This window comes from Eschscholzia californica, unplaced genomic scaffold (assembly GCF_041429995.1).
Source record: "Eschscholzia californica isolate CP2 unplaced genomic scaffold, dmEscCali1.0.p SCAF_1, whole genome shotgun sequence".
In the NCBI taxonomy this organism is placed as follows: Eukaryota; Viridiplantae; Streptophyta; class Magnoliopsida; order Ranunculales; family Papaveraceae; genus Eschscholzia; species Eschscholzia californica.
The window spans coordinates 74386134-74458222 of NW_028238198.1; the positions used below are offsets into that span (position 1 = coordinate 74386134).

Genomic DNA, 72089 nt, shown 5'->3' on the forward strand with positions numbered 1-72089 from the left:
TATCTCAACTCACTCCGCCAGGAACACCCCAGATGAATGGTGTTTCTGAAAGGAGAAATCGCACCTTGTTAGACATGGTTCGATGATGAGTTTAGCAAATCTTCCAAACACGTTCTGGGGGTATGCTCTAGAAACGGCTGCTTTCACACTTAACCGAGCTCCGTCAAAAGCTGTAGAAAAGACGCCATATGAGTTATGGTTTGGAAAGGTTCCAAAGCTGTCTTTTCTCAAAGTCTGGGGATGCGAAGTTTATGTAAAACGTTTACAAGGAGACAAACTCGCACCTAAATCAGACAAATGTCTCTTTGTGGGCTATCCAAAAGAGACAAGGGGTTACTACTTCTACCACGAATCTGAGAACAAAGTGTTTGTTGCTCGAGATGGTGTCTTCCTTGAAAATGAATTCCTTTCCAAACAGACAAGTGGGAGAAATGTAGATATCGATGAAATTCGATATGAGCAACAAATAAACACAGATATAGAAATATCAAGAGGTTTAGCGGCTCCTATCTATACACAAAGTATGGAAGAGGAGAATGAGGTCGAGAGAGTACCTCCCGCTCAAGTCGAATCAAATTCGCAGGAGACATCTCAACTAGTTGAGAACACTCCAAAAGTTGCTCAGGCCCCTCGTAGATCTCAAAGGCTCCAGGAATTATCTCAGAAAACAGATATCCTACTGTTAGAAGATAATGAGCCGAGTACCTACAACCAAGCTATGACGAGCCCCGACTCCGAAAAATGGCTAAAAGCCATGAGATCGGAAATGGATTCCATGTCAGAAAATCAAGTATGGAACTTGATCGATTTGCCCGATGGAGCAAAACCAATCGGATGCAAATGGGTTTTCAAAGTAAAAACTGACAAGGATGGAAACGTTAGCGTTTTCAAAGCTAGACTCGTGGCAAAAAGGATACAAACAGATTCATGGCATAGACTATGATGAAACCTTTTCACCTGTCGCAATGCTTAAATCCATTCGGATCATTCTAGCAATTGCAGCTCATTATGATTATGAGATTTGGCAAATGGATGTCAAAACCGCCTTCCTGAACGGACACTTGGAAGAGGATGTGTACATGACACAACCCGAAGGTTTTGTAGATTCCAAAAATGCTAGAAAAGTTTGCAAGCTTAAGAAATCCATTTATGGACTCAAGCAAGCAAGCCGGAGTTGGAATCTTCGATTCGACGAGAAAATCAAAGAATTTGGATTTCTCAATAATGCAGAAGAATCTTGTGTTTACAAGAAGGTTAGTGGGAGCGACCTAGTTTTCTTAGTCCTTTATGTCGATGACATATTAATCATAGGAAACAATATTCCGATGTTGGAATCAGTTAAAGACTGGCTTCGGTAATGCTTCTCTATGAAGGACTTAGGGGAAGCAGAATACATATTGGGAATCAAGATCTATAGAGATAGATCAAGGAGGATGATCGGACTTAGTCAAGAAACTTATATAGATAAGATTCTTCAACGGTTCGAGATGACAAACTCCAAAAGAGGATTCCTTCCCATGTCACATGGTATGATGCTTAGCAAAGATCAGTGTCCTAAGAGTCCTGATGAGCAAGCACACATGATGAAAGTACCCTATGCTTCGGCAATAGGATCAATCATGTACGCCATGATCTGCACTCGCCCAGACGTCTCATATGCTTTGAGCATGTGTAGCTGTTACCAATCAAATCCAGGCCAAGCGCACTGGCACGCCGCCAAGAATATCCTAAAGTACCTGAAAAGGACTAAGGATCATTTCCTGGTATATGGCGGGGAAGATACACTAAAAGTTGTAGGCCATGTGGATGCAAGCTTTCAAACGGATAGAGACGACTTCAAATCACAATCTGGGTTCGTCTACTGTCTGAATGGAGGAGCGGTATGTTGGAAAAGTTCCAAGCAGAGCACAGTTGCAGACTCTACCACTGAAGCAGAATACCTAGCGGCCTCGGAAGCTACAAAGGAAGCAGTTTGGATCAAGAAGTTCCTGATAGAACTTGGTGTCGTACCTAGCATGGAAGAGGGCGTGACTCTCTATTGTGACAACAACGGAGCTATAGCCCAAGCCAAGGAACCAAGAGCGCACCAAAAATCCAAACATATCCAAAGGAAGTACCACTTGATTAGAGAAATCATAGAAAGAAAAGATGTGGTAATTTGCAAGGTTCATACGGATGATAACGTTGCAGATCCGTTGACCAAACCGTTACCTCAGCCCAAACATGATTCACACATGAGGGACATTGGTATAAAGCGCATTGGGGAATGGCAACAAATGTAATTTGGATTCATAATAGAGTTTATGTGCCTAATTACTTACATTCGATAAATAAAATAAAAGAAATTTTATTTTGTCCTTAAAATTTGGTTTGGTATTTTAAGAGACAGTCCACACGATAAAGAAAACGCTCCGAGTAGGCTTGTCAGATACGTGATCTGATGAATGAAACCCTACTAAGTGAACTTGGAGTGATTCATTATCAATTCCCTAGTCCAGGTCATTGCATGGACAACAATGACTCACGAAGACTAGTACGGGAGTCGATGGGATAGCGCAGTTTCATGGGCTATAGGAATAGTGCATTCGATTCGACTACGTAAGTGCATAATAGGGATTATACGCTGGAATAACCCTCAACGTGAGAAGTTCATCCAAAAAATGATGAAATCGTCAAACTTCTCACAAAGACAAGATTGAAGAGATTCCTCAAAACATGAGTGCTCAGCTCATCTTATGTAAGGAATGTCTGACTTTGGTTCCGTTAAACGCCGTGCCGTAAAAGGAGGTTATAAAAGCGGATACTGGGAAGGACAGGATAGACATGAAGTTGAGTGGGAGCGCAAGAATGGATTATGTCCTCCTAACCATGTTAGGGTACAGTGTCCTCGGGCCACTTGACGAGCAACAACTGAAAATGCATGGTCGTGCTCAAGTGGATTAAAAGTTAATCATTTGTTTTGGCAGTTGTACTCGAGATCAAGAAAGTCTGAATGACGTGATGTATCAGATGGGATACTAAGTGACATGGGAATCGAGCATTGTACTTGTTCTAAGTCCAAGTGGGAGTCTGAAGGAGTTGAAGGAGATGTCCTTCGACCAAGGTGACAATGCGAACAATTTGTCGGATAGGACAATTGATGTGGAAGATCATCAAGTCCGATTGATTTAGGGATCGTAGAGTTGTAGCTAGAGACCAACTACGATCGTCGAATTACGGAGTAATTCGCGGCTAACTTCGATCGGATCCTACAACGGGTTACACATAAGAGTGACAAATTGATCTAGGATATGACTAGTGGGAGTGAGATATAATCATGGGAGTGTCCCATAAACATATCTCATAGGCCTAAAAAGGAATTAGGCAAAGATAGTACAAAAGGACCAAAAACAGGGTTTTTGGGCCTAGACCGGTTCGGGTACTTCTAGGACTCGGATTGGGCTGAATTTTGGAGGGTTAGTTGCTGATATAATAAAAATTATATCTGCCAATTTTCGTGGTGTTTGGGCACCTCCTCCTTAGGGAATTGAGAAAATACCAATAGTTGCTATTTTCGACTATTTCCCTAAATCTTATTCTAAAGGGTGTTTTAGGAAACCTAAAAGGAGGTGGATTCTTATTAGGGTTCTATATAAACACTCTTAGGGCAGAGAATAAGGTGTGGAATTTCTCTCTAAGCTTTCTTACTCTACCACATCAAGTAGAGAGGAGAAAGTGAGCTAATTCCCATTAACTATCTATCTAGTCAAGAAGAAAGGAGTTCTTCTTCCAACCACCATTGGTGTGCTAGCTATACAACAAGGTGGGAGATCAAATTGATTGCTCGTGTCCCAAGTAGAGGAGCTACACTTGAAGCTCTTGGTCTTCTCATAAGCAATTGGAAAGGTTCGAGGGAAAACTAGCGAATAAGGTATTTATCTTTCTAGTTTTAATTAATGGTTATCATAGGTTTATGCATGTGATCCTGGGAATACTAGTGTAGACATTAGATGTCTTAATTCCGCTATAAACACTAGTAGAAGGGTGTAAAACCCAACATGCTGGCCATCTGGTTATGTACTAGACATTTTTGTAGTGAGAATTTTCTTGTCTACCGGGAATTGTTCTGTGTACTCGCCATTCGGCTATGTACTAGACATTTTTGTACTGGGAATTTTCTTGTGCACCGGAAATTGTTCCGTGTACTGGCCATTTGGTTGAATACTGGACACTTTTGAACTGGGAATTTTCTTCTGTACCGGGAATGGTTCTGTGCACTGACCATTTGGTTATGTACTTTGATGTTTTTAGAGATGAAGAAGATAAAATGTGAAACAAATAAGAATGATGAAGAAGAAAAATAAGAACATAAAACTTTTAGAGAGAGAAACACAGGAAACTTTGATGTTTTTAGAGATTGAAAGAGATGAAGAAGATAAAATGTGAAGCAAAATAAGAATGATGAACATCCAAAAATAAGAACATAAAACTTTTAGAGAGAGAAAGAACAGAAATTTTATGTTCTTGGAGATTGAAAGAGATGAAGAAGATAAAATGTGAATGTTTTAAAAAATAATGAGAGAAAGAACAGAAAATATAGTGGGCAGGATCCAAAAAAATTGCCTGAAATTTCGTCAAAAAATGGCGCCATTTTTGAATTTTCAAAAAATCTGAATGTTTCTCTGACATTACGTCATGTACGGAGAATTAATTGCTTCGCTGTCATCCGTCAGATTGTCAGAAAACACAGAAATTTCCCGTAAAGGGGTAAAAGAGGGATAAATAAAATAAAAACCAGAAAAGTGTGAGCTGTCCTGACAATTTGGACTGGGTTCTCATTTTTGTTTTAGGCTGGGGGTAATACTTATTTACCCTCCATTTTTTGGGCCTCTCACTCAAAAATCCAAAAAAAAAACCCTGACAGGAACCCATTATACTCGCTAGTGTATTGGACATGGGATACTTTTTTTTTTGTCTTTTTTCATTTTTAAAAGACACCGAAAAAACCAAAATATCAATTATCTTTTTTTCCACCTCAAGAATGTTAGGAGTACACACGAAAATCCCCAATCAGTTCTGTAATATTTATTCAATGTAATTAAGATTAAATATTTCAGTAGTATTAGCGGCCGTGCCTGAGATTTTGAGGGCCCAGTGCCAAATTTTGTTTTGGCCCTCTTGTATAATTTTTCTGTTGCCAACTCTTGTATAATCAATTGTGTAAAAAAAATTGTATTTGGAAAAATTAAATAACAAACAAACTCAAAATCGCTTTTAACAAAAAAATCAACTCAATGTGTATTTCAGGGCCGTGACTGAGAATTTAGGGGGTCCGTGCGTAATTTGAATTTGACGTTTTGAAGATTTAAAAAAATTACAAACAAAAATTGAACATGGTACAGTTTCTTCATAAAAGTATTGTTTAGAACCTAAAGATGAGTTTTTTAATTTTGTATCATGATCTTCACATATGTAATTACATATTTTCGAATTCTTTTTACAATTTTAAGAATTTTATGTCTGAAAAACATTTCAAAATAGGAAAGAAATTTACCCAAAATAACAAAATGGGCAAGAAAAAGTGTAGCGGAACAGAAATAGAGAGTTATTTAGTAATGGTACTGTCAAAATCACCCAAAACCAGAGAGAAAAATATGTTGGGTGTGTGACTCAAACCTGTGCCACCTAGTTGAAATTCCGAAGTCCTAACCATCTGAGCTGAGGAACTCTTTATGTTTAATTATGTTTCTTTACGAATATATCAGTTACCATCGGACCATCACTAAATTAGGCCCTTAGTAACGGTGGGCCCTGTGCGAGCGCCCTGCTCGCACGGGCCCAAACACGGCCCTGGTATTAGCATGTAAAATAAAAAATTGTATTATTGTACTGTTTTGGTAACGACAATTGACTTAAAGTAAATAATGATTATGTACAAATCCTAAATTTAATCGAAAAAGTCTCATCCCTTATAAGTAATCTTCACCTGCCACTCCATTTTAGACTCCCACTAGCTAGTTGTTTATTCCTAGTTATTAATAATTGACTCATATTATGTTTTTAGAATAATAACTGTGTTAATCTGCCTGTAGGGCTAATGCGTAATATAATGAAGTCACCGGATGAAAACAACAAACACGTCCACGTCAGGGACCAAACCACAAGTTAGGTTCAAACAGAGGGACAAGAAATAGAATTCGCCACATTATGTGCCAGATAGTTCTTGACACGTGGGATATAGTTGATGGAGAACATGTCTACATGGGCCAACTGCTCCCAAATCTTCTCCGCAGTTGATTGATGAATTATCCAAGGGTGAAAGGGACGCGGATGAATATTGTTAGTGGTGGGAAAAAGACCCGGAAAACCGCTACCCGACCCATTTGATCGAGACAAAAAGTGTCCATGGGCACCCGATGGTCATAACGGTTAGTGTCTGACCGACCCGAAAGAATTGGCGGACGACCACAGCAAAAATTTTGTGACGATGGACCCGCTAACCGACCAATCAATATCGCCCGTCTAAATACCCGACCGGTACTAGTGACGGAATATATAACCCGACCGAATAACCCGTCCTCAAATTCAGAAGTTATAGACTGTAAGATGTTATAGACTTTTGATGGTCGGATATATAAGACAAAACCGACCCCAAAGCTTAAATACCCCCTAAGTAACTGCAATTCTCTTTTCCTCTCTTTTCTTCCAAGGTATAAGTAAGTAACCATAAATTCCTAACCTTAAACAGTTCTCGTGTATAAATCTTCAAACTCTTCATTCCTCTCTGAATCTCTGATCATCTTCTTTCTTTTCCCCCTCCATTTATATCATTCTCTCTCCGAATCCCTCAATTCATTCGAAATTTTACATCGGTCATCGTACTACAAAGGTCTTTATAACTTTATTTATGTTTTTCTTTGAATCGTTAGTGTTTACTGTTTCGATTCATACTTATTTACTTATTGGTTTCATTCATACTTCCTTACACGATTCATATTTGTTGTATCAGGGTTGCTTCACGAAGACTTGTTGTCTTGCTAGCATATGTCTTAATTATATCTTGTCCAATGACGATCAAATTTTTTTTAATGATTATTTGTGTTTTTTTGGTTAATCTTTTTCTATTTGTAAATTGTAATTTTGTTTGTGCGGTGTGAAAATAAAGTTATAAGTTTCTAAACGGTCTTGGACTGTCAATGGACAAATGAATCTTGAAAGTGATCGTCCAAGACCCCCTAGACCAATTCCCATCCCCATATATGGTTGACGACTTTATGTCAATAAAGATGAATCTCCTTCTATATAAATGCTTCTAAACCCTAGAAGAGCGGCTGTTTCGCACCCTAATAACAGAACTTGCGCCTCTGAATCAAGCCTGACTTAGGGTTTATGATCTTACGGTCCTTGAGTATTACTTCTCTACTTGCATCTCTGAAAACAATACCAACTAAAACTCTGTTATCTCGGTAAGCCCCATCTAATTTAACCTAATCATGTCAACTGGGATCTGTTCCGACAAAGAATCAGTGACACGCCAAATAAGACTAGTTGTTGTAGTATAATATTTTTATTTAGTTTAAAATAAGAGTTAAAAATGAAAATATAATATTTGGTGAGATAAATAGTAATTTGGTGGAATTTTTAGAGTTTTTTTTTTTTGGAATCACTTACTTTGAAACACCAAAATTTTTGGTGAAGATTCATTTTTGGAGTAACCGTTGGGATTCTCCTAGCAAAAAAACTTTGAAATTTACTATCTTAACAAAAGCCACTGTGAGAATAGTCCTACATTGGAGAATGGGTAACTAGCAACCAAGAATATAAAGTATAGGTCCTCTCCACTCATTGCCAATTGGTTTTGAGTTGGATGGCCACAAACTTAACATGGTATCAGAGCTAGGCCCACACGTGGTAGGCTTAAAAGCCACACGTGTTCCACGTCACCCGTAAAGAAAAAAAACACACGTGTTAGGCTCGAACGTCACACGTGAGGGGGCGTGTGAGAATAGTCCCACATGGGAGAATGGGTAACTAGCAACCAAGAATATAAAGTATAGGTCCTCTCCACTCATTGTCAATTGGTTTTGAGTTGGATGGCCACAAACTTAACAGCCACCATGAAAAGAAAAATTCCAATCACACACAGTATTAATCGAGCAAATGAATTAGATGTTTGGATTAATAATTGATCATGTGGGTTTAAACCTTTAGTTGCAGTTTCAGATCCATGGCCAAAAACAAAGATTTCTTTAGAAATAGGAGATAGTGATCTGCCTGAGAAATAGGGGAATGAGGAAAAGGACGAGATCACTTATTTTGGGGCTTTTTAAGTTTTGTTCTTATAATTTAGACCGTTAAAAAGATCAACAATCCAGATCAGTTATTGTGAATATTCAAGTGTTTTTCAGAATTCAAGTGATTCTCTTTCTGTCGCCACACGTCACTTTTTTACGGAGTCGTTTTTGGGTTGCTAGTCATCTCTCGTGCTAAACAACATTAGTCTTATACTAACTTGCTCCCTTGTACTACATTATGAATTAAACAACAATCCAATGCTTTGCGAGGTCAAACCACACAAACTGTACACATGCACGCACGTAGAGTGGGTATATTCGGTGATTATTGGCGCATTTTGCACGTACATATCGTTGCTAGAAGCGTATGAACCTTTATTTTTTTCATACCGAAGGCAATCAGACGTACAAGACTAAATCTAAATCCGAATGTTGAGATTTGGCAGTCGGAATTAGATGATGTTTTGTCCTTTGTGATCAACAAAAATGATAACAACATCCGCACCAGATTAAACCGTTGGATAGGTACCTCCCTCTTCAAAAAATGTGATTGTTCCTTCCAAACGTGGCTACTTGCTAACAATCACACCTCCCCTATACTAAACAGGTCATAAAGTCAGGTTTAAAATTCACTTCGAATTAACAAAATCTAAAGCATTTTAGAGTTTCTTCAATATTTGAAAGATTTCAAACTGAAGCACCTCCGATCTGAAAAGGTAATTCTTTCCAAGACACATTGCCTATATTGTTGGTATAATAAACTGACGGGTTAATGTCTTAAGGAAACGAGCACTCGTCTCGATTAAATCGAATTCTCTTATGACTTATGGTCTCTACCTTCTAATTATTACTCTTTTATTATTATTATTCGTATCTGAAATTTAATATGGAATACTCACAATCTGTTTTAAATAGAATATTTTGGATTATAGATACAAGGGGAGCTCTGGTTAAAATTAGGAAGACCCGACCCACACATTAGAATTTATGGAACACAAAAGAGGGAGATATTGACTTTGTGAGATTGCACAACAGAAACCCCCACAACTGAAAGTACATAACTTTTGGAGGGATATGATATGTCACAAGACCCGACCCACACATTAGAATTTATATGACTAAATAACTTTAGGAAGGATATGATATGTCACCCGGCCCAACCACACATTAGAATTTATAGAACAAGTTTCTAGTTGATGCCTAACGGTCCGAGAGAGGAGGTGCAACGTCCCCAGACACCTCAAACAACAAGAGATAATCGAAGAATTGAGAATCCCTTAGCTAACTAACTTTTGTACAACTTTCAACAGAAAGAAAAATTGGTATAAGTTTGAAATTCTAAATTATTGGACAATTTTAGTTTTAGCTTAGTTGATAAACACCTTGTTTTTTAAGGTTGAGGTCACGAGTTTAATACTCTTTCTTTTCATTTATCCTTTTTTTTCCAATAGTCCTTATGCAATGTTTATTCAATTTTTCTTTTGTATCCTAAATGTATTTCTATTGAACTAGAATACATTTACTTTTTCGTAGAGGAATGTAATTCGGTTTGTAAATTTATACTGTAAGTACATTGAAGCACCAATACATAGTTAATTAATATGTTTAAGTTTCTCAACAGTTGGTAGCCTAAGTGGTTCCAAGGTATTGACATAAACTCCAGATAGTCATGGAGGTCCCAGGTTCGAATCATAGAGAAGATGGAATCTTTCGTTATTTGAAGAGTTATTTCCCAAATAGCCCCCTACTTTGTTTAAGTTTATCTAAATTTAAGAAAATTTGGTTTAGTCCAAATTAAGCGTGGAAATTTCTGTTTAGTACATTATGTATAAAGAAAAAAGTTACATATTATATTGTCCAAAGACTCAAATAAAATTTTGCCCAGAGACACGGCTTTTTCAGCCATGCCACTGGCTGTCTGGCCACAGCTAAAACAACACACCAGCATCCTACCATATTAAAAGTGACCCTCATTAGATTTAATCTTGAATAGAGAGGCCACACAGTTAAGTCACATGGTCTATACATATATCTTTTTTTTTTTTTTTGTTGAAATACATATATCCTCCATCCCAAAAAAAATTTGTGGCAAATATCTATGGGCAATTGAATGGTGAAAAAAATGAATAAAATATTGTGAATGTTTAATCGGATTAGCTGAAAATGATTCCAGCATTAGTTTTATTTCAAACAAATTGGATGTCTTGTTTTACGCATGTCTTGTTTTAAACAGAAGGAGATATCGTCACCATATAAAACTGATTAGGTTTTTGTGTGTGTGTGTGTGTGTTTTTTTTTATGAAAATAGGCTGTGTGGAACTTTATTAAATCTCCAATCAAACAGGAGTTCTGTAGGCGCCTCATATTAGATGCCACATTTCCATATAAATTTGTCAAAAACTCTGCTTTCATTGGGGGCATATGGAGCTTCCCACTTATTATTTATACTTCTATACTTTCTTTTCTTTATCGAACGCTATTGAGATGTTTTGAGTTCTTGCAATGTAAGAGAATCGCATACCATAGAATTTCGGAAGGAGATCATAGATTAGTTGTATGTGAGTTGCCGATTACCATTGAATTGAGCGCCTTGAATTTTTCAGATGTTGAATGAGCTTAGATTATCGCTTCCCACAATGACGTGCATGTAATTGTGTTCTATCGCCCAACGAATTCCTGTCAATATGACTTTCGCTTCACTTTCCTCGCTCGTACGAGCAAGCATAGTTCTCGCTTTAGCTTCAATGAATTTAGCCAGTGGATCATGGATGATGAACTAATACGAATACAATTATGTACATCTACAAAGGAGACATCAACATTAATTTTAGGAATGGATATGACGGTGGGTGTCATGTTTGTGGTGTTTTGTGAGTAGCATTTTTAATTAATCCTTTCATCCGAGGGAAGGCCAGAATTTCCTGTATAACTTGACTGAGAGAGTTAATTGTACGTTGAAAGCGTTGATCACATCTAACTTTCGAGGTGTGCCATATGATGGTGGAGAAATGGATGTATGTGGTAGTGCGTGAGATATACTCAAGGTCGTGGCTGAGAATTTGGGGTCCGGTGCTAAAATTTCTTTGAGGCCCCTTGTATATCAAACGTACAAAAACGTATTTTAAAAGAAAATTACAAACGATTGAATCTCAAGATGTAGGAATATGTAGGTTAGAGATGCAGGAATTTGTAGATAGGAGAAATCTTTTTTGACGTAAATATAATTATACAAATAAAATTCTAGTGTTGTTTTTTTCTCTTTGTGTAATGGAGATGTAGGAATTTGTAGACCCAAGAAAATGATCATATCTCAAGATTGGAGAAAAGCTAATTTAGAGAGAATAAATTCAACATTTTTTTTTTGTTGAAATATTCAACTTTTTTTCTAGTATAAAAGAATACTTTTCATCAAAACTAAAAAGCACAAAAGAATACTGATTTAGGTAAAAATATTTAGAAACAAAATAAGTTGAAAGGAGGAGAGAGAGAAATAAAAGAAGGGGAATGTTAATACTTGTGGAAAGTAAGAATATTAAATGGAAAGTTGACTCTTAAAAGCAAGAGAGAGAGAATTTAATTTCTAAACGAAGCGCCTGTGGGCCATTAAGAAAAGCAAAATAGTTTTCGCGGCGTAAAAATTTGGTCAAAAATTGGTCAATTTTGTTTGACAATTTTATTTTGTAAGTTGTTATAGAGAAATAAATTTAGGGATTTAAAAAACAATTTCAAATTTAGATAAATAAAAATATAAAACCTCTACCTTACCTCACTCTCTCTCCACCTCAGCTCTCTCTCTACACCTTACCTCTCTCTCTCCCCACCTCACCTCTCTCCCCCAACCACTCTCTCTGTCTTCTCCGACCAAGTTACCGGCCGGCGACCTGAAAAGATAAAAACAAAATAATTCACTATCTCTCTCTAGAAACGCCGAAATTTCTAGACATCTAGAGAGAGAGAGAGAGAGTGAATTTATTTTTATTTTTTTATCTTTCCAGATCGTCGGTCGGAAAATTTTCCGGCTGGCGACCTGGTCGGAGAAGACAGAGAGAGGGGTGGGGAGAGAGAGAGGTAAGGTGGATAGAGAGAGGTGAGGTGGAGGGTTTTTTATTTTTATTTTGAAACATATTCCCCCTAAAATATGTTTCCCCATAAAATTTTCAAAATTTTGCATATTCCCTTTAAAATTTCACACTCCGAAAACTATTTAGTTTTCCCCAAAACGCTGGCCTTTTACTATTACCCCACTCGCTGAAACCACCAGAAAATCCAAAACCGCCCCACAAACCAAAACCTTTTCTAAACCACTCTGAAACTTGAAAGACCTAGTAATCAAACCGTCATAAAGTATATTTTGTAGGCCCCACTAATTCGGGGCTCAGTGCGGGCGCCAAACCTGCACTGGGTCATACACGGCCCTGGGTATACTCCGAGTCCTGCCAAGAGAAGACCCAATCAGAAATGGAGAAGATCGTTTTAAATACAACATTAAAATAATCATATATTTTTGGAAAATGAATGGGGGACTCCCACAAATATACTCCCAAGTATACTCCCCCTCACAAGTCAAGGCCATTCTGGTCTTTTCAGTCCGACAAATCTGCGAAAAGACCAAAGTAACCTTGTGATTGTGACGGGGAGTACACCTGGGAGTATGCCCAGGGAGTCCCCCTATCATTGTATATTTTTTTGCAAACTGACAATAAAGTACTCCATATTTGTTTGAAATAAAACTAGTGCTAAAATATAGCTAAAACTGACTCCTTCATGTTTGCACATTTCTACAGTACATGTCCATTCTTACGAGGGAATTGGGTGTGTCAGGGACTCGGGATAGATTCAATCACTGGATATGTTGGTGGGGGCTATGTGAGGCAGGTAATTTTCAACTTTTCAATGCTCAAAACCCCTTATAGAGATCAGTTAGCTAAGTTCGGGCAACTCAGCATCGGGCAAAACATATAAATTAAAAGACACAACTCGTTGAAGTGGCTCAAATTGTGGCCCATCATACTGGATAATTGTCCTAACTCACTCCCACGGTGGTGACCTTCGTTGAAGAAGACGAAGACAGCCATAGAAGATGACGGAGAAGAGAGAAAACCCTATCAAATTGTAATTGTGCTCGAATTTGGTCTTCAAAATTTAAAGTCCTCATAAAGAATGGAAATCGTAAACCAGCCGTTCCCGTGTTAGGGATTCCTCCTCCAATCTTTTCAGAGGAATAACATTCCTCTTCGAAATGTGATGGTGGGGTAAATCTCTATGCTCAGCTCATCGGTGAATGCGAAGGATTGGATAAAATAGAGAATTTGCAGAGCCACGACAACAATGAGATCTACGAGAAGGCTGTGAAGATCTTGGAAAAATATTGGGTTGAAGATGAAGAACAAAATATTCAAGCTGGTGATGGAATTGCTCAACCAGGGTTCAATTTCGGAAGTAACCAACCTAACGTTATGTCAGGGCCGTGCCTGAGATTTTGAGGGCCCAGTGCCAAATTTTGTTTTGGCCCCCTTGTATAATTTTTCTGTTGCCAACTCTTGTATAATCAATTGTGTAAAAAAAATTGTATTTGGAAAAATTAAATAACAAACAAACTCAAAATCGCTTTTAACAAAAAAAATCAACTCAATGTGTATTTCAGGGCCGTGACTGAGAATTTAGGGGGTCCGTGCGTAATTTGAATTTGACGGTTTGAAGATTTAAAAAAATTACAAACAAAAATTGAACATGGTACAGTTTCTTCATAAAAGTATTGTTTAGAACCTAAAGATGAGTTTTTTAATTTTGTATCATGATCTTCACATATGTAATTACATATTTTCGAATTCTTTTTACAATTTTAAGAATTTTATGTCTGAAAAACATTTCAAAATAAGAAAGAAATTTACCCAAAATGGGCAAGAAAAAGTGTAGCGGAACAAAAATAGAGAGTTATTTAGTAATGGTACTGTCAAAATCACCCAAAACCAGAGAGAAAAATATGTTGGGTGTGTGACTCAAACCTGTGCCACCTAGTTGAAATTCCGAAGTCCTAACCATCTGAGCTGAGGAACTCTTTATGTTTAATTATGTTTCTTTACGAATATATCAGTTACCATCAGACCATCACTAAATTAGGCCCTTAGTAACGGTGGGCCCTGTGCGAGCGCCCTGCCCGCACGGGCCCAAACACGGCCCTGCGTTCTGTGAGGCGGTTTCAAGTTAGGCTGAGCTGGGTGACTGAACCCTGGTATTATGTTATCATAATCTTCCTTTTTTAGCATTTGCGGCTTTGTAGTGTTTATGTTGAATTTATTATTTGTTCAATCAGAATTGGAGTTGTTTTGGTTTACTTGCATTTCACAGTGCAAGGGTCAGGGTTTTGATATCTGGCTCTTAGGTCCGTTCATCTAGGGAACCCTTTATAAGAGTTGTAAACCTTTCTTCTTGTGGTTTTCATTTTTATTGTTTCATTTCCATGAAATATTTTAAACCTAACAAATTCGATATATAGGCAGCCACTTTGGCCGTCCCTTAAATCTTAACAACTGTTACCATTATTTCGTGTGTGTGTGTGTGTAATTTGAGCCGTTACACCTGGAACATTCATATAGTGAAAAATGATTCCCAAACTAACGTATGCGGATTACCGTTTAATCTCAAACTTAATAAATCTTGGTTAACTTTAACCGAGAATACTTTATCCATCTCAAATAAAGTTCGAGTGATTCTTGACTCTAAACTCTAAGAGCCCCCGAATAAAATTTGAGTCTTTAAGAGTCGATGAGATGAACGCAATAGTTCGACTATCTCTTAAGTTTGACAGGGACGGGGCTAGAAAGGGGCACGTGCCCCCACAAGCACCTAAGACCTCCCATTAACAGAATTCCTAAATACACGCTACCTTTAGTTTTTTTTTTTTTTGAAGAAACCCACCTTTTAGTTATTAAAGAGAAATCTACTTCTCATATGTATCCACCACAAATATTAAGCAATTATAGTTCGAGTCATGGAGAAATAGTGTAAAACACATCTCACTTTAATCTCATTCTTCATACGTGAAATAATATATAACAACTTTTTGTAATTTAATTTCTTGGTAAACCTAATCTGTTGAGTAACACGATTTTTTTCTATTAATCTCCTGTCTGAAATAAAATTATTTTCTTGTATAACATTTACGTTTTTTAATGTGTTAAATTAGTTACCTAGCTTGATCATTTACTTAAATAAAATGTAACAACCTAATATTTTTTTTTTTTGAAAACTTGTAACAACTAAATTACAATCAAAATAAACGCAAAGTATTTTAATAAAAAACGTTATCACAGATAGTCAGTTGACTTAGAAAAACAAGATACAAACGTGAATATATATATTTACCTTTAAAATTTTGATCACGTATAAATTTTGTCCAATAAAAAGTAAGTGTTGTTTTTTGCTTCCCTTTGTATATATATATATATATTTCTACTATTTTAATATATAGGATATGAAATTGTGTAAGTCATTTTCTTCAAAATTTGAATTAAATATGATAAAATATAGTGTAGGACGATTCTCTTTTTTTTTAGTCGATCTAGAAGGAATTTAATACAGTAAATTAAAACATAATGTGTTAATATATATTGTTTGAATTAAATAATATATTGTTTGATTTATTAATTTATGTGGGAACTTGTTAGGGTCTTTTCGTTATCGATCTTAAGGATATCTTTTTTCGACCTTTATGGTCTTTTTTTGAGTCTGTGTCTTGTCAATTCCTTTCCCTTCATGACGCACTTTACATTCGAAAGTTCTGTGAACTTTACTTATGTAACTCTCATGTAGTTCTCAGAAGAATAAAAATTATCTACCATGTAATCTTGTGATTGTTATCACTTATGAATGAAATTATGGTTTAATAAAAAAAAATCCCCAATATTCTTACCAACATTGTGGCAACAGTTAACCGAAACATCAACTGGTCACATGAAATACGTATAAATACTTTTACCTTTGTCTTTCTTCTTCTTATCTTATTCTTCTCTTTGTCTTTGAACACAGTGGTTTCACGGAGGACCATAATCGTATCCTCTCTGAAAATGATCAACGACAAATTTTTGTGGGTCACCACCAATCAAAGCATCAAATCCATAAATCCAAGACGCCCAATTTGGGGCGAGATATCCGGGGTGTTGCTTAAAATCAAATCACATCCATAAATCAAAATTAGGTCAACTATCAAAAGGGTGTTGCTTAAGAACAAATAATATGTCTGAATCTGTTGGTTCCTAATATTGATTCTCTTATTTATGCTACTGTTCCTAAATTCGAATTGATTCAATGAAATTTTCAAAACTTGAAGAGGGTTTAACAGAGAACCAAATGATTGCTCATATGAAGAACTTAGCTTCTAAAAATCAAGTTTTGAAGTCATTTATTGGGATGAGTTATTATAATACTTCTGTTCCTGCTGTGATTTTGAAAAATATAAGGGAGATTTGCTGTTTGGACCCCCTTTCGTATAACTGACTTGCTGTTTGGACTCCCTTTTTCTTTTCAATTTGGACTCCCTTTAAAAAAAACAGTTAAGCATTCATTGAATGATAAATCACTACAAGTGACGGAGATACGCGATTTAAATAACGGAAGATCCAATATTTCAAAATTGTATCTAGAATGACTGGAAAAGTGGAAACAAGACCCGATATAATTTGGTCGTTATGATCAAACCCAAAATCTTTGGAGATAGAACCAATCATTAGTTCCCAACCATGGGGCGATATAACTGTTCAAATGATAAAAAGATGATTTCACCCTAAGTAGATGGGAAAAATACTATTGTACCCTCCACTTAACTTAACCTAATGTAAGTAGTTAACCCACAAGTTAACTCAACCCGCGAACTGACCCTTGAAAAATTGATTTTAACCTAACCCAAACTACCCAATATCCATAGAGCTGGCACTGGAAATCAAACTAAACAAAACAATTTTGCGATCGAGCTTCATCTTCTTCGTGGAGGGAGACAGCTTGCAAACTAGAAATCGATCGGGAGGAACCATAAGATTGGGTGAGTTACTCTTCTTCTTCTCCTTCTTCTTGACCAAGTCTCTCTCTTTCATTTCTCTCTGAAACTAAACTTTTACAATTTTAAAGTATCCTTTTTGTTATTTTGTTCATCTTCATCTTCTTTTTCTTCATCATCACCAACTGGTGATTCAGTATTTTTATGGATATTGGTAGCTGCCAATGAATTTGCTTCAACTATATTCATGGGTTGGTCAATGTTTTTTAATGGTGGTGGTGGTGGTGGAGGAGGAAGAGGAAGATGAAGAGGGTTATCAAATTCATGGAGGTCATCAAGGATGAATTTAAAATTAGGTTCGGGTAAACTGAAAAAAGCATCACTTCTTCCATGACAAAGCCGGTGCTGATTAACCCATACTTTGTTTTACCAATTTAGCTTCTCTCTCTCATTTCTCTCTCTAGAGTGGCATTGGCGTACTGAATGAATTTATATGGAAAAGGGGAAGCTTGAGAGGCCAAATATATAGAGAATTAATCAAGAACTGTCACCCATGCTGTTGGTTGTGGGGTGAAAATGGAGAAGGTGAGCTCAGGACGGAAGCTCACGGGGGAAGAAGTAGGCTGTGTGGTAAAAGTAGGACTTCAAATTGAACCAGGGTAAAATTCGGGCCAGACGGGTCTCTCAAGTCATATGGGCTGAATATTTGGACCTAGGGGGTCTTAAATGCAATATTAATTATGTAACGATAATTTGGGAATAGTTCAAAGTGTAACTCTAGAGACGGAATATTCTCTTTTGATTCCGTCAAAAGAGAGTCCAAATTGCAACTCTGGAAAAAGGGAGTCCAAACAGCAAGTCAATTATACGAAACGGGGTCTAAACAACAAATCTCCCAAAATATAATGAAAGAGGGAAAGGTTAAATGAAGTTACTCGAAGAAAAGAGAGAGAGAGAGAGAGAGAGAGAGAGAGAGAGTTGTTTGATTGATTTTAGAGAGAATCAATTTGGAGAAGATGAAGAAGCGAGAAATAATTTGGGGAAGATGAAAAAGAGAGAGAAACAATTTGATTGATGTGAACTAATTAAAATGAGGGTATTTCTAGGAAATCCAAGAATAAGTTAACGGTCAAATGGACAGTAACGGTCAAAAGAAGTCATCTGGATATTTTTGATAAAGTAGAGGGCTACGCGAGAAGTTGGTCATAAAGTAGGGGGCCATTTGAGAAATTACCCATATTTTTTTGGGTCCGTGGGTATATAGACCAAAATAATAATCAAAAAAAGTTTATGATCCAATCTTCCCAAAACATGGATATTTAGTCCTTTTACATTATGGACATAATAACCCATTCTTTATGGGAGAACTACCGTCCATGTCCCTCCTACAAAAATCACGGGATTTTTAATTTTCCAGGGTGAATTTGGAATGTTTCTAATGTGGGCGTGATTTAGGGGATTTAAAGCAACTAACGTATAAATCTGAAATTGATTTTTCTCTATCTTCTAACCGTTTTGGAAAGCAAATCTATTTCCAAATCAATTCAAAACAAAAATCGTAACCAAATCAATTTTCTCTCTCTTTACAGATTTGGAAACCAAATCAATTTTCTCTCTCTTACTATGTAATTTTTTTCGATTCAAATCAATTTTCTCTCACTTAACTTTCAGATTTGGAAATAGTAAATGTTCTAGGATCAATTCAGCGTGATTTGGGGGTTAATATACAAAACATATATTACTTTCTCTCACTTAACTTTCAGTTTTGGAAATAGTATATTTTTTTGGGAACATTAAAGCAACATATGTTTTCGTTTTTACTCATAAATAAATACACATAGAATACAAATTATGAAACAAATACGTAAATTATGTATTATTTATGACGAGGAAACCATCATCTGTCAAGTATACAACATAATTTATCAAATGTATGTGGGTCTTGTTCAATAAATTACACATAATTTCTTTAACATTACACATCCTTTACATTCTATTACGAAAAAAAGTACAAAATCTTCTTTGGTTCAAAAATGGTGTCCATCCATGTATTCTCCATTAGTTTCGTTGACTCACTTTGATTTGATGATTCTCTTTGAAATTTCATCTGGTATATCAAATCTACACACATAAATACACATACATTAAAGAAAAAAATAATCATATATTGTATTATAAACTACATGTACAGTTTCGTAAATTATATATAATGTTTGTCAAATTTTGAAAACATTTGAAGGTTTTGAGTAGTTTGGTAAACTTATCAAGGCTACTGTTTTGGGTGAAAAGTACACGAAATGGTAAATAAATAATACACAATTTATGTGCACTTATACGTAAATTATATACATAATGGTAAGAAATTGAAGATATACGTAAATTATATATACTTTATTGCAAAGTACACGAGATTTGATAGTAAAGCGAAGTGTTTGTACTAATGAAATGAGTACTGTTTTGGTGTTAAAGCACGGGTAATGTTCTATAAATTACCCATAATTTACTATAAATTGTGGTAATTTACTATAAAATACATGTACTGTAATATCTGTTATGAGTAACCGTACGAAAGAACAAATGTTTCATAAATTCGTACGGATTGAAAACCAGATCTAAAGAAAAAAATGAGAATATCATTAAGCTTAAACTACAAATCTAAAGATATCTGCTATGATGATTGATTGCAATAATGTCAAACTCGAGTTGAAGGATTAAACATCAAGATCAAAAACATAAATGAAATTTTAAGAGAGAGAAAGAAAATAAACATCAAACATTCGATTGATGATTGATAATCTGATCTCACGAAATATCACAAACAACAGAAGATTAAACGTAGATCTAAATAAATATGATATGATCACTGGATGCAAACATAACATACTAACTTTGAAAGAATCATTGAATAAGGAATAAACATAAAGATCTTAAACAGTTATGAAAATTTTAGAGTTTTAGTTATGAATCATTGAATAAGGAATAAACATAAAGATCTTAAACAGTTATGAAAATTTTAGAGAGAGAAAATAACATCATACATTCGAAGTTAATGAATTAGTAAACAGATCTTATAGATATGTATCATAAATCTGATACGTTTTATAATAGAGCGAAATAATTAGGGTTTTAGTTATAAGAAGAATTATTAGATATTAACAATGGTGTTTATAAAGATTTCGAAAGTAATAAACCTGATAAATGGTGAATTTGGACAGCAATATAATGTAGAAGAAGAAGATTTTCTGAGTTTAATGGAGGTTTGTCAACTAAATCGGTTTTAGAGAGATCAAATAAAAAGTTTCTGTTACTGAAAATAATGAAGATATCCTTACTTTGAATAGAAACATGATTGGAGAGAAATATGGGAGATAATAATGAAGATATCCTTACCTGGAATAGAAACATGATTGGAGAGAAATATGGGAGATAAATATGGAAAAAGATATGCATAGATTTCGAAGATAAATCAGTTATAAAATATGAAAAGGTTAGATTAGGGATTATGAAATAATATTTATTCTAGAGATTTGTGTTTTCTCTCTAGATGAAACCAAATGGACTAGATATCCATTTATATTATTTTTTTGGTTTTAAAACCCTTTATAAGATTAGAGAGGATTATATCTACTATTATGTTGAATTTTTTGAGAAATCAGTATACAATCACAAAGAATTTCAAATAATGAAAAAGCTAGAAAATTTAATAATTCTTGTAGAAAGTATATATCACAAAAAGAAGTCATTATTGCTTTTCTTCGAAAATTAATAGAGATTAAACACATATTATTAGAGCCAAATAAACACATTCGTTCACAAAGAAGATTAGGACAACTTCCTGATTTCTTGCATATTAGATCAATAGTACTAAAAACAACAAAAAGAAACTAAACTGAAGTAATATATCTACTTACTAAGAACACTGTTATTAGTGTGTGTCAATTGTTTGGGGGGTATATGAGAGGAAACATTTAAGTGTGGCATTCATAACTTGTTCTCAAATTAAGCAAATTTTGGATTTTCACTTCCATGAGACCGAACCTAAGATCTCCAGTCTGCGGAAAGGGTGCCCTGTAGGGATTTACACCCTTCTACTAGTGTTTATAGCGGAAATATGACATCTAATGTCTACACTAGTATTCCCAGGATCACATGCAAAACTAGTAATTAATCTAATGGAGATAGTAGATTACCTTAATCGCTTTTCCCTCGAACTAGTTGAATTGATTGAAGAAGACCAAGAGCTTCAAGTGTAGCTCCTCTACTTGGGACACGAGCAATCAATTTGATCTCCCACCTTGTTGTATAGCTAGCACACCAATGGTGGTTGGATAGAAGAACACCTTCTTCTTTGACTAGATTGATAGTTAATAGGAATTAGCTCACTTTCTCCTCTCTACTTGATGTGGTAGAGTAAGAAAGCTTAGAGAGAAATTCCACACCTTATTCTCTTCCCTAAGAGTGTTTATATAGAACCCTAATAAGAATCCACCTCCTTTTAGGTTTCCTAAAACACCCTTTAGAATAAGATTTAGGGAAATAGTCGAAAATAGCAACTATTGGTATTTTCTCAATTCCTTAAGGAGGAGGTGTCCAAACACCACGAAAATTGGCAGATATAATGTTTATTATATCAGCAACTAACCCTCCAAAATTCAGCCCAATCCGAGTCCTAGAAGTACCCGAACCGGTCTAGGCCCAAAAACCCTGTTTTTGGCCCTTTTGTACTATCTTTGCCTAATTCCTTTTTAGGCCTATGAGATATGTTTATGGGACACTCCCATGATTATATCTCACTCCCACTAGTCATATCCTAGATCAATTTGTCACTCTTATGTGTAACCCGTTGTAGGATCCGATTGAAGTTAGCCGCGAATTACTTCGTAATTCGACGATCGTAGTTGGTCTCTAGCTACAACTCTACGATCCCTAAATCAATCGGACTTGATGATCTTCCACATCAATTATCCTATCCGAAAAATTTTTCGCATTGTCACCTTGGTCGAAGGACATCTCCTTCAACTCCTTCAGACTCCCACTTGGACTTAGAACAAGTGCAATGCCTCGATTCCCGTGTCAATTTAGTATCCCATCTGATACGTCACGTCATTCAGACTTTCTTGATATCCGAGTACAACTGTAAAAGACAAACGATTAACTTTAATCCGTTTGAGCGCGGCCACGCATTTTCAGTTGCTACTCATCAAGTGGCCTTGAGACACTTTGTACCTAATGTGATTAGGGTGACACAATCCATTCTTGCGCTCCCACTTAACTTCATGTCTATCCTGTCCTTCCCAGTATCCGTCTTTATAACCTCCTTTTACGGCGCGGCGTTTAACGGAACCAAAGTCGGGCATTCCTTATATAAGATGAGTGGAGCACTCATGTTTTGAGGAATCTCTCCAATTGTCTTTATGAGAAGTATTGACGTTCATCACGAGTGATGTACTTCTCATTTGAGGGTTATCCAGTGTATAAACCTTTTACACACCCACGTAGTCGAATAGAATATACTATTCTATAGCCCATGAAACTGCGCTATCCCATCGACTCCCGTGCTAGTCTTCGTGAGTCATTGTTGTCCATGCAATTACCTGGACCAGGGATTTTTGATAATAAATATTCCAAGTTCACTTAATAGGGTTTCATTCATCAGATCACGTATCTGACAAACCTATTCGGAACGTTTTATTATCGATGGACTGTCGTTTAAATACTAAACCAAATTTAGACGACTGGTGAAATAATTCTTATTATTTCTGATAACGAGAGTTGTAAATCTGAGCCTCTTCCGTAAAACTCCTTTTACCCACTCAGTTTCACTTGTCGAGGTTTAAAATTATACCTAATGCCTTAGACTGTGTATGAATCTCATACTATGTCTTAGGTGACAGTTTAGTTTGACTACCGTGGTAGTCGGTTTTAAACTTTGCTTATTATCAATTAATTTGAAGATTACTATCTTCAACCTTGATAATATCTAGTAATCTTTACTAGAGTTAAGGCCTTTAATTCTTTGTGTAGTATTTGCAACAGTTCCCGGCTTAAAACACTTTTAGCCTACTTTCCTTCCATGTCTGGAAGTTTGCTATGATGACATGTTCAACTTTGTACTACTTCATCCTTTAGCCTTCTAGGATGTACTAAGTAGTGTTTCGGTTTTCAAATCCGAATTCGGATGTTACACTACAAAAAACAGGCCCAATAGGGACATACGTTTTTACGTGTGTCCCTAATATTTTATTAATAGGGACAGTTCTTTACCATTTGTCCCTAATGAAAATACAATAGGGACAATTGATGTAACTTTAGGGACCGATTTTTGGAATAGTGGGATGAAAAAATGGCGGCACGTTTTGGCGGAAATATTCCCACTATTGTGATCTAATTTGACCCAAATTTATCCCTAATATATTATTGGATTCTAAAAGCAGTTTTCCCTTTCCTTTTCTCTCCTCGTGTTCTCCCTCTCCCAAGTTTCATCACCCGAGTTCTTCTCTAGGGTGCGGGATCGTGAATCTTCACCCAACCCATAAGTTTTTTATATTTCTTCTCCTTCCTATCATCATCTTCTTCTTCTACTACCACAAACTCTTCTACAGATTCTTGATTGACTGATTCCAGTGAAATCAGGTAGAAGAAATTGGTTAGGACAAATCGACTTGAACAAATCAGAGAAATCGGCTGGTTCTAAAGGTATTACTGTGATTAAATTTCTCCTTCATCTTCTTTTTTTTGTTCCCAACCAGAGTTATTATGAGAAAAAAATTTATCAAAACTTCTAGGGTTTTCAAATCACCGACTTAATTTATAATGTAAGACGGTGAAATTTATTTAGGGTTTTTATAGTGATTATTAATTTTACTGAGGATGCAATTTTTTCAAATTTAAGTATAGATCTTCTTTAGTTTATTAGATTTAGGGTATTGAGATGTGATCAATCAAATAGGAGAGAGATAAAAAATGGTATTATCTAGGAGTTTAGGAATTGGGTTAAGTTTGGTTTTTTAGTTGTTAATTATTGACTATAATTGCAGACTTACATTACTAATTATGGTGGAAGAAAAGAGGAAGATTAAACAGTGAAGACATTCAAGATGTTTAGTTCATCGATCATTGGAGTTGATTTTTTTCTTCTGTTGAAAAAAAAACCATCTTCACTGAACTCAACAGTTCAAATTCTTAAGGTTTGATCTTTAATAGCAATGAAAGAGATACCCATCTTCAATTGAATTCATCTATGTTACTTGATTTCTACAGTCAAAGACTTGTTAAATCAATCGAATAGGTCAATTGAGAAGATGCGGAAAGTTAATGTGATCTAAATGACTCGTCATTTATTTTAGCATCCTTCGCTTAGTTCTAATATTGAAAGATTTGATTTTAGGTAATACTTTAATTAAATTTCTTTCTTCATCTTATTTTTCTATGATAGTAACAAGTTTTCTTTTACCAAAGTTATCTTTCCCAAACTTTAAATTGATTCTAAGAAGAAATTGATTGATTTTCCGGTAGTGGTTGAATTGTGGTCTTCATCCTCTTTCTCTTTGGGAATACCAACAACTTTCAACACTATAAAACTCACCTCACTCTATTTCATCTTCTTTCTCTTACTTTTTACCTCTCTGTTATTTGGGCAGGTTGGGTTTTTTTTTATCTCATACAGCTTTGGCAGAAAATTGGTATTCAGTTGCTCCTCATCTATTTCATATACTCAGTTCCAATGTTGTGTGTTTCATGGTTTTTCTTTGTTATCAAAGATTCCATTATGGCTATATTCTATATTCTCTATCACCTTTTACTCTTGTAGAAACCCTTCATTTCATACTATTATGATTCATAATGTTTAGTCCAAATGTTGGATTGTGGTTCGTGAACCGTAAAAGTTGCACTAAATTCATAAAGATTCCTATTGTCGATCACCCTTATGAACTGTTTATCTTAATGTTAATTTGCGATTTACATCTGCTGCAGCGTCACTGTAGCCCTTGGGTCGCTTCTGTGGCAGCGTCGCAGCAGCCCAAAGGCAGCTGCTGTGTCGAAGAGTTATCATGTTTTAATTTTCTTTAGTTTCAAAAAAAGAAGTAAAAATTGAGTCACAAAAAGTAAACAGAAAATCATTGACTCCTTACCCTATTAGGCTACTACTAAATTAATCAGGCGTAGTTGGAGACAAGCTAGCTTACCCATCGCTCTCCTTTGGGTGGTTGCTTTGTATGTTCAATAACATATTCTGGGAGTATAGTACTTAGTAGAGGTCAATTCATTAGTTAAAGTAATTCTGTTTTTTGTTGAAAAATCAGTTAAAGTAGTTGATATAGTAATACGGACTAGCATGCCCTCTCTATGTTTGGCATTATGTTGTATTTTTAGTGCATTAAGAACTCAAGGTTATTTCTTTTCCTGTGTGCAGAAAATTTAGTGCGAAGTTTGGGTTCAGTATTTATATGATGTAAGAGTTGTAAATTTACATGCTTTGCTACTTGCGTTATATTTTTTTAGATTTTTTTATTATCACACATATTAATGTTAGAGGTTTTGCAGATTATCTACGATGTTAGCGATGGAGAGTTTAAACCATGTGGAGCAGTGGTCAGTGAGATTGATAGATATGTAACTGATAGTGTGTGGAGGCTTCTTGTTGTAACAAATTTGATTCGGTATGACCGGCCGGTTAGGTAGAGCATTGATCTTGAATGTTTTTTGCTTATGTTTTTTAAATACTCTAGTTTGTAAAGCCTTTGGTTGACAATAGCTAGCTACAAACAAAATACAGTATCTTTGTGTATGGACAAAATATTTTGATTATTGATGTTTGAAATCAAGTTAATTGTCAAATTTATTTGATTAGGAATAAGTTTTATGTTTGTCTTAAAAGGAAATTTGTGCAGTATTTTCAGGCAATGAATTGTTCCAAATGCAAGCTAGAACCATTCTCGCTAGATTCATGAGGTCATATATTAATGGTCCGAAATATAAGTTACAGCAAATTCCCAAAATTCCTGCCATCTTTTAGGGACGGATGTTGATTGTCCCAATTGTGATGAGGATGAAATTCTGCCAAGCTTCTAGGGACAGTAACTGACTGTCCCTAATACCGTTTATGTAGGGACGGTTAGAAATCGTCCCAACACAGCATTGGGGACAGACGCAATCCGTCACTATACCTGTCCCTAATAACATTTGGGACGCCAGTTTCAGGGACGGATTAAAACCATCCCCAATATTTTATTTGGGATGGTTTTTACATTATTGGGACAGTTTTTGTCTGTCCCTAATAGCTATATTTTTTGTTGTGTTAAATGCTAATCATGTCCAACATGATTGACTTTATGTTTTCGAACATAAATGTCTCTCTCATGCGTGCTAGCTCATCGGTGTCTTTTAGACTCCGAGTTTTGCAACGCCCTCTGTCATGAGTTTTTGGGTCGAAATTCTTTTAGACTTTCTGAGTCTTAGATTTTCTGTTTCGGATCTCAAGCATCTCAGCGTACTGAGTCTCTCTAATCCTATCATCCTTTTGATCTATGTTTATAGATCTTTAGATGCCCAAAATGGCATTTTATCCTTTTGTGTGTGGTCCTTTATTGAGTCAGTTCGTTACTGTTATACAACACCTTATGTCGTACTCAATCTTTTGTATGTACTCTGCATACGGACCCGGAAGGTTTGTTTACTCCCACTTACCTTCTTGAAACTCGTGATTCAAGATATTCTTCATTCTCCAGGAATCAAATTTCTCTGATTGCCTTTTGAATCGAAGATTCTAACTCTTGCGTGCTTTTAATCCGTCGATAGATTTCTGAAGCATGCTTGTGGACATAACTTGATTGAAAGAATCTTATTCTTCTTGTCTAGTTTCGGAAAACATGAATGTTTCCATCCTTCTCAGTTTTCTACTTTGGAAAACCAATTTAGGTCTTCTGTTGACTTAAATTATCAAGCTTCATGTCTTGACGAGATATGGATTCCACGATGATTTTGGCTTCTAGCCAAAATCTAGAGTCAGTTTCCGTTTCTGCGCAGGTCTTTTATCTCTTCAGAAATAACCTTTATTTTCTGTGTCTTTGAGATTTGACCTTTTAGGGCTTTTGAACAACAATTTGGAATTTTCTCAACTACTTTGAGATATTCCTTTAGAGACACTTTCACTTGTTTTGAGAGTTCTCCGGCGAATGACATTCGCTTTTGTGCGGTGGGTTTATAAGATTATATCTTTAACCTTTCCTTTTCCGAGGAGCCGCAGTTTGTTGCTCTTGGTCGAATTTAATCGCCTTGTACAAGTTTTCATGATGACTCTTCATGACCCTCCATGATTTTTCTCATGATCGAATTAAATCGACTTGTACTTTTCTCCCACTTATTCTTGTAATAATTAGTGTTTTTCTCCCAGACTACCAGGTGTGCTAATTATTAGAAGAATACTATCATGAGCAACAAACACTTTGTTCTCTTGATTGGTTGTGGAAGAAGCCCAAATTTCTTTCAAAAGAAATTGCGTCAGATATTAGCTAGTTTTTGTAATGCTTTTACAAGCTTAGCTGTTAGACGGAATTTTGGTAGTTTTGTGAGAAGCTATGTCTAGACTAAATGGATTTTGGAGGATAGAGTTTGATTCGTGTTCTTCATCTTAATCCTTTTGGACACTCCAAATATGGATAGGTTAGAAGTACGTTTGAAGATCAATCTCTGTTTTTGACTCAAGGCTTTCTTTCTTGTCAGTTTGATTCATGTTTTGGTTATAGTGGACTTGTTGTCCTCATCCCTTTCCGATTGGGATGAACCTATCTTATAGGTTTTTGACCAACTTTAGAATCTTTTGGTATAGTTTGTTAAATTTAGCACTTATTAACATCTCAATTTAGAAATAAAGTTCTTTATTGATTCTCCATAATACTTAGTACAGAGATGATGTTAAAAAACTAGAAAAACGATTAATCTAGAATAGTGCCTAAAGTAGACTTCGATCCCTTTCAGCATCCTTAGCAGTCGAGGCTTCTGCTCCCTCTTGGATCTTGTCTTCCTTAGCCAAATACTCAGTTCCCAGTTGCACCTGTCCATTCACAATGATAGGGCAATTTTAGGTATTACATACCAAAGTTTGGGAATTTTATAGTATTTGATAAGTTAACTGTTTATACCTGAATTGGAAGCCACTGTTCCATTCTTTTTGTCCTCCAAGAACTTAGGGCAGTTTCTTTTCCAGTGGCCCTTGCCATCACAGTAGAAACATTTGGTGTCAGGAGGAGGACCTTTGTCTTTAGGTTTGGCAACTCGTTTGCTTTTACCTTTTGACGTGGTTTTCTTCTTCTGTTTTCCACCTTTCTTGAACCCTTTGTCCTTTTGTACCATAAAAACGTCCTTCTTAGTTTCCACTATAGCGACGTCCTTTTCGGCTGTTAGAAGCATAGAATGAAGTTCCTCCAACGTTTTATCCCATCCATTCATGTTGTAGTTCATCTTAAACTGATTAAAATCACTATGGAGGGAGTGAAGGATAGTGTCGGTAGCCGTCTGTTGGCTATAAGGGAAACCTAGTTTAGCCAGCTTGCCTATGAGCCTGATCATTTGACGAACATGAGGCCCAACTGGTTTTCCCTTTTCAAGGCGCATGTCCATAATTGCTTTAGAGGTTTCAAACCTCTCCAATCTCGACTGTTTCTGGAACATTTCCCGAAGTTGTCGCATCATGGAGTAAGCATCCATGTCTATGAACTGCTCTTGCAGAGTCGGTTCCATGGTTGCTAGCATTAAGCAAGTTACGGGCTCTGCCTTTTTCCGCACACTCCTTTCTTCATCTATCTCTTCTTTAGTCGAATTATCATCCAATACAGGAATTGGAGTTTCTAGTACATGTTGCTTTCCTTCCATCCTGAGAACTATTCCTAGGTTCCTTTCCCAGTCAAGGAAGTTGTGCTCATTCAGCTTCTCCTTGTCGAGAAGTGAGCGGAAGTTGAAAATATCTTTTGTCATCTTTGAACTACATAAAAGAAATGGCAAAGTTTTAAAACTCGTTATCGTTTTTGAAAAACATTAGTTTTCCCACATTATTCAATATAAAATTGTCCCCGATTGAATAAGTGATTCCAAGACCCCAGTTCTTCGGAGTAAAGCGGACGAAGGCCCTACCCTTTGACTCCGTCGTTCCGGGTGAGCGAACTACTTCACTGATCATACCTTATGACTCTTGGTTGATAGATTTCATTAATGAATGACTAATCTATCCTTTTGCCTCGAGTATCCAAGACTCTCTTGCTGATCTCGTTGAGTAGAACCATTTAGACGTGTAGGCCTCTTCTATAGACCTACCCGCATTGTCCCAAGGTAGAGGAGGTACTCTGCGAAGGCCGACCCACCTTCCTCGAACAAGGGCGCAACGAGTGTCTTAATCTGGATAGGCGATTACTCAAGATTACTTTTGGGGACTTTTACGCTAGTCTGGCGTTTGTTATAGTGAACTATTTAGCCTAACTAACATCCACGACATAAAGCGTAAATAAGTAAGTAAATGCGCGCGAGAAAGTAAATCAAGCAGACATGGATCCTAGTATGGCCCCTAACCTAGAAGATCTAATCTCCCTTGGTTTTCTTCTTGTTTCGCCTTTTGGTTCGTCTTAGATCGCCATCTTTGAACCTCCATTGATTTCTCCCACTCGCCTTTGGATTTCATCCTCGAGTTTCTTCAATGGACTCATAGACCCTAAACTCTAATTACAAGACTCTAACGATTCGCAGATCGTATAAACTTGAAATTAAAATTAATTACAAAGCATGCACCCATCCGTGCTTAAAACAAGAATAAAGAAATAAATCTATGGCCATACTAGTTTCCCGCATTCACATCACATGCAATCATATAATATATCAAGGCTAAGAATTATATATGCATGATTATCTTGGGAGATACTTTTGTTGACATCACATGTCACATTGCGGACCTAAAGTCTAAATTCGAAGAATTCAACTAATGGTGCTTTCCGGTTTTATCTTTTATGATTAAAATCATCTTTTAAGAAAAACTCCGTTTTGGGCTCGAGAAAGCCCGGGTCAATTTCGGAAAAAATATATTGGTTCGATTCTTAATGATTTCATAAATCAATTTAAAGAGAAATCCGTTTTGGGCTCTTGGATGGCCCGGATTGATTTTGGAATTATTTGGTTGGAATCGGAAAAAAATTTTGGCAAAAACTCCCACTCGAATGATGGTCCCTTTTCGTGGTCCGAAAAGCCTCGAAAAAGCCCGGGACAAGTCCTAGACAAGTCCCGGCCCAAGCCCAAAAAGGGCTCGGACAAGGTCCGGACATAGCACGGCCCATAGGGCCGGCATGTCCTGGCCGAGGCCTATCAAGGCCTGGTCTCGTCCTGGCCGGAGCCAGGACGCTAGTCCATGTACCAGACGCGTCCTAGACGTGTCTGGTACTGGACCGGACCAGCACTAGGTGTCTCGGACTAGTCCGAGACACTCAGAACCTCCCAGACGCGTCTCCAAGACGCGTCTGGTCGAGTGCTCTGGACGCGTCCTAGACGCGTCCAGGAAGCTCCTTCGCAGCTGCCGGTCGCGTCTTCAAGACGCGTCCTTAGTAGTTGCTCTGGACGCGTCCTCAAGACGCGTCCAGAAGCTTCTGTCGCAGCTGCTGGTCGCGTCTTCAAGACGCGTCTCAGCAGCTGCTCTGGACGCGTCCAGAGGACGCATCCAGGAGCTTCTGGTCCGGCCAGGAAGCTTCCTGGCCGGACACTAGGGTTTTTCAAAACCCTAGTTTTCAAAAAAGAATTTTTTTTTTCTTATGCAACTTTAAGTTGCTATTTTCCAATTTTAAAACTTTTCTTAAATTTTGAAATTCCTTTTAGAACACTTCTAAAATTTTTCAAAACTTTTAGAAACTTTTAAATTTTTCCAAATTTGTTTTGAGAGTTTCCCAAACTCAAAACTACTCTTTTTAGAACACTTCTAAAATTCTAAATCTTTGTTTTTCAAAAGTTTCCAAAATTTAAAAAACAACTCTTAATCAAACCAATTTTGGATCAAAATCTAGGTTTTTGAAAATTTTTCAAAGAACAATTTTGAAATTAATTTGAAAAATCTTTGAATCCAATTCATAATTAATCAAATTTTATGTTTAAAACCTTTTTAAATATAACTATCAACATAATTAAGCATGGATTAGTTTGAAATTCAATGAAATTGAGTCTTTTAAAACACTTTTAATCATCAATTTGATTCTCAATTTGAAAATTTATTGAATCCCATCAAATTATGAGTTTAAAATACTTTTAAAACACCTTTTAAAATACTTTTATAAACTCAATTTTCAAACTATTAAGCATATGAATTAGTTCGATTCTTAGCAAAAACTAGTTAATAGCAAGAGGCTCTGACGCCACTGTAGGGATTTACACCCTTCTACTAGTGTTTATAGCGGAAATATGACATCTAATGTCTACACTAGTATTCCCAGGATCACATGCAAAACTAGTAATTAATCTAATGGAGATAGTAGATTACCTTAATCGCTTTTCCCTCGAACTAGTTGAATTGATTGAAGAAGACCAAGAGCTTCAAGTGTAGCTCCTCTACTTGGGACACGAGCAATCAATTTGATCTCCCACCTTGTTGTATAGCTAGCACACCAATGGTGGTTGGATAGAAGAACACCTTCTTCTTTGACTAGATTGATAGTTAATGGGAATTAGCTCACTTTCTCCTCTCTACTTGATGTGGTAGAGTAAGAAAGCTTAGAGAGAAATTCCACACCTTATTCTCTGCCCTAAGAGTGTTTATATAGAACCCTAATAAGAATCCACCTCCTTTTAGGTTTCCTAAAACACCCTTTAGAATAAGATTTAGGGAAATAGTCGAAAATAGCAACTATTGGTATTTTCTCAATTCCCTAAGGAGGAGGTGTCCAAACACCACGAAAATTGGCAGATATAATGTTTATTATATCAGAAACTAACCCTCCAAAATTCAGCCCAATCCGAGTCCTAGAAGTACCCGAACCGGTCTAGGCCCAAAAACCCTGTTTTTGGCCCTTTTGTACTATCTTTGCCTAATTCCTTTTGGAGAAACAGGCGGAAAAATTTCAAAATTTCGGAAGTTTCAAATTTAGTCCTTAATACTCGCGCGTTTACAGACCAGTCCCTCCACAACTAAGATCTGGACTGTTGATTCTTTCAACGGTCCAGATCAAAATATCGATGAAACAAAACCTCTCCCCTCTCTCTCTAAAAAAACAAGTCTCGGTTCTTCAACATTTATGTTGGATTTCTCAATATAGAGTGCTTAGCAATTTGGGGTTCTCCATACATTCTTCAATGTTCTTGTTAAGAATTGAAGAAGGGAATGTGATAAATGAGAACATTACTAAGGCAAGAGTAAATCAATTTGGGTTTGTATATTAGGTTTGTTGTGGTATAAATCAATCTTAGCTTAACCGAAATCTTGAATTCCTTCTTTTTACTATATCTGAAACTTCACATTCAAACAATTAAGATATGATCATAAGTTTGAGTTCTAAATGAACAAAAACCCTTAATTATGAATACCCAAACTTGGATTTTTAAGATATGTCCTGCAATTTTAAAATCTGCAACTTTCTTTCTATTAAATTACTTAGAATCATTTGAAGGGAGTATCATGAAATTGGAGAAATTTCTATGCTTGAAGTATTTAGGAAGAAGATTAGAAGCAAGTTTCTGAGAATCCCAAAGGATGAAGCTACTACAAGCTATACTCCATGAAACAACCTCCAACCTCCAACCTCAGCCACCATATCATGTAATCCCCTCAATTGGTTGTCTTGACATACATAGCTGATGAAGAAGACGAAGAACCTCCAACCTCGCCCACCGGGCCACCATGAATTTCTTTCGGTTGGAACTTGAAACCCTCACTCGTTTTTTAGAGAGAGAAAAGTGAGGGTTTGTCGAATTTTGGGAAAGAACCAGAGGCTTTAGATCTGGACCGTTGAAACGTTTCAACGGTCGTGATTAGAGCAGGGACTAAAGGCGAAACTCTGGTCCTTAGCGGACTGAAGATAAAACACAAGAAGATGTTTTGTAATTTAACAAACTTGCCACGTGTCTTGCTACTATTCGGTCGCTATTTGGTAGGTCTAAGGGCTTCGCCCTATGTATCATTTCTGTTCCTTTTTAGGACTATGAGATATGTTTATGGGACACTCCCATGATTATATCTCACTCCCACTAGTCATATCCTAGATCAATTTGTCACTCTTATGTGTAACCCGTTGTAGGATCCGATCGAAGTTAGCCGCGAATTACTTCGTAATTCGACGATCGTAGTTGGTCTCTAGCTACAACTCTACGATCCCTAAATCAATCGGACTTGATGATCTTCCACATCAATTATCCTATCCGACAAATTGTTCGCATTGTCACCTTGGTCGAAGGACATCTCCTTCAACTCCTTCATGCCCAACCACTAGACCAATAAAACGTAGACTATAAAAGATTTGCTAATCTAACTTGTTTAACACCGAAATAAATGTAATACATAAAAAAGTAATTGATAATATGTAACCACGCTTTAATGTGTCATTCTCTACCGAATGATCGTTATTTGCATGCAAGTAAAACTTTTATGTCCTGTGGAATCATGAACCCAATGATTCATGAATCTATAGCATTTGGTGACCAAGCAAAAGCTTACTATCTAATTATTAAATTACGTGACTATGGTGGTTATCACATCTTCAACGTAACAATGTCATTATAATGAATATCACAGATCGTAGTCAATTTTCTAAAAATAATGATTTAAAAATATGGAAGAAACGTTTTCAAATAGAATGATTTATGGAAAAACACTGTCATTTGAAAATAAAACGAATTTCAGAAAAAAGCTCATAGGTTTATGGAAAAATGGTCTTATGAAAAAACAAAATTTTGACGAAAAAACTAATTTTGAAAAGGACAAAAAAAAAAAATCAAAACAATCATTTTATGAAAAAAAAGGATTATTAAAAGAATGAGTGTTTACGGTGATTTTATGATTGAAATTTGGGTGTAATGATTTGAAATGTTTTGTCCCTTGTGAGCAACTATGATGATCACAATCTCCCGCACCAGATTAAATCCTTAGATTGGTACTTCCTCTCTTCAAAAATTGTGATTGTTCCTTCTAAACGTGGTTACTTTCTAACAATCACCCCTCACCTATAAAAAAGCCATGAAACCAGGCATAAAATTTATTTTGAATTAACAGAGTTTAAAACATTCTAAAGTTCTTTAATACTTGTTAACGTTGGAAAGATTTTCAAATTCAAGTACCTCTGATCCAAAAAGGGATTTCTTTTCAAGACGTTTTGTCTATATTGTTGGTAAAATAAACAAGGCGAGTTAATGTCTTGCAGAAAGAGATCACTCGTCTCGGTTCAATCAAATTATCTTATGTTCTCCAACTTATAATTATATTTTTTTTAATGTTATTCGTATTAATTGGAAATTTAAACCAGAATACTCACAATCTGTTTTAAACATAATAATTTGGATTATAGATACAAAGCGGGTTATGATTAATTTCAAGAAGCAGCTACCAATAACGAAATTTCATCTGTGAGAATAACAATTTCAACAAAAAGGAAAATCTGTGAGAATAACAAAAGAAGCATATATTGACTTTGTGAAACTACATAAGAGCCCCACAGAACTTAGGGATTTAGAAGGACATTCGTGAACAAAATGTCTCGTAGACATTTCAAGATGTTTTAAGACATTTAGAGACATTTGTCTGTAGACAAAATGTCTTTGTGGACATTTTAAGACATTTGATTCATAGACAAAATGTCTTTATGGACATTTCAAGACATTTGGTTCATGGACAAAATGTTTTGGAGACATTTCAACATATTGAATCCATGGACAAAATGTGTAGAGGATATTATTATTGTTACTTTATTACTATTATTATTATTATTATTATTATTATTATTATTATTATTATTATTATTATTATTATTATTATTATTATTATTATTATTATCATCATCTCATCATGAGTGACAATTAGTACACATTTATTATTTTAATATTATCATTATCGTCTAATCATATGAAATAATATATTTGTATCACTATTTCGAACATATATTTTTTTTGACTTTTGTAGACATTTGTGGATATCTGTGGACATTTGATGGACAATTTGTGGACATTTATTATTTTAATATTATCATTATCGTCTAATTATATGAAATAATATATTTGTACCACTATTTCGAAAATATATTTTTTTGACTTTTGTAGACATTTGTAGATATCTGTGGACATTGGTGGACAATTTATGGACATTTATTATTTTAATATTATCATTATCGTCTAATTATATGAAATAATATATTTGTACCATTATTTCGAAAATATATTTTTTGACTTTTGTAAACATTTGTGGATATCTGTAGACATTGATGGACAATTTGGGGACATTTATTATTTTAATATTATCATTATCGTCTAATTATATGAAATAATATATTTCTACCACTATTTCGAAAATATATTTTTCGACTTTCGTGGACATCCGTAGATATATTTGTTGACATTGATGGACAATTGGTAAATATTTATTATTTTATATATATGAAATAATTTTATTATATTACTATATTATTGTATTATTATTAATATAGTAATATAGTAATAAGATAATATTATAATAATATAATAATAGTATAATAGTATAATATAATAATATGATAATAATATCATTATTACTATAATAAAGTATTATAATAATAGTAATTATTTTATAATATTCCTTACTGAAATGTCCACAAGTGTCTTCCATATTTTGAGAGACATTTTCTCTCCAAAAGCTCTCCAAATTTACATTAAAATGTCTCCAATTGTCCACAAAACCAATTTGTCTTGAAATGTCCATAACTTCGTACCAAAAAGGAATAACACAGACATTTCAGGACATTTGAAATGTCTCAAACGAATAACACGGACATTCAGAAACATTTTAAATGTCCCTAACCAATAACACAGACATTCGGGGACATTTTAAATGTCCCCAACCAATAACACAAACATTGGGGGACACAGTCATGTCCCCCAATGTCCACAACCACTACCCCCCTTAAAGTCTGAAAGTACATAATTTTTGGAAGGATATGACATGTCACCTACCCGCACATTAGAATTTATATGACTAAATAACTTTAAGAAGGATATGAGATGTCGCCTGGCCGACCCACACATTAGAATTTATAGAACAAATTTCTAATTGATGCGTACAACCACGGTAGTGGGAGAAGAAGTGCAACGGCCCCAACCCCTCTCAAAAAACAAGAGATAATCGAAGAATTGAGAATCCCTTAAAGGTCTTAACTAGCTAGCTTTGGTATACATTTGAAATTCTAAATTATTACAAAAATTGGGAATCCCTCTCGGTTGTTTTCTATTTTAATATTATTCGGGAATCTAGTTGAGAAAAAGATCTCCGAACTATATTTGCGGGAAAATTAAAGAGATAGCTTGTTATAAGTCAAAATTACCATGGGATATCCTAACTAAAATTTTGTGGAAAATTTGCTTTTTAATTCTTACCTTGCTTGTATATTATAGAATTCTTTCATTCATTATAACTAAAAAGGATAATGGTACTCAGACTCCAAAAGTACAGACAAAGTCAAGAATGTAAGCATTTTGAGAGTGTGGGTTTTATTCACCTTTACCAAAATAAAAGTGATTTACAGATCTTTAACCAAATAGTGCCTACTTTCTTGACTTTGTCTGTACTTTGGGAGTCTGAGTACCATTATCCAACTAAAAAGTGCCCCTACACCCAAAAATTTCTAGCCTTGACACTGCTTTTCATTTGTTTTTTTATTTTCCAAATAGTCCTTATGCTAATGTTTATGGAATTGAAGTTCAATATTGTTTTCAACTTTTGTTTTTTTATCCTAAATGTGTTTACATAGAACTGGAATTCATTTATTTTTTTGTTGTAAAAAATCTAATTCTGTTAGTAATTAAGTTTGTATTGTCAGGGTCGGCCCAAGTAGTTGGGGGGCCTAAAGCAAGATAAAATTTGATGCCCTTTATACACTAAATAGGTTACTTTCCACTAAAAAATCCCTTAATGGTTGATCAATTATTTTCCAACTAGTCGTATTATTAAATTCTTCGTTGACATTATTGTTCTCGATATCTTCATCAATGTTCTCCTTCTCTAGTTCTTCGCTAACATTTTCGTATCTATGTTCTTCAATTATAGCTACGTTTTTTGTGTTCTTCATTTATATTGTGACGCCCAACGTTATCACAGACAAATCTATTCGACCATATTTCCACTACTAGATTCTTCAATCGCAGTTGTGAGTTCTTCAGTGGAATTATTCTCGAGTTTTGTAGTTGTCGTAAAAATACTTAATAAGGAAATAATTTTGAGATTTTTCTAATATTTACATTCTTTTACTTTTTCTCTCTTAGGATGTCCTGATTTGTAAGTACGCTTCATTGGTACACTAAATATCAATAAAATAATTTAGATACAATGACAAAATTTAGACCTAAAATAGAAAAAAGTTAATAAAAACACAAATAACTATTGTCTTATTAGATAGTCGAATTATATAGATTTAATTAATATCATATAAATAAAAAAAATCTATTACCGTAACAAGTTTTACATATTTGTTGCATAAAATATAACATTAAAAGATCTAACAGAGAACACACCTTGTAAGTTGTAACTATAGGACAAAAATCATATAATATAGCTAGTAGATGGTACTGTGGCGAAATCTATTTTAACGATGAAATCAAATTTTAAAATAATTCTCACAAAAAGCGATTAAAAAAGCTAATAAATAGAAAAATAACATAAAAAAGAGTGGAACAAATCTCTGAGAAGGTGAGAAAAAGAATGAGGGAATGGACGTTGGGCCCAAAATAAGTGGCCGGTCAATCAATGTCTGAAATTATAAACCCAGTCCAAAGCGTCAGACCCCTACTGGAAAGTACCGTAACCCCCTTGATTTTTCATCAAATTTACGGAAGCTGCCACTCAAATTTGCCGGGCGAAAATTTTAGAATTTTACTTTCTCTCTCTAATTCTCTTTCCAGATTCGTTTATTTATTTAACCAATTCCTATTTTCTCTCCAATTTTGAAATTTTCTCTCCAACTTTAAACCAATTTCAATTTTTTCTCTCTCCAATTCCTATTTTCTTTCCATATTTTAACCTATTCTGTTTCCAACTTTTAACCAATTTCGATTTTTTTTCTCCTAACTTTCCAGATTATTTATAAAACCAATTCCTAATTTCTCTCTCTAATTTAGGGATCCAGATTTATTTCTTTTGTTTTTTAATTTTCTCTCACACATATTTCTCTCTCCAATCTCAACAAATTTCTCTCTTTAAAAATCTCTCCCCAATCTCAACAATTCCAGATTTATTTCTTATCTCTTTACATTTAAATTTTCCTCATTTTTTGGTAGTTTTTCATTTAAATTTAAATTTGGGTCGGTGGGTATATAGACCAAAATAATTTTCAAAAAAGGTTTATGATCAAATCTTCTCAAAATATGGATATTTAGTCCTTTTACATTATGGACATAAAAACCCTCATTTTCTAAACACATTACCATCAATGTCCCACGCTCAAATTTGACTTGGAGATTTATTAGCAAAAATTGTGGAGATTTATTAGCAAAAAATATGGAGATTTATTAGAAAAAAATGGATAGAAACAAATCATAATTTCTCTCTCCTCTAAACAGATTTGGAAAGCAAATTTTCTCTTTCCTATTATCCGAATCAATCAGAAACAAAAATCCTAACCAAAATGAAACGTCATCACCACGGATATTTTCAAATCAATTTTCTCTCTCTTCTTTACAGATTTAGAAACCAAATCAATTTTCTCTTTCCTATTATCCGAATCAATCAGAAACAAAAATCCTAACCAAAACTACTGTAAAGTATGTATAATTTATTCACAAGTTTTTTTTGCATGGTTATTTTTCATCATAAGGAAGTTTGTTTCGACGTTATGGTGAGATTTTGGGTTGATTTTTATGGTTTTTTCTGTTGTGACATAGTTTCTGATGTTCAAAGCTTCGTCATAAATCAATTTTTAGAGATCTGTTTGATAAATTATGTCAATTTCTGTCTGGTATAACTTAAACTACTGTAAAGTATGTATAATTTATTCACAAGTATCCGTGATTTACCACAGGATTCGGTAATTTTTGATAAATAACCAATGATAACAACAAAAATTTAAAAGTTTTTAATTGATCAAACCTTGTAATTTCTGATAGTGGTCATTTATATGAAGGAATTTATATTGTATACTGATATACAATAAGTATGTTTTACAATGGGATTTAATGATGAACAACAAATTCTGATATACTAATGATAAAGTATAATTTTAAACGTTATATACCTAAACTGTAAATACGATATTATGTATAATTTACAATAAATTATGCAAACTTTATGAAAAATAATGAGACATTTATCACAAATAATGAAATCATGTTTCCTTTCCATGTCTTTCAATATGAACATAGAATCGCATTTCAATGGTGACCATCCATGCACTATCCATTTGCAATCTTCAACAGGACACACAGCAGTAGCACGCTTAGAATCATTCTTTATGAATTTAAAATCATGCCCGGTGTTGATGCTATATTGCCTAAGAGCATATCGAAAAGCTTTTGCACCCCCAGGAAATAACTGTCCTAGTTCTGTAAATATCTTACCCCAACCATCTGATTTCAGTTTGATTTCCTTATTTTGATTTGATGATTCTGCTTGGAACTCCATCTGTGATAACAAAGTGAGATAGATTAATTCAAATAAATTATATATACAAGTATATTATTTGCAGTAAATTATATGAACATTTGAATAAATTACATGTACTTTACAGAAAAGTACACAGGATTTACATATGTAAATCAAAGATGTTCTAATAATGAAACGAGAACTGTTTTGATATTAAATCATACATAATGTTCCATAAATTACGTATGATTTACACAAAATAATATAATGTTAATGTTATTCGTGAAAAATTTACAGAACCAGAACATATATCATGTTCTCAATTTGATAAACATCGTAGGGAAAAGTTTATATAATTTACGTTACATTATGGTAATTTATTCTAAAGTATATATAATGTTAATTCTGTTATGAGTAACCGTGCGAGAATCACGTTTCATCAATCTGTACGGAAAAAAATCAGATCTGGAGAAAATTTGAACATCATACTTTGCATAAACTCCAAATCTATTGATAACTGATATGACGATTGATTGCAAACAATAAGTAAACTCGATTTGTAAGATTTAGAAATGAAGTATTAATCTCATGAAGATCGTGATCATTAATACAAACTTTAGAGAGAGAAAGACAATAATAACTTTCTTGATCTGAAACAGAATCATCAAATAAGAAAATTGTTTACCTGATTAACAATTAAGATGATGATTTTTAATAGCTCTAATGATAATGAAACAAGTTAATGGAAGATTTTCAATCGAAACATAATCAGAAAACATAAAAATTTGATTTGAGTTTTACCTGAACTTAGAAACTCAGTTTTCTGTTTTAATGGAGGATAGTTTCAAAAGATGAAGATGTAGAGAGAGAGAGAAAGATAGGACGAGAAGGTTTCGGTTACAAAGTTTTTTGTTTCAATGGAGGATAGTTTCAAAAGATGAAGATGTAGAGAAAGAGAAAGATAGGACGAGAAGGTTTCAGTTACAAATTTAAGGAAGATAATGATTTCTTTCTTCCTTTAGAGTCGGTAATTGGAGAGAGAAACAGGGAGATAAATAAGGGAAACGAATATTGGTTGATTTGAGCTTAAATTAGATCTTATATATATGGAAGGTTAGTTTAGGTATTATAAATTATTTGGTATTCTAGGGATTTGTGTTTTCTCTCTAGATGACACCAAATGGACTAGATATCCATTTGTATTATTTTTTTGGTTTTGAAACCCTTTATAGGATTAGAAAGGACTAAAAGTCCTATTAGGGTCCGTTTTTTGGATTATAAGCCCAAAAATTCTTTAAATTTTCCTCATTTCGAATTTTTCTCTCCAACTTTCCACATTTATTAATTTAACTAATTCCTAATTTCTCTCAAATTTTAACCAATTTTGATTTTTCTTGGTTATGTACTAAACACTTTTGTACTGGGAATTTTCTTGCGTACCGGAATTATTCTGTGTACTGGCTATTTGGTTATGTACTACACATTTTTCTACTGGAAATTTTATTGTTTCTTGGAAATTGTTCTGTTTACTAGCCATTTGGTTAGGTACTAGACATTTTTGTATTGAAAATTTTCTTGTTTCCAGGAAATTGTTCTGTTTCCTAAAGATTGTTCTGTTTACTAGCCATTTTTGTATTGGAAATTTTCTTCTTTCAAGGAAATTGTTTTGTTTCCTGAAAATTGTTCTGTTTACTAGCCATTTTTGTACTAAAAATTTTCTTGTTTCCAGAAATTGTTCTGTGCACTGGCCATTTGGTTATGTACTACACATTTTTGTACTGGTAATTTTTTTATGTACTGCCCATTTCGTTATGTAATAAACACATTACGAATTTCTCTCTAGATTTTTCCTATTTTCCCTCTCTCTAAATTTTATTTCTTTTTCGTATTTCCTATTTTTATTCTTTTTATTTCTGTTTAAACATATTTTCTCTCTCCAATCTTACTACTTTATTTTTCTCAAACATTCTTGCCTTATATGTTGGTAGATTTTTCAAAAGATTTCCACATTTCCTATTTTTATTCTTTTTATTTCAGAAGTCGATAATCTTTCAAAAAAATTTCCAGTACAAGAATATAATCGATTTCGGAATAATTTACAGAAAATTTTTTAGAGAGAGATATTAGAAGTTGATAAACTTTTAGAAAGAGAGAGAGAAGATGAAGATAATCAACTTCGGAATATTAGTTTAGAGAGATAGAGGAAGAAATTTCAAAAAAAAATTTAGAGGGAGAGAGGAAGATTAGTGTATAGAGAGAGAGGAAGAAGATAATTAACATCCATGATTTTCTGAGGTTTTAGAGAGAGAAAGAAAACGAGAAGAGACTTAGCCGGGATCCCAAAATTTGGTTTCAAAATTTCGAAATTTTCAAACCAAGGGCAAGAGGGGGAGAAAAAAAAAGAAAACCAGGAAAAAATGAGTTGTCCTGACATTTGGACTGGAAACTCATTTCTGACCGAAAATGGTCTGCACGTTCATCCCCCCCCCCCCCCCCCCAGTATAGTTTAATATAAGAAAATTGGGTCAACAGTTGGTAGCCCAAGTGGTCCAAGGTGTTGACATAAACTCCAGAAACCCCTGGAGGTCCCAGGTTCAAATCCTAGAGAAGGTGGAGTCTTTGGTTATTTGAAATGGGATTATTAGGGTATTAATAATAATGTAGATGGGCTTCAGGCCATAGTTTAGATGGGCTTCAGGCCATAGTTTCGATGGGCTATAGGCCCGGTTTGATTGAGTTTGTATGGGTAGTAATCGAGTTTATCACATCTATGATGTATCAATACCAATTGTAATGGAATTACCAAAAAAAAAAAAAAAATATAAGAAAATTGGGTTTTGCCTTAGGTTTTAGGTTGAACAAATAATTTGAGCTTGCCTTTTAGGTGAGTATTACTTTTCAATTGCGTTACTGGGCATTGGCACTGTGTTTCGTTCTCAATTTCTTAGGCAGTAGCGGCAGTACTTGTTTGAATTCCCAGCCCAATATATTAAGCAGCAGTTACTTCAATAATTGTTTGAGTTAATTTCTATATGGCCCCCTACTTTGTGACCAGCTTCCTTTATGGCCTCCTATTTTCTGTAAACCTAAATTTGGTCTCCTATTTTCATGTAAATGTCATAACTACCCCTCCCATTAATATAATATTAAAATAAATTTAGTTAGGAAATATTTCTCTCCACCTCACTTCCACCTCTACCACACATGTCTCTCCACCTCACCTCTTTCTTCTCCGACGAAGAAATTTTTTAAACTTTCCTCTTTCTCTCTCTGTCCAAAAAAAAAAAAAAAATTTTTTTTTTTTTTAAACTCTCCTCTCTCTCTCTCTCTCTCTCTCTAAAAAAAAAGAAAAAACTCACTTCAACATAAAAAAAAAAAAAAAAAATTTAAACTCTCCTCTTTCTCTCACTCTCTCTCTCTAAAAAAAAAAAGAAAAAACTCCCTTCTCTTTCTCTCTAAATATTCCGGCGAAGAGGGGTTCCCTTTCGCCGAAATATTTAGAGAGAGACAGAAGGGAGTTTTTTTTTGTATAGAGAGAGAAAGAGGAGAGTTTAAAATAAATGTTGAAGGTCGCCGGCTGGAAAATTTTCCGGCCGGCGACCTTCGTCGGAGAAGAAAGAGGTGATGTGGAGAGAGATGAGGTGGAGAGACATGTGTAGTGGAGAGGGATGTGAGGTGGAAGTGAGGTGGAGAGAGATATTTCTTAACTAAATTTATTTTAAATTATATTAATGGGAGGGGTAGTTATGACATTTACATGAAAATAGGGGGCCAAATTTGAATTTACAAAAAATAGGGGGCCATAAAGGAAGCTGGTCACAAAATAGGGGGCCATATAGGAATTAACTCTAATTGTTTTTTAATAGTGCCTGTAAACGAATGTTATTTGGGGGCCTTGTCCAAATGGAGCCCAAAGCAGCCAACACATTATTAATTAATATGTTTATTTTTATCAAAATATGGTGTAATCCTCTTTAGGATCCTTTCATCTTTTTCTATCTTTTTCGTGAGAGTCTAGTCTAAGTTCTCTCACCTCATGAGGTACTTTACATTCGAAGTTCTTAGAATTTATTTATCTAACTCTCATGTCGCTGGACAGAGAGGAATTACTTTTGCCATGTAAACCAATGATTTAATCACTTATGAATGAAAAGGGTTTCAAAAAGAAAAAATATGGTGTAACCCAAAGGAATGAAAAAATTTTGTACCCCTTTTTCAGCCATGCCACTGGCCATAGCTAAAACAACTAGCATCCTACCATATCAAGAGTGACCAGTTGCATGGGTGGAAAAAGCCCTATAAATTTTTTACAAGGAAAATGAATAAAATATTCTGAATGTTAAATCAAATTAGCTGAAATGAATCAAGCGCTCGTTTTATTTTAAACAAACTGAGTTTCACTCGCATGGACATATTTTCACTCAGATGGTCTAAATATAAACCATCTCAACTTCGTCAGCTTATAAGACAGATTAGGTTTTTGTATATTTTTTTCTTGATGAAAATAGGCTTTGCAGAACTTCATTAAATCTCAAATTGAATGGGAGTTCTATAGGCACCCCATATTAGGTGCCACATTTCTACATAAATTTGTCAAAAGTTTTGCTTTCAGTGTGGGCATATATAGCTTCCAGACTTTATTTATACTTCTCTACAAACTATTCTGTGTAGAATTTTTGGAAAAATCAGTGTACAATCACAAATAATTTCAAATCAAGAGAAAGCTAGAAAATTTAATAATTCTTGTAAATAGTATATATCACAAGAAAAAGTCATGATTGCTTTTCTCCGAAAATTAATAGAGATTAAACACATATAATTAGAACCAAATAAACATATTCATTCATGAAGATGATTAGGTCGCTTACATATTAGAACAACTATACTGACTTAACACAACAAAAAAAAACCAAAGAAACTAAACCAAAGTAATATCTACTTAGTGAGGAAACTATTATCAATCCATGTGTCCGCGACTATGTGCGGGGAGGGTCTGTCCTAGACTATATGAGAGGAAACATGTAAGTGTGGCATTCATAACTTGTTCATTTGATAGAACAGTTGAATGCCAGTTAGAATCACACCCAAGAGCAAAAGGAAGCCGGGGAAAATCACCAATCCAATGAGCAGCCATGTACTCTAATGAAGAACCTTGAAAACTTAAACTTTCATTTTGCCCAAATGCCTCACCTAGTTCTATTGATTGTTGTACCGCTATAGGAGGACTTGAGAATCCAAGATGGTTCTTCTTCGGCACATTCACACCCACAAATAAATGACGTTTCGAATGAAAGAAGTTAACAAGTGGAGGTGGAATCTCACTGTGAACATGTACACTAAAAATCAAACAATGATTTGAAATACATAGTCCAACCCAAGAAATGTTATTCCTGCCTCTAATTGGTGAAGGGAAGACACCAAGTCCAATCTTGCAAGCCTCCTCTGAACCTCTGATAAAACGCTTACTAACGCCACTTAACCAATATTCTAAGACTCGGATGTCATTTGTTACCGTTGTTGATATGTAAAAATTTTTAAAACACACTTCATACATCATTTGCGAAGGATTTGAGTTCGAGGTTAGCATACAAGTAGGTAAATTACCAATGCTAAGCTCATGGACTCGTCTTTCCATTTCATTCACGTTTCTGTATGATTGAAACATACGAACCGCAAAATATAACATTAAACTGAGGAGGAGACCAACTCCATTTCCCTTCATAATGATCCCCACAGATATTCTATCTATCACATAAACCAAAACTAGAATGGGAAAAACTACTTTGTCAAAAAAGTTTAACATTTTTCTCTTCCTTTTTTCTAAATGTCAAGAAGTATTTCAAAGCAAAGAAAAGAAGAAAGTAATCCTCTCTGCTTTCTTGCAATGGTGTTAAGTATTTATATAGAGAAGGGGCACTTTAGTCTTTAAATTGAATGTTATCGTTTCAAGTGTATTTAATATTTTTATCTACCACATTTAACTATTAGGGTCAGAGAAATGGTAGTCCAAATAAAATCTGGAAAAGACTTATGGCATTTCAGAAATGGTACTAAACTCAGGAAAAGACTTGATGGCATTTATGATCCTCTATTGCAAAAGTACCCTCTTGTTTCTCTCACTAACCTTTCTTTCCCTATCCCCCAATTCCCCCCCCCCCCCCCCAACGTTTCCCTCTCTCCAAATTTTTCTCTCTTTTTCTTGTGATTTAATTATTGTGCCTGTGAAAACCTAGAATTCAGACTCACCAATAAAATCAGAGTTGAAAATTCAGGTATGTGGTTATATAATGGTGTTCATTAATACAAGAAATAGGACAAGTAAAAAGCCATCATTCTAGCCTATGAATAAAGCCAGTTGAAGAGACTATGATCAGAAACACAGAACTCTGTGTATTGGGTTTTCTAACAATGACCATAGTAGTTCACAAAACAAGATACCAACATTCTTGATGTGTTATGGGCAATAATGCATTTAAATCATGTGTTCAATGTAATTGAGGTAGTAGTACTAGAAAAATTCTTAACTAGTAGTATGATCGGTTTTATTTATTCGTATAATTCAGATTAAAAGATTTCGTAAGTCTGTGAGAAGGGATCGAGAATCGTCATAAGGAAATGGGTATATGATCATATTACCAGTGGGTTCCTTCAACACAATATCCCAGAAGTCGAACTAAATTTTTATGACGAACATGTCCAATAGCCTCAACTTCTACTCTAAATTCTTTTTCTGCTTGACCTCCATAAGAAAAGCAACGAATAATCAGAAAATGACCCGACAAGCAAACTTTATCGAAGTAAAAGAAAAGAAACATTTTCGGAACTCACAGATTGTTGAGGAGCTTCTTGACTGCTAACGGGGTTCCTTTAACAAGATTTCCACGATAAACAACTCCATAAACACCTTCCCCAAGAACATTCTCTTTAGAGAACCGATTAGTTGCAAGCTCCAAGTCCCTCAATGTGAACCAATGGCCCCAACCAAGGTGACAAAATTCAGGTAAACCACTTAAAGGCGAAGGTGCAGTTATCGGGTAAGACGACGATGGCTTGTAAGTAGCAAAAGCCCGGACCATCATCAAAAGGGCCCGTTTGAGGGCTCTGGTCGATGGTTTTGTCTCAATGTACGCCTACTCCCGACCATCATTTTCAGCCAATCGATCATATTTACCTGCAGTTACCAGCAAGAAATTTTAACATTAGGCTAGTGAAAAGGCATATCTGAAGCACAAGAGGAAGAAAATACATAAATGAATGTTATTCTTAGGAGACTAGACTGTGAATAGTTGTAGGCAATAAGAGAAACACAGAATCCTTTCGAAAAAAATTGAGTTCATTTAAAATCAATATAGTTCTAGTGGAATGTCTTCATACATAGGCAAAGCATAATTAGGGGTCTCCACCGAAATACGTACACCAATATGAATTGGACACTTGGATGGTCTTTGTGTTTTCTATTCAAATCTAAAATCTGAGTCGAGATCTAACGCCTCAAGTAGGATTTCAAAATGTGGGGTTTTCAGCTGTCTTGTGCGTCTGACTTGTCTAAATGGCTGACTTAAGCTGATTTGGGTATAGTTGAGCCTTTCGAAAATAAGTAGGAATTAGAGGTCGATTATCTGAAATACTTTAAAATGACTATTGTATCTCTAACGGAAACTAGTCGAACTCAGACAACCAAGAAAAATCACACTCAAGCGAGTCAGGCCCAAACGTTAAGAAGAAAACACTACCATATTACAATAATCAACAACAGATTAGATGGCTATACAACAGCCATTTGTCAGAAGCACGAACCAAATACCATCTCTTACAAGCTTCTTTTCATTGACCCAATATATAATTGATATTGTATATATATATTAGATGGCTAGTTTATGCTTACCTCATTGTCAGGACGTCCATAGTCTACAGGGTCCCTTCCAGACTTCCAGTGATTGCTTCCAAGACAACAACGCCAAAGCTATATACATCACTTTTTCATTCAAAAGACCAGTATTTGCATACTCTGGTGCAACATATCTGCAAAAAGTATAACAAACAAATAAATAGGATCAAAATGTGCTACGCATCTGATAACCGTTCACAACTGGGAGCTTTAGAACCCAAAGGCCAAAAAAAGAGGATTTTGTAATTCATGGATCATTACCCAAGGTTCCCATAACTCGAGTTGCGATATGGCCTGTCCCATCACCGAGTAACTTCGCAAGACCAAAATCAGATACCTTAGATTTAAAGTTATCGTCAATTAATATATTGCTAGATTTAATGTCTTGGTGCACAACTTCCGGTTCAATAGCTTCGTGCAGATAGGCAAGCCTGAAATGAAATAAACCATGTTTATATAACATGTGCAGATAAAATAAAAGAAGAACCTAAAACTCCGGCTTTAGATTAATAAGCTCAGGCCTTAGCTGTGCCGAAAAGAAGCCTCATTCGAGCCTCCCAAGTAAGATATCCGTGTTGTCGCAAGCTCCACGAAGCCGTTGCTCTAATTTCCCATTGTTGACATACTCGTAAACCAGCATCCTGAGCAGTTCAAAAATGAAATTTAGAAACCTAGAATTCAGACTACCACTAAGAGCAGACTTGGAAATTCAGGTATGTGTTTATAATGGGGACCATTAATTCAAGAAATAGGACAGGTAAAAACCATCACTCTAGCCTATAAATAACGGCAGCTGAAGAGACTGATCAGAAACACAGAACTCGTGTATTGGGTTTTCTATCATTGACCATAGTAGTTCACAAAAACATGATACCAACATTCTTGATGTGTTATGGGCTATAATGCATTTAAATCATGTGTTCAATGTAATTGAGGTAGTAGTGCTAGAAAAATTCTTAACTAATATGATCGTTTTTATTTATTCGTACAATTCAGATTAAAAGATTCCATAAGTCTGTGAGAAGGGGTCGAGAATCATCATAAAGAAATAGGTATATGATTGTATTACCTGTGGGTTCCTTCAACACAATATCCCAGAAGTCGAGCTAAATTATTCTGACGAACATGTACAATAGCCTCAACTTCTACTCTAAATTCTTTTTCTGCTTGACCTCTATAAGAAAAGCAACGAATAATCAGAAAATGACCGGACAAACAAACTTTATCGAAGTTAAAGAAAAGAAACATTTTCTGAACTTACAGATTGTTGAGGAGCTTCTTGACTGCTAATGGGGTTCCTTTAACAAAATTACCACGATAAACAACTCCATAACCACCTTCCCCAAGAACATTCTCTTTAGAGAACCGATTAGTTGCAAGCTCCAAGTCCTCAATGTGAACCAATGGCCCCAACCAAGGTGTGAAAATTCAGGTAAACAACTTAAAGACGAAGGTGCAGTTATCGGGTAAGACGACGATGGCTTGTAAGTAGCAAAGCCCCAGAACCTCCTTCTTCCCCAGATTGAGATCCTGCACCATCTCTCTCCAAATTATGAAATGAACCAGACTGACTACCATTATCAACAGTATTTGCCTTTCCAACTCCAGAATTGACCAAAACTTTATCCGATTCCTCATACTTGTCATGAATGTTGATAATCCCATTCTGGGGAACAAATTCATCTGTTGATGCTTGGTCTACTCTTACTTCTTTGATCTCCTTTGAAACAATTGGGATTTGGTTAACCGGAAGATCAGTTGCTCTTCTTGTTTTCTTTCGGGAAATAAGACATACCCATAGCACCGAGAGAATGATAACAATAGATAAAGCAACACATATCCCAATTAAAACCCAAACCTTGAGACCAAAGAGACCTGTTTTCTTCGGTAACTCGGCATTAAGATTTGTTCCCATTCTTCTGTTCTATAGTTTGACAAGCCTGTAAACAAATATAAATGACTCAAAACAATGTGACTCTAGGAACTCACATAGAACATATATGTATGACATTCAAATTTAACACCGCTCAAAAACTATGAAAAATTTCTCTCACTCTTGCTCTCTCTCTAGCTCTCTAAAGAAGAGTTGTTGTTGCTTGTGTTGGTGTGGTTACAAAAGCACTCAACCCACCTATTTATATTTAATATAAGCCGGTGGGATTGGGTTGTGCCGACTCCAAATTGAGTATAAAATTGGAAACCAATTTGGCTCCACCAACCGACTTCAATTTGGTTTCCAAAACTGCATCCAATTGATTTCATCAAACCGCCTCTCTTCCAAGCCATGAAACCGCCTCAATCCAAGTCATGAAACCGCCACTTACATATATGTATGACATTCAAATTCTTTACCAATTCCTGACCTCAAATAGACACATCAAAAGCCAAAAAAAAAGCAGAAAACAGCTATTATCATACTTTATCAAGCCAAAAAGGACAGCAAAATCCTGCTTATTGACAATGAAATCAGCAGTTTCTTTATGATTCTCAACATAATCAACAAAACATATTATTTCTCATCTAATGTTGGTTCAATTACAGAAAATCTAGTAAGACAACAAAAATAAAGAAAAAAAATCCCAAGTTTAGAAGAATTTTCTTCTTCCTCATACCTGTAATTGAATTCAGAAGAGTGACAACCTCACCTAGATCTCTGAACCACTAGTTAACACCTTCTTCTTCTTTATCATATAAGCATAAGACTAACTGTAGATCTATAATCAAAGATCTCAGACAACAACCCAAGGCGAAAAAACCTAAATCTAATCCACCTAAACAAAACCCATTTCTCACAAATGCCAAATAAACAAAGAAATTGAAGAGATTTCCTTTCTGGGTTTCTTTTTCTTTCGCTGAAAATTGGTTTCTGTAAGAAATCTCTCTTAGCTCTATTTTATTTCAATGAAATGTTTGTAAGTACATTGATATGCTTTTATACTAGATTAAAGAAGAAAAACAGAAAAAGGCAAATAACAGAAAAGTTTGTTATGAATTAGTTATGTAACAAACTTTCTCTTGTTGTAGGAAGAAGATCTTGAGGCTGCCTTTATACTATCAACTATCTTCAAGAGTTTGTGGCTGCTTTTAGAGAACGACGGAGTCAACTTGTGTTGACTGTTATGGGTGCTCTTAGACCAAGACTAGGTCATATCTGGTATCCATGACCTAAGTATAAAAGGAATCGAAATCCCTAATTCCCTTCTTTCAGCTTCTTCGAAAATCCCTAATTCCTCTTTTCCGTTCCATCGAAACCCTAGTTTTGCAGCCCCCCTCAAACCGATGATGAAGATTTGTGAATCATCAGTTTGTTCCGAAAGAAATCAAAGAGATCAAGTGAAATCCCTTATAGTGAATATATCTGCAATCTGTTCCTTTGTTGGAAGATGATGAACAATAATGGTACCATTCGAAACCAAATCCCTAACATAGTGAAAATCAACCTCAATATGTTTCGTTCTTGCATGGAAGATGGGATTAGAAGCAAGAAACTTCGCACTGATGTTATCACAGTATAATACGAATGGTTTCTTCCACTACAAAAAAAACATTCAATTGGGACAGACATTTTTACGTATGTCCCTAATGAAGCAGTAATAGGGACAATTTTACACTATTTGTCCCTGATAGAATAACAATTGGGACCAATTTATCATAGGGACGGATTTTCCGAGAGCAATTTAAAAAAAAAAAAAAGTAGAAATTTTCGACCCAAAAAAAAAGGCGCAAAACTTTACCCTTCTTCCCTCCCTATTTTTTTTCGTTCTGTTTCCCTCTTTTCTTTCTCTCGCCTCTTCACCACTCTTCCATCACGACTTCATCACCACGATTTTTTTCTCCCCATGATTTTCTTCTCTCCTCTTCAACACTATTGATCTTCTTCTAGTTATAGGGTTAGCCTTTCTAGGGTTTCTGTTGCATCTTCTTCTTTTGTGCGGCAGACTTAGGGTTTCTTTGGGCTTCTTCTCGGTTTTGTGAAGCAGGTTGGTCGAGATTTCTAGGGTTTCTGGTGCGAGTCTTCACATCCAGGTTCATTGTTCTTCTCCCTGTTCTTCTTATTTGTTAAATTAATCGCTTACCCAACTCAATTAACAAGTTATAGTCCATCAATGAAACAACAAAGTTATCCTGTTGAAAATCTTAGTACTGAATCTTCTTATATTTGTTGTTTTGGGTTCATTGGGTAATAAGCAGGGTGGTTGTACTACTAGTACTATTAATCAAACAATGCTCCTCAAGCTCATCCAACAAATGGTGATAATGTTCAGTCTAATGGAACTTTGGATATTGTTTCTAGTTGAGATCATAAGTATTGATTTGTGAATTTTCAGTGGTTGATTATATCGGAATATAGATCGGAATATATATATATATATATATATATATGTATGTATATGTGTGTACGCGCGTGTGTATAGCTAGCTTACTATGATCATGTTTACTCTGAAACCTAGTGATCTTATTAGTAATGTTGAAATATAGTTTGTCTGTTTGTTCTTGTAAAAGTGTTCTTTTTTAAGTTATTATCATAATTTGCTTTATATACAACATAGTGCAACTTAGGTGTAAGAAAAAATACTAAAGCTCAGTTGTGTATGTATACATTTTCTAAATTCATATATGAAAACTGACTTCGTATCTAAATTGACTTAAGTTCGATCTCAACATGTCGTGTTTTATCTGACTTAGTTGAATGGTTGATAACCGTTGATTTGAGGTCTATTTGAGACTATAAATAATATAAGTTTGAATTAAGATCTCATTATTTGAATTAAGTCTTCAGCAAGTTGTAAAAAATCCCGTATTTGTGTTAGACGTTCAGGTGTTTAAAGAATGACAGAAGTTTGTAAGAACTGTTTGGGAATGAGATTCTATTTCTTGTTTCTTGAACTTATGTCATTCTTGAAATTCTATTAAACACCTGATATACCACTGATCATCCATTCATGAAATTCTATTTCTTGTTTCTTGAACTTATATCGTGATTCATTGAACGAGAGTTGTATTCAATACTGGATGTGAGGATGAAGTCTGGGTTGGGTTTCATTTTCTTTCTAGTACCTCAGCAAGACTTGAAAAACTTGGGGAGAGAGAGAAATGAGAAACGAAAGTTCTATCTGTAAGGCACTTAGTTCCACATTGCTTAAAAAGACCTTCGAGACTTGGGTTATATAAGTCTTACATATGGGCTAGGCCTTTTAGGTGGGTTTGGCCCCTTGATTATCTAGCAGGTGGGAAACCTTCTGTGGTCTAGGACAGACCCATGCTAAGGAAAAACCTTGCACAATGCGGAACTTGCTAGTGTCCTTGGGTCATTGGTGTTCTTGAGCACTCTACAACACCCAAAATCAATTTGAGACTTTGATCAACCACTGAGACGAATCACAACGCATGATTTAGATAAGGCAAACACTTCGCAATAAGTTTTCTTAGTTACAACAAACTAGTTACTTTCGCAGTCTAGGGTTGATAATATTGAAGGCTGGCTGGACATTTGATCCTACCTATGATGAAGCTCATCATTCGTTATTTCAATAATGAACTGCGCACAATTCTTAACACTAATTTGTATATATTTCTTGTGATCTTTCTCTTTTAGATTTGTTATTCTTGTAATGATAATAGTCAGAAGATTATATTACATAGTTTCAGTTTTAAAGTTGTCATGATTCACTAGTTTGATATTAAGTTTTCATAGACACGTTTTATAGATTTGTTATTGTATCGAATAATAGTTATGTGTTGTTCCTACCATGTTACTACTATCCAGTAATAACATAAGAATGAAATAACAGTCCTATTATTCAATTCTTGGGTATTTGAATTGAACATAGAATCAATTCAAGTATTTTGTGCTAAACAATGTATTTTCATCCAGGTTCTTCGAGAAAGCTTATAGGGTTTCTGTTGCGGGTCTTCTAGGTTCTGTTGCGAGTCTAAACTTCTAGGTTTCTTTTGGGTTTCATCCAGGTTCGTCGTTCTTCTTCATCTTCTTCTTATTCGTTAAATTAAGAAAACCAAAGTTTATCAATGGTTTGTTGTTCTTGTCTTCTGTTTTTCTTTTTCTTGTTCTTGCCTTTTGTTTCTCCTTCTTAACTCTTATGAATTGGTGTGTACTTATTATGTGTTTATGAAATATGAATTGTGTATGACACTACGAATTGTTTATGAATTGGTTAGGATGCCTAATTTTAACTAATACTAGTACAAGTACATGACTTGGTCAAAACACGGTATGCCTTTAGATTATCAACTCTTTATTATATTGGCTTTGATTATGTAACATAGTAGTTACCAACTTCTGTCTCACATTGATCAATTCAACATATGAGTTAGTTGGATTGTTAATCTTAGAACTTGACCGGTGCGGGTTATATTTACTTCTTATTTCATTTGGTTGGGAAGCGTATACCAAGTGGTAATAAAGAATTAGTTATGATGTTTTTTTTCGAACTTACTTTGCTAAATGATTTTGATTGAGTTTCATTTGGTCAAGTTTCTTTTTTCTCTTTATAGATATGGTATATGGCCAAATATGAAATTTCAAACTTATCTACTCCAAACCCCAATTTTTAGGTCTAAGGAGTTCCTGTTCTTGTAAACCATGATATCTTTCGTTCCGTCTTTAGTTTAATGACATTTCTACTTGTGAAGTTTAGAGTTTTGGGATTGTCATATATGATATATCTGCAAAGATTTAAAACTGATGATCCACGCCATGAAAACTCTGATCATGGTGTATATAAAAATAGATATGGTTGACATTATTAGTGTTACGGCTCAGTGATCAGCATGAGACCTTCTCTCTGAAACTTCTTTTCTTCTGCGAGCAAGTAGTCCAACGAAATTTTTGTTTTCTTTTGGTTGCAGCTTGAAACATGTACCTGGTTTCATTGAACATGCCGAAGAGCAAAAATCAAAAGGCATTGATGACATCTGGCTTATTAGTGGTACTAATTCCTCGACTTCATTTTTCCCTCTAGTCTTTGTGGTGGTGTTTTGTTTTATTTTGGATTCTCAAGGCTTATTATAGGGTGTGAACCTTTTGCATTAAGCACTCAGGTGTGTAATGTAATAATCCAACATATCGTCTAGAACTTTGCCTCTCTTGTATGATTTCAAACTTATCCCTTGGATTGCAGCAGCTGATGCTGCGCTGCAGCAGCACAGGGTTTGCAGCTGCTGCTGCTCCATAGGTCTTAAAATTGTTTTCCCTTGTATTGTGGTAATTGATACAAAGATGGAGAGGATAATCAGAGACTTTATTTGACAAGGTCTTAAAATTGTTTTCCCCTGTATTGTTTTCCCTTGGGTTGCAGCAGCTACTGTCTTTAACAAAGAATGTCTATTTATTAACTTGAACCCGGCCAGGGGATGTAGCTGCTGCTCCGGCGCAGCAGGCCAAGGATCTCTTCGTACGTCTTTATGTCTTTTTGTCTTTGCCGGATTTTTTCTTGTGTTAAAAATTCAATGCATGCAAGTTGGGTTCAATTTTTATACGATGTTAGAGATATAAGTTCACATGCCTAGTTAATTTTATTATATCTTTTTCAATTGTTTATTATCAGACACGTAATGATGCTTGAGGTTTTACAGATTATGTACAATCTTACCGAGTGTGAAGAGTTTCAATCACGTTGAGCAGAGGTTCAGGGAGATCCATAAATGGACAAATGATAGTGTGTGCAGGTTTCCTTTTTTTTTTTTGGCGTGCAGATTTCTTGTTGGTAATACATACTATTTGGTATGTTAGACCATTTTTTTTAAGAATGTTGGACCGGTTAAGTAACATACTTCTTGGATGATCTCTTGTTAATATTTATTAAATATTCTAGTTAGTTAAGTTTGACAATAACTTGTAACGGATTACATTATCTTTTCGTATGAAAAAATATTATTGATTATCGATGTTTCAATTCCTTTTAAGTGAAAGTGTCAAGTTTATTTGCTTATGGACAGTATTTACAAGGATAGCCCTTAGCTTTCCAAACGCAGGCTACAAAAAGTTCCTGCCGAGTTTGTAGGGGCGACAATTAATTATCCGCAATGCATTCCCGCCGAATTTATGGGTACGGTAATTAATTGTCCCGAAAAATAGTCCCGCCAAAATTTTAGGGACAGATGACAATTGTCCCGAATGTGAAATGGGTAAAACTCCTGCCAAACTTTTAGGGACAGTTAGTGACTGTCCCTAAACATCTTTGCTGCAGGGACGGATATAGATCGTCCCAAAAACAGTATTGGGGACAGATTCTATCCGTCCCAATATCTGTCCCAAATAATATTTGGGACGCCACTTTCGCCGACAGACAATATCCGTCCCCAATAATCTATTTGGGACGGTTTATACGATTTTGGGACGGTTTTTGGCCGCCCCTAATGGGCATATTTTTTGTAGTGTTCAAGGAGAAACCGAGTTCATCCATGAGGTAAGACACCCAAACCATTTCTGTTGCAGTATTTGATAGAGACTTATACTCTGCTTCTGTAGAGGATTTAGCAACCGTAGCCTATTTCTTCGAGCCAGTAACCTCCTGTTGACTTTCTCGAGTTAGGGAAGCCTGCCCAGTCTGAGTCTGAATAGGCTATAAGAGATGATAAATCTCCCTTTTCCAACTTAATACCAGAACCCATTGTTCCTTTAATATACCTAAGTATTTTTTTAACAAGTACTAAATGAGACGTTGTTGGCTTGTGCATGAATTGTGTTGAGTAATTTACTCCAAATGATATGTCTGGACGAGTTAAAGTAAGATACTGTAAGGCACCTACCAGACTTCTATACTCTGTTGGATTGGATAGCTCATCACCCTCTGTAAGTGAAATCCTTTCTCCAGTAGATACAGGCAGTTTGGATGGCTTGGAATCCAATAATTTTGCTCTTTGTAATAGTTGTAATGCATACTTGTTCTGTGTTAGGAGCATATATTTCTGTATAGGATCATGAGATACCTCAATTCCTAGGAAATAGGACAAGGAACCCAAATGTTTCATTTTGAAAGCCACAGTTAACTCTTTGATCAAGGAATCAATATGAGAAGTTGAGCTGCCTGTAAGGATGATATCATCCACATATAGAAAAAGAACTAATGTCCCTGATGAGGAATGATAGACAAACATTGAGTGATCTGTTCTACTTTTATGAAAGCCATATTGATAGAGAAATGAGGCAAACTTGTTGAACCAAGCCCTAGGAGCTTGTTTTAACCCATATAGAGCCTTGTGAAGATGGCAAACATGTGTCTCTTGCCTGACTGTACAAACCCTGGAGGCTGAATCATGTAGACATTTTCATCAAGAATGCCATGTAAGAAGGCATTTGACACATTAAGTTGCTTGATATGCCATGATTTTGTCACTGCAATTGTGAGTACTATTCTGATGGTGTTAGCTTTCACCACTGGGCTGAATGTTTCATCATAATCAATCCCCTCTTGTTGATGAAAACCCTTAGCCACAAGTCTGGCTTTATACCTTTCAATGGTACCATCACTCTTTTGTTTGAGTTTGAAAACCCATTTGCAGCCAAGTACATTCATATTTTTATCATATGGGACCAAAGACCATGTCTCAGTGTCTAACGAAGCTTGATATTCATCATTCATAGTCTTTGTCCATTCACTATGTTTAGCAGCTTCCTTGTAAGATTTTGGTTCAGTAGGTAACTCTAGAATGGACAAATAGGCAACATTTAAAGTGTGAGATGAGGAATAATGAGCCACAAAGTCTGATGGCAGTTGCTTACTCTTGATAATTCCATTTCTGCCCCTAGTTATAATCTGACTAGGCTGCTGAATAGACACTGGAACAGGAGATGTTGCTGGTGTACTAATATTATTATTAGAAATGCCCAAGTCTCTTGAACCAGACCCTCTAGAAGCTGGATTAGCTGGTGTACTATTATTAGGTGTCGCTAATTCAGTAGAGATGGAATGTCTATTTGGTAGAGATGGCAGAGGTAAGCTAATATGTGAGTGCTTATTCTGATCACCACTAGATATGTGCTGCTGGATGTTGGAATAAGGAAAGTTTCCTTTAGGGGTGTACACGAGCCGAGCTTTTAACGAGTTGCTCGAGTGATGAGACATGAAAATGTCCCATCTGAATCTCTTAACTCGGGTTAGTTAGTCTAGTTCGAGCGGTTACTCTGATGATTTGTTTGATTTTCTTTCTCAGGTCTCATTTACGGAGTTCGATGCGAAAACATCGTAATAAAGACTTACTTGAGGGGCATTTTGGTCATTTTAATGACAAGGGTATTCTGGCCAATATTGATGATCGGGTTAAAGTAGAGTCCAAGACGAGCCCGTGGGTGAAAACGGAAATCGAATTGGAGTCCGGATGAACAAGTTAGAGCAAGTCATAGTTGGTTAAGATCAAGTCAACTTTAGAGCTTTGAAGGACACGTGGCACAAACTTAATGGGAGAACGCGGTGCATCTTGACGTATTCGGGATACCTTCGGTCACTAGCGGGTGATGTTCGGGATTCTCATAGAGGGCTGATTCGTAGCAGCGCGACGCTTGGTGACAGGGTACCCCTTACACGCGAAGTAGGATCCAACGGCCTAGATAATTGCCGAGCAAGATGGCTTAATCTGGACCGCGAGACTCAACTGTTTAAAGTACTTTGTGAAGCACTACATCAAACCTTTGCATGCCACACGACATCTATTCACTGGTGGGGCCTAGCGAACTGATTGGGGGTAATATTCCAGCGGTTCTTTCTCTCTCTCGTCTCTATCTATGAAACAGATTAGTTTCCTTCCTCTTCTATTAGTAGAGAGATGAAAGGAAACAAAAAGTAAATAGAGAAAGAGAGGGTGAACCGAGAAAGTTTTGAAACAGAAATAAAGAGAGAGAGAGAGGGAATGTGATATTATAGAGAAGGAAAGAGTTAAAGAGAAAGGAAGAAGGGCTCGGTTTTGGAAAGCTCTCACGATTTACAACATCTCTCGCCTGGGGAATAAAAAAAGGAGGACTCCACGGTTATAAGGAGGAGAGCGAAACAGAAAAAGGGTATAAGAGTTTAGACAGAGAGATCGAGGAGAATCACTTGGCCATTAAAGCTCATAACCGAGCTAGAGAGAGAAAGTGAGAAAGAGAGTTCTGTTCTTCTTTTCTTCTTCTTCTTCTTCTTCTTCTTCTGATTCTTTTCTTTATAGAGAAACTTAGATTAAGATAGTTGAGAGAGAGAGAGATATTGTAGAGAGAGAGAGAGAGAGATTGAATCAAAGTTAATAAACTCCATTATCATCTTCTTCTTCTTCTTTCTTTATCATCACTCGGTTATAAACATTAGAGAGTGTTCATAGTTTGTTTAGAGAGAGAAAGAAACAGTATAGAAAGAGAAATAAAGAGAAAACAGAGAAGGAGAAGAAAAACCAGGGAAGAAAAATTATTTTCTCACCTGGAAATCGTTTCCGGGAAGACGAGAAAATAATTTTCCCTAAGGTTCTGTTTGGCTGCGCAGAAGGAAAAAAAGGCGAAAAAAGGTGTTTTCTCTCCGATTCTTTACTTTATTTTCCAATTCTTTTTACATAATGCCTATGAGTAACTAATCTTATCTATCTAGGGTTTTAGATGAAGTTCTTCGTACTTAATTTTATATATGATTTGTTAATCATTTTTATTGTTTTTCATGATAATATATTCCGGATTTTTTTGACCATTCATGGACCTAAAATCTGAGTTATATAAAGAATATGCTAACTACATCATAATGAATCATTGTTAGAATTATTATAAGAACGGATTCGAAAACCCTAGGTTCCCTTTATCTGAATATCAACTTTAGTATTATTTAATTTTGAATTGCTATTTATCTTTTTATTATTTGAAAAAAAATATTATCAATCAAACCACTTTTTGAAGACCTAATAGTTTTAAGATTAGAATTGAAATTTGACTTAGTCTCTGAGGAACGAACCGGTCTTACCAGAATTTTACAACTTGACACCCGTGCACTTGCGGGTGTAGACCTATTTAGGAAAAATTTTAGGCCCATCATCGAGCTCGGCTCGACTATTGCTCGTGCTCGACTCGAATATTAACGAGCCCGAGCTTAACACGAGCTCAAAATCAAGCTCGTTCACATAAACGAGCCGAGCTTGAACATTCTTTAGTGTATCACGAGCTACTCGTGAACAGCTCGTTTAACATACTCTTATAATAGTATAGTACATAATTACATATTAGTATTGAAACTTGTACATGAAATATCAACCATTAAAAAATTATCGGAATATGAATCATTAATCATTATTATTGTATGTGACAAATGATCATTGAAGTATTTTGATGATTTAGAAAATTTTAATTTGAAGTATTTTGATAAACGAGCTTAAAACAATGCGAGCCCGAGTTCGAGCTCGAGCTCTTTCAAACTTATACGAACCGAGCTTGAACAAGTGAACAATTACTCGAACGAGCCCGAGCTCGAGCTCGAGCTCGACAGTCAAATACACGAACCGAGCTTGAACATCTTACTACTCGGCTCGGCTCGACTCGAGTACACCCCTAGTTTCCTTCATCAAAAGTGACATGTCTAGAAATATAGATCCTCTTGGATATAGGTTCATAACATTTATAACCCTTGTGTTCATTACTATATCCCAAAAATACACATTGAAGGCTCTTTGGGCTTAACTTGTCTTTTCTAAGTATTCCCATATGTGGATAACAAGCACAACCAAAGATTTTGAACTGGGAGTAATCAGGAATAACATGAAATAGTATTTCATATGGTGATAACCCTGGAAGTGTTTTAGTGGGTATTCTGTTAATGATATATACTGCAGTGTTGAAAGCATTAAACCATAAGAATTTAGGTAATGAACAGTGAAAGGATAGAGTATTACCTAGTTCTGTGACATGTCTATGCTTTCTCGCTGCCTTCCCATTCTGTTGTGGTGTGTAGGGACATGAACTTCTGAAAATAATACCATTTTTGTCCAAAAAACTTCTGAATTCACCCTTCATGAGTTCTGGAGCACCATCACATTGAAAATAGACAATTTTATCCTTAAGGAGATTTTCAGTTGTTGTCTTGAAGTGTGTGAAACACTAAATACTGTCTGACCTTACCTTCATAGCATAAGTCCAACTAAATTTACTGAAGTCATCAAGGAATAATATATAGTCTCTAGCTCCATTAGATGTGGTGATAGGGGCTGGTCCCTAAACATCACAATGAACTAAGTAAAGTGGAGTATTAGTAGTTGTAGAAGAATCCTCAAAGGGAAGGCATTTGCTCTTGCCTAATTCACAAGAAGAACAAAAAGATTTCTCTTTTGAAGTAGAGAAATGAATTTTATCTTCCTTATGTAATTGTTGAAGTACACCATGATGAGAGTGACCTAAATTAGCTGAGTGAGACCTGTTTTGTAGTAGACTGTTATGAACTTCTATAGGACATAAGTTTTGTTTCATAAGACCTTCTGCCAAGAGCTTCTTTGACCAAATGTCTCTAATAGTATAACCCCAAGGCAGAAATTCAACTGAGCATGAATTGTCTTTAGTAAATTTTGAGATAGACAACAAATTTCTCTTAAGATTTGGAACACATAACACCTTATTTAGTTCAAAAGTATGGGTAGATGTAGATAATTGAGAAGAACCCGTGCTAGTAATTGGTAAGAACTTACCACTACCCACCATGACAGCCTCTGTGCCTTGATAAAATTGACTAGATATCAGATTTGAAGTAGTGTGTGTCATATGACTGCTGGCTTCTGAATCAGCCAGCCAGGCCTTGTCTTTAACTGAGTCAGCTTCTGTGACTACATGACATTCATCATAGTTTGACATGATTGAGACACAATCTTAGAAAATATCATTATCCTGATCATGTACAATTACTGTGTGACATTCTTGAAAAACATCATCATCATCATTAGACTGTTCAAATTCATATAGAATAACATTGTTGCATTCAAGTAAAGACTCATCCTCATATAAGTAAGATTGTGGTTCTGTTATAGTGTCATGAGTGTTTTCTATGCTAGAATCATTTGACTCATGCTGATTTGGAGATTCTGAATGATAGCCCATATGAGGTTTATTTGGTGTATACCTAAAATAACAAACCCCAGCAGAATGTCCCCATCTTTTACATATACCACAAGGAACAGTGAAATCAAAATCATCAGCCCTAATACCCACTTTGTTTGAGAATTTGATGGTGGTTTGGCTTGAACTTGTGAAATTGCAGCATCTTTCTTTGTTTGACCTTGATTTCTATAATATGTAGGTGATGGTTTATACCCTGGCTTTGCATATTGCTTTTGATTATACCTTTTTACATAATAAGCCTCTTGATCAATATCTCTTGATAACAACCATTGCTCATGTTGAACCAATCTTGACTTGAGTTGAGCAAAGGTTAGGTGTTCATTATTTGCTCTAATGGCAATCGTAAAAGGATCATAATCTACACTTAAACCCTGAATTGCAAATCTTATTAACTCAGGTTCACTGACTCTATCATGAACAGAAATTAAAGAATCTGAAATTTGTTTCAGTTCTCTGAGGTATTTAGTAATGGAAGAATTCCCCTTCTTTATGGTCTGAAGTTTCCTTCTCAATTGGTCTTTTTGGGACTCAAGACCTTCATTATTAGTAAGATAGAGATAATCTCAAATCTCTTTAGCTGAGTTTAGACCATATGTATCATAGTAAACAGATTTAAAGAGAGTGATTCGGGAAGAATGGTCGAGCAAGAATCGAATGAGGAGGATACTTCGATCCACAAAGTCGATAGTGACTAGTACTAATGATCTATAAGCATAAAAAGTTAGGTAACTTCACCCATTTACTTGGATGGGTCAACGAACTCTTGGTTTAACTCAGATTCCAGTCCATGAACGGTCTAAAAATCCGGAAGATTTTATCATTAAAAGCAATAAAACTCTTGTCACATCAAAACATGTATCACGAGTATCCGACTACAAAGCTAGCTAGACATGGCGATACAAATAATAAACGGGAATAAAACAAAGAAAGACACGAGTTAAGGTGAGAATCTCCCTATTCCGATGAGGCGCGAGACTAAGATCGACGGGAAATATAAGTGTTCAAGTGCTGTCGATCTCCCTGTAACAGAATGCAGGGGTCCCCTTAACAGTGTATAATAGGTGTCCTCTCAACAGAACTTGACCTCCCCTTAACAGAGTGTCATCTTCTTCCTCTCAAACCAAATCCACCATGAAAGCTTTAAATCAAGCTTTCTCTCTCTATAAAATCAACACCAAATCCAAAGAACACACAACCAAATGACAAGGGAATCAAACCAAAGTTATCTCAATTAAATCACCACAGTTTCCGGCCAAAAGGATGGCCGGAACAACTCTAAATCAATCCGGCTAGATGTAGCTTTTCCGGTCAAAACAGTGCATGATTTAGTCGTTGGAAGGTCCGACCGAGCTACTGGTGAGTTGCCGATCCTTTATGCTGCTGTTCCCGTGTAAGTCCCGAGCTGATTCGATGAAGCCCGAGCTGCTGCCTCCTTCTTCTTCGTCCCAAACTGCTGTGGTGTTGGAGACCCGAGTTGCCTTCTCTGTCCCAGCTTCTAGAGCTTCGTCCCGTGCCGTCAATGGCTGTCCCGAGCTACTCCAATGGAGAACCCGAGCTGGTGTTAATGGTGCTCTCTCTGCCGTGCCGGCCGAGCTGCTGGCCGGCCTCCTTCTCTCTCTCCCCCTCTCCTCTTTTCTAATCTCAACCCTAATTTTTTTTTGTAGAAGATGAAAGTCCTTCCAATCAGACCCTTCTCTTTCTTTTCAAAGAAAGTCATTTGACTTGGTCATGTTTGACTTTGGCTAACCTCTCTTAAAGAGTGGTGCTTATAAAACTTCAACTTGTTCTTTCTCTTCTTTGAGTTGCTTCTTGAACTTGGGCTTGGACTTTGGTTTTATGTAAAACTCAGGGGTTGCCTTTAACTTTGTCCCTACTTCCTCTAATTTTCAGAAAAGGCCAAAATGACCTTCAATTTCTTTCTTCCATAATTTCTTCGTCCGAACTCCGATTCGACTTCCGTCTTCGCCGTCGGACTCACCATTGGCTCCACTTTCCATTTAACCTCTAAATTTCACAAAATGACCAAAATACCCCTGGATCCCTCTCCTTCCGATCTCTTCCACATGAGACGAAAATGTGACGAATTGCTTCGTTTTATTCCGAATGTAATGCCAAACTCCAAATAAGTTTTTTTTATTTCCCTAACAAGAAAAATACATAAATTATTAGAAATAAAACCCGAAACGAACTAACTCATCCAAGTTAAGTGATCTCAATGTGGTATTTTAACGCCACATCAAACATCCCCAAACTTAGAATTTGCTAGTCCTCGAGCAAATAAACAAAACAAAACAATAAAGTAAAATCGTAACTCACTTTCGGAGGAATCCCGGTTGCATTTAGCGTATGCAACAAGCCGTTAAACCCTTAGGTTACCCCTAGTGGACGAGTGTCGTCTCGTGAGGGTTTCCAGTGAATATACCCACAAAATTCAAGATCCCAAAGACATAAAAGAGTTTAACATCGATGTAAATCAGATGATGACAATTATGACACACTCAAGCATGCTAAACAAGCGAATCAAAATCGATAAACGCATATAAATGTTAAAAGTCTCCTCACTAGTAGTCTCATCCGAAAATGTAAGCGTCCAATCATAATGAGCATCATCTAAGTCCAAAGTTGCAAAACCTCGATTCCTATCTTAGTACATTTCGTCTCGACTTTAGCCTCACGGTCATACACTCAAAAACATGAAATCACTCAAGAATATATAATAATGGTTCACTCTAATGTGTGAGCATGGAATAAAGTGAAACTCAACACATACAAGACAAATGAGGATAACAAGTTTTAAAATGAAATGATCTCGAAAGAATGGGAATAACCACTAAAATGGAATGGGGAAGCTCACTCACCCTTTTCACCCACTCTACCATCTAACAGTGTTTCCTAAAGGTCAACGGATACAAGTAATGAGATGAAAGTGATGAGATCCCGAGAATGTCGACTCCTTCAATAAAAAGAACGTTCAAACAACTTCTAAACTTAGCTTTTTGCTTTGAATACTTTATTCTCACAACAATTACACATAAAAAACACAAATAACCCATAAACTCAATTTTTTTTTCCTTTTTTTTTCTTTTTTTTTTTCTTTTTTTTTTTCATTTTTTTTCATAACAAAACAAGAACACTAACACTGGTATTCTCAACAAACAACTTTTTCTTCATTCTCACTTTGTTTCACATTCTTCTTTCTACAACTATCATGTCTTCATTCTCGAGAGTAAAATGATGAATAGATGGTGGAGTATCCGTCTACCTAAAGTTGACACTATTATCGGGTTTCATGGACTACAAGAGTAAGGTCGCTATCCTGATGTCACTCCTAATGGCTAAGAAAGTTGAGCTCATGAGATCGTCTAAGCTCTTTGAAAAGTTACGAGGTTGAGTAGCTCTTCATTCTACTCAGAGTTAGCGCAGAAGAGTACACTCGAAAACAATATAAAGGCTCGGATATCTCACATGGGTTTAAGTCTCCACTAATGACTCTTCTAGGTCCCTTAGAAATGTTTCTTTTTCCTTAGGATGCTACTGATATGATCAGAAAACAAACACTAAAGGACTTAACATTCATGAAAAAGACTACGAACATGCATAACATTCACTAAAACTGAAACACATGCATCAACATACTTAAGCATACCACTAAAGTCATATCAAATCTACCCAAAATTTTTCAAATTTGGTCGAATTATTGAATCCTCTTGTCTTTTGAAACCCCAAGGTCATGGCTGAAAGTCATACCCCATCCCCAAACTTAAAACTAACATTTTCCTCAATGTTTCAACCATATACTCACCAAAAGATAAGACATATTAATTTAAAGAGAAGAATGGAAAGATATTACCATAGCCGGAGGAGATAAAAGATACTACTACCAAGACTCGTGTATGAACAGGTTCCAAGTTGATGTCGAGCTCGTCGTCATCCCCAAACTTGGAACAAACTATGCCTCAGAAGCAAAACAAGTAAGAAATGCTCCTATGATCAACAAGCAATATTAGAATGAAGCACATAAGATCATGACCATAAAAATGACCACTAACGCGGGTAAACACGATTGCATTGAGCAATGCAATTAGCCGTTGATTCTCTTGCTTTCGCAAGAGCACGAGTTCTGTCTCGTGGAGGGTTTCCAGAGATGATACCCACAAACATCAAGACCCATCTCAATCAGTCAAAGATCATACAATAAGAGACGGAAATTTTGGGGGTCAACCCAAAGAAAGCTATATGCAGGTGCTAATCGTCTCACAAAAAGATAAAGAATATGAAGTGCACATGAGACGATAGAAGAAAACAAGCCATCCCTAAACTTAGTGGGTGCACAGTCCACTAAGTAGGCATAAATAGAAGGAATGACAACAAAGAAATCATCAAAAGGATCGACATACATGTGAAGAGTCAAAATATAAGTCGAAGGCAAAAAATCATCTGGAAGCTTAGTGGACAGAATATCCACTATGTCCATAGACGTCTTTGGAAAGACGTCTGAAATGTCCCAGAAGGGATCAACAACCGAGTTTGAGATCATGTGGAAAGTCGAACTAGACTCTAAGGGTAAGGCAGTATGCTCGGGGACCAAGTCAAGGTCCATGGTTTCCTTAGGTAAATAGTCTGACAAACTATCCAACATGTCTCTAACTACTAAGTCATCAAGATCCTCAAAGGCATCTGGAGCCTCGCAGTCAGTTATAATATCAGGCCTTCCTAGCATTGCATCTAAGACTGACTCCTTACAAGTGTCAAAAATCGGATAGTTCATAATCGTGTTGTAGCACCCAGACCATCAAGTCAGAGAATCGGACGAGTTAGAGCGTCGAGCGGATTTGGTGGTTTCTTTGGGGTTTGGTATTGAATACTTATTTTAGTTGATGTGTGCAGCTCATCGGATAGTTCTCGAAAAATTATGAATTTTGACTGGTCACACGAAAAGTTCAGACATAGTTTGGACTATTTCATATTTGACATATTTCTTTGTTATCGTATCAAGAGGGACCATATAATTTCTTCATGGTTACTTGTGGAACGAAAAAAGAAAAGAAGAAAGGTTAAACTGGGGGTCAAAAGGTGAGTAATGGAGGTTGAATTAGTTGGGTATATATATGAAGGGACTTAGTTATGAGATGTATATAAATGATGGACTTAACAAAAATTAAATAATGTGGGCACTTTGTGTAATGGCATGTGGCAGCCAATTTTGAGTTTAAAGTGCATGTGCCCCACGTCTCCAACCAAATTTCATCCCCTTTAAATCAAATTACCTAATTTGAGACCAAATCAAATTTTCCCAACCGTGAGCAGTGAAGCGCAATTAGTTTTGGCCGTGAAAGTGTTCCGAGTTTCTGTCGTTGATTTCTTCGCGAGTTTTTGTCGGAATTCAATGAAACTTGTTCCAGGTGATTCCATTCGACTTGTTCTACATATCTATCCGTTTAGAATTTTCTATTTCGTCCTCATTTGGTGGTTATTTGGTTGTTATTTCGATAACTGTATGGTTGGGGTCTAATTTCATTTGGGATCGAAATTTGGAGCAGTTATTCTTTAATTTCGTCGAATGATTTATGTTCAGGATGATGTTTAGGATATTATAGACTATTTTGGGGTGTCCATATATAGACGGGGTGCTGCCGAATTATTTTAGTGCTCGAATTTCATATTTGGATCAGTTTTATAATGAATTGGAATAAAGATGGTTACCCAAACCTTGCCGTATTTAACATAAATGGATAGGTTGAGTTATGGATTCGTAACATTAGGTTCATTTTATGATTTCATAGTTCAAGATTCATAGTATGTGGTTCATTATATGATTTGTCAGCTTATGAAGACTCGGAAATGTAAAATAGAATTTATGGGAAGTTGGTTGGTTGATTTGTATATATTTCAAGTGCTCGATGGATCATCTCAGTGGACTCTATAGTACCGATAGGACATTCCTAGTGTAGTTTCATTCATTTTATGCATTCTTGCTTTCAAGACGACTCTTGACAGTTATGTAACTGTCAAATGACCGTTTTGCCCTTTCATATTTCAGTAGGACTAATGAACTGCAATAGGGAGCTCGAGGAGAAGTGGAGCTTAGGCAGGAGCACCATTGGAAGCGAAGAAGAGGTAGGATCCTACGAATCTTACTTGGAGCAAGGGTATTCCCCGTTTCACCATTGTATATATATACATATATAGTCATTATTCTTCTTTTTATAGTTCTCTAGTTCAATTTATGATATGATATGGTATGATATGTATGTATGTGGTGTGCTCTATGTTATGGATGTTTCTCTTTTAAAAACAAATTGGTTTTTCTGAAAAATAATCACATGGAGGCGGAATCGCTTGATCTGTGTGATCATTTTGTGTGAATTGTAAACACGTGGTGGCGGAATCGCTTGAGCTGCGTGTATAACATGGAGGCGGAATCGCTTGATCTGTGTTACGTGTAATGGTTGTTTTACCACGGGCATTGGTTGGTCCCCTTGTTTATTTTATGTTATGGATTAGCCATGAATTATGTCAAGGGTTACACTCGGTGCGTGGCCAGCCGTTTGGTAACGACCATTCTAGTTTACCCGGAATGGGGTCCAGAGAGGATGGGAGTTGGGGTATTCCGACCCTTGGAGTGATTAGGGGACTGACCCAATGCCATGCTTGTTTATTTATTCTGCTAAACCACTGGTGTGTGTGGTTTGAATTCTGTTATGAAGGATACTTACAATGTTTTCACCGAAATGAAAGAGGGTGTTTACCCGAGTTTTCTTAATAAGAAAATACTAATTCTCTGAAAGTGGACACTTGTAAAAGCTTGGCTTTAAACAGAGTTTACCCTACCTTGAGACATGAGAACGCTCTTCTCCTTTGGGTTGATGGGACCTTTAGGAGGGCTCTGTTCTTGTAGCTTTGGGAGCCTATCAGGTCATTTAATACTATTATAGGTTCATGCATATGTTTGGGTATTCTTCGAATGGTCAATGAGTTACCTTGCGAGGAAGCGTCCGATCTGGCCGGAGATAGAACGCGCCTCAAGATGAGATAATTGTATCGCCGTGGGTATATGGCTCTACTACACGACGATGCTCTTATAGTCATCTGGGTAAGTCATGACATATTCTAAGCGTATCATTGTTGGGTGAGATTTACTATTCGATGTGTATTGAGATCACAAGCGAGCCCGATGGGCGATGATGACGAAGGGAGAGTTACGGAAGCTCTTACCGGGGTATTACGTGGATCCATGTGTACACTGCAGTAGTCAAACGTTCGATAAGGCGCCGCCTGCCTACGCACTAACAAAGGCCGAACGGTTCTTCCTAGCCGAATAGTAGGTGACCCCGACTGAGGGCGTATTCAGTCGTGATCTTGGTAAGCTAGAAGAATTATCTTGCTATATTGCTTTGCTTCGTGTGCATATTGATATCTTTGTATATATGTAACACTTATAACTATTGATATATTAAAATGTTGATTTGTGTGGTGCGGGTAGGATGTCTAGGTATCCTACTGAGCTGACCTTCGGGTTATCTCATTCCTATTTGTTGTTGTTCAGTTGCAGGTATTGGTGACCCGGAGTGACATAATTTACTTCGACGGTTCACATTATGTAAGATTGTAATTTCTATTATATTTTCAACATAATCACAACGTTAATATTATATATGTATCATCTAGAATATTTAGGATCGTTCTCTCACTCGTTTGCGATTGTACACATGTAAATAGTATGCACATTATCACTTTTTATTTTATGCTATTGTTATTTAGAAGTTTGTGAGATATGTATGAATGTTTGATAGGTTTTTCCAGGTGTGATATGTTCAATTTATAGAGGAGACTCTGTCCAAATTCAGTCTCTTCTGTGAACTATTCATAAACATGAATTCAAGTTGTTTCCTCTTTATGAAAACTATTTTGGGTTACATATTTTCCGAGCATATTTTCAAAAGGTTTAAACTATATTTGATTTTCTGCTGTGTTTGTTCTTGATTTGTAACCCGTGATGAGAGTTTTGGCTTGGGTTTATATTGGAAACTGGTTTGAGTTAGTATTAGACCGAGTTTCTTTTATAAACTGCCGGGCAAACCGTGATTCGGAACACGGGGCGCCTCACGTGTCATCCTCAAACTTGCTCGTAGAGCCATCACCCTGAACATCAACGTCTAATGTAGGCCTATCATGGTGAGACGACACTAGTGGAGGAAACAAGACGACAAGGTCATCAGACCGTTCAGGCTCTAAGGTACTATCAGTAAATTCATCGACATTTAACTTAGTACTAGGGTTAGACGTATTACCCTCGTCATCGTACCTAGTACCCTCTTGAGTTTGGGGTGGTGAAACCCCTTCCTCGTCGACGAATAACTGTGACTTAAGCATCTTTACCTGTTGAGTCAATGACTCAATCTCCTGTGTCGTTTGAGTCGCAAATTGTGACATCATCTCTCTAAGATGACTTGTGGACTCTTCAAGAGTCTCCTCATAATAAGGCTCTTTAGTGTAATTCCATGAAGACTTGATCATAACTCTCGTCGTACATATTAGGATCATACCTGCCTCTAAAATCATTGGTCTCTAAATAGTGTGGACTATAAGGTCTCTCATACATATTTGGTGTCAGACCATATCCATCACTAATTTGACCATCTCTATACATTTGTCGGTATTCTCCTAATGTCATACGAGATCGATCAGGTTCTGGTCTACTCCACTCACTAATCGGACCGTTTCTAGACATCCGTTGATAATCCCCAAATGTCATACCTAGTCGGTCAAACTCGTTTCTACTCATCTGCTGGTATTCCCCGAAGGTCATACCAGGTCGGGTAGTGATGGAACTCCTCAGACCAAGGTCATCAACATCATCAACATGGAATGGCCAACCGTTAGAATAACGTGCCATGATCTCACAATGCTCAAGGAACTAACAAACAAGCTATCAATGCAAATCAAAACTTATCTAACCAATCACACACAAGTAAGAAAGAAAGAGATAGAATACGATACTAGCGGATGCTCCTCTCGTTTCGTTTTTCCTTCCGATTTCTTTTTGATTCTTTTGTTCCACTTCGCTCCTATGTTCCTGTTTTTGGGCTTTTCTCTTAAAGTGGTACCTGAAAAAAAAAAAAAAAGACAAGAAACTACAAAAATAAAGAAAGAAAAACGTCTAAGTTAACAAATAACACTAAACTAATGAACAAAACAAGCAAACAATATTCGAACTACTAAACCTATCCCCGGCAGCGGCGCCAAAAACTTGATGGGCCTAAAAGGTTACCCTAAAAGGTCTCCACCCGCAAGTATACGGGCGTCAAGTAATAACCCGGTAAGACCGGGATCGATCCACGAAGATAGGAAGGTAATACGAATATCGAGAAAGTTTAACCCACTGGTTTAAGTGTCAGTCACTAACTCAGACTAAAAACGAAAAGATAATAAGTTGGGTTTTTGGATTGATTTCAAATAAACAAATAAAACAATCTAATCTAAAAGTGAGAGGTGAGAGTGATTCGGGAAGAATGGTCGAGCAAGAATCGAATGAGGAGGATACTTCGATCCGCAAAGTCGATAGTGACTAGTACTAATGATCTATAAGCATAAAAAGTTAGTTAACTTCACCCATTTACTTGGATGGGTCAACGAACTCTTGGTTTAACTCAGATTCCAGTCCATGAACGGTCTAAGAATCCGAAAGATTTTATCATTAAAAGCAATAAAACTCTTGTCACATTAAAACATGTATCACGAGTATCCGACTACAAAGCTAGCTAGACATGGCGATACAAATAATAAACGGGAATAAAACAAAGAAAGACACGAGTTAAGGTGAGAATCTCCCTATTCCGATGAGGCGCGAGACTAAGATCGACGGGAAATATAAGTGTTCAAGTGCTGTCGATCTCCCTGTAACAGAATGCAGGGGTCCCCTTAACAGTGTATAATAGGTGTCCTCTCAACAGAACTTGACCTCCCCTTAACAGAGTGTCATCTTCTTCCTCTCAAACCAAATCCACCATGAAAGCTTTAAATCAAGCTTTCTCTCTCTATAAAATCAACACCAAGTCCAAAGAACACACAACCAAATAACAAGGGAATCAAACCAAAGTTAT

At 35.8% G+C, this 72089-nt stretch overlaps 2 long non-coding RNA genes and 1 pseudogene across 2 annotated transcripts; 2 read left to right on the forward strand and 1 right to left on the reverse strand.

Annotated features, from left to right (window-relative positions):
* Positions 1–46257: 46257 nt before the first annotated feature.
* Positions 46258–50777, reverse strand: LOC147569081 (putative receptor-like protein kinase At2g42960; annotated as a pseudogene).
* A 717-nt stretch (positions 50778–51494) lies between these two features.
* LOC147569082 (uncharacterized) lies at positions 51495–55868 on the forward strand. Its single transcript, XR_015231191.1, has 4 exons — positions 51495–51944; positions 53794–53885; positions 54786–54865; positions 55512–55868. It is a non-coding gene; the product is annotated as an uncharacterized LOC147569082 (long non-coding RNA).
* Positions 55869–67293: 11425 nt separating this feature from the next.
* On the forward strand, positions 67294–69722 carry LOC147569083 (uncharacterized). Its single transcript, XR_015231193.1, has 3 exons — positions 67294–67388; positions 68027–68103; positions 69533–69722. It is a non-coding gene; the product is annotated as an uncharacterized LOC147569083 (long non-coding RNA).
* The last annotated feature ends 2367 nt before the right edge of the window (positions 69723–72089 follow it).